Source organism: Anastrepha obliqua, chromosome 2, assembly GCF_027943255.1.
Source record: "Anastrepha obliqua isolate idAnaObli1 chromosome 2, idAnaObli1_1.0, whole genome shotgun sequence".
Taxonomy (NCBI): Eukaryota; Metazoa; Arthropoda; class Insecta; order Diptera; family Tephritidae; genus Anastrepha; species Anastrepha obliqua.
In genome coordinates this window covers 78252693-78324781 of record NC_072893.1, presented here as the reverse complement: position 1 = coordinate 78324781, position 72089 = coordinate 78252693, and the positions used below count along the sequence as shown (strand labels likewise).

General features: G+C 36.5%; 1 protein-coding gene across 1 annotated transcript; it reads left to right on the top strand.

The window, feature by feature from the left end:
- Positions 1–37970: 37970 nt before the first annotated feature.
- On the top strand, positions 37971–68787 carry LOC129238226 (uncharacterized). The gene is given in 5 exon segments (XM_054873267.1): positions 37971–38019; positions 44443–44597; positions 50033–51456; positions 60241–60272; positions 65638–68787. Coding segments are annotated over 5 exon segments (4635 nt in total). The 3' UTR covers positions 68613–68787.
- The last annotated feature ends 3302 nt before the right edge of the window (positions 68788–72089 follow it).

Genomic DNA, 72089 nt, shown 5'->3' with positions numbered 1-72089 from the left:
CAATATGCCCGAACACAAAAATTGGAGCTTCAAAAAGGACTACCTCAAGCGAAGTTACGGTGAGTCAATGAAAAAATATATATCTAAAAAATAATTATAAAGAATGGTTCTTTTGTATGCTGATAAGGATTGTCGAATAAAATAGCGTATCCAAATTGAAGTGCGCTTCACTAGATTCATCACTTTGACAAAAATTAAGCCAGTACTTATAATGTGTACTTTTGATTCGATACTTAGTTATATATTGACTGTAACGGTCCATATATTCCAAAGGTATTTATACTAAAAATTTTCACATTTATCTATGAAGTTTTTGTATGGAAAATTTCGCGCAAATTTCTCAAAGAGTTCAGTCCAAATTTTGTTAATTCGAGTTTTCACTTTCTCAAAGTTCGCTTTCATTCTACTTGCATTTTGTTATTTTAGGGAAGAGCTTGAAATTTTATTTATTCGTGGAATTAAGAATCTTTCGAAAGTCTAATAGTTGTGTTGTTATGTTCTGCGAATTTGCACTTAAATGTGCGAAATAAAAGCCAGAAGGGCATGCCAAGCTGAAGTATTTTTTGTTCATATACGCTGCGTTAAAGAACAAGGACTTATTGATAAATTTTGACAATTTATTTGTTTCTTATACAATTTAAATCGTTTTATAATGAAAATGTAGTTCACTGCCTTACATATAATAGGTATTTGGCGCCCAGATGTTGTTTTAAATTAAGATAGGTAAACATTTTTATTATTGAAGTTTTCGCCATTTTTATTCAAAATATGGCTCTTAAAAAGTATATGTGAAAAATCAGATCATTTAAATGTACACCATGGGCGCGTGTACAGGTGAAATTCGCCAAACTGTCGATATTGATTCATAAATGTCGAATTCTTGAGAACGTCGATATATCGATGTTGAAGGTTGTTCAGCAATACTTTGCGCTGCAGCGGCAATATTCTGAGCAGAACGTCAGGTTTTTGGTCGGCCAGTTCTTTTTATATTATTAAAAGAACCAGTTTCTTGAGATTTCTCCACCAACCTTTGAATTATCAACTCATTCGGAGGTTTTTTTTTTAATGAAACAAATCGCGAATTGTGCGATATGTTGTTTTAAAACATCTACTATTTTTATAATGAGTTTAATAATTTTAACGCATTATTCTATCGTAGTGTAAAAGTACAAGTTTCAAACTTTGTGTAAATTAAAAAAAAAATCAAAAAATTTTTAATAGAGTTTGATAAGAATTAGATAAGCAATTTTTGTAGTCCATTGAATCTTGGTGTATAAATGCAAGTTTCAAGATTGTTGGAGATTCGTGTGGATGTTTGACAATTTCATTTAGTTTTAGCTGAAGTGGGTTTGCACTTTCTTCATATAGCGAATGTCCAACATTTTTATTGTGTGGAATAAAACACCGTTGAAGTACCCTTGTTTCGAAAACTGCAGCCAATCTGCCAAAACCAAACACGTCATTTAATTAAGAAGGTCTGAAACAAGTAAAATCAGCCACTAAACCTGTATCCAAATTTTGAACTTGCACAGTAAAATTTGTATATTAGGTTGTGAGATGCTATTTTCCTTGAATAATGGGAATATATTTTCTTTTCAATAATATTGTAATACTCTCAATCCGGAATTGGCACCTCCCAAAGCTAAACGGCGTAGAACTGACTCTTAAAGACCATGCAAAGTGCCTTGGAGTAATTTTGGATAGCAAACTATCATGGAAGCACAATACATATATGCATGTAAAAGAATGCTGGGAGTTACATGAGGTCTATCTCTCTATCAGCTGTAGTAAAGCCAATATTACTCTATGGTGCTCTAGCGTGGTCAACTACATTGAGCAAAACGGCAGACTCAGAAATACAATTAAGTGAAGATATTCCGAACAAAAATAGAAGAAGAGGGGCGGAAAAGAGCTATGAAACCTAGTCCCAATACGTTTAATATATTTACTGACGATAATAAATATAAATATATACGTTGACACTCAAGCGACAATTAAGGTAATAAACTCATATGAAATTTCATCTAAAAACGTTCTTAGGACCAAGGAAACCATAGAGAGACTAGCTGCAGACAGGCGGATACACATATGTATATTGGGTACCCGGTCATAATGGCATTGCAGGACACTTAATTGTAGGTGAGATTGCCAGAGCGCTGTGTACTTCCAATTCGAACAAGAACACGACATACTGAAACCTTTAAGTGCGTATACCGTCATTGACATCGCAGGTAAACAGGAGGTGGAATAATCTAGCTACTTGCAAAACCGCGAAGATCATATGCACACAGAATGCAGATAAATACACCAGATTCGTACTAGTGCTGTCTAGAAAGACTAGAAAAAAAAGCAGAATTATCGAAGGTATACTGACAGGGCACAATTTATTAACGGCGCACGCATACTATGTGGGAACTACAAACAATGATAGCTGCAGATTTTGCAATGAACTAGAAGAGAGGGAAACGCTAGAACACCTTCTATGTTCTTGTCCTGCATTAGCTAGAACGAAATGTTTAGGGGCTCGACAATATAAGAAGTTAGAATGTTTCTCGGGGTTAGAGCTTCAGAGCTTACTTAGATTCGCAAAAGACGCAGGCTTATTACAAGAAGCCTACTACAAAGAAACGTAAGGGTCAAGCTCCATCTGGTGAGGGTTTTCAGCCAGCCTAGTCAACCTAATGAAGTGAATGTTAATTTTTTCATATGCCATGGTTTTCAAAAATATATTTTCAACTGCCTGTGTGATTTAACCTAGACGCATTAAGCAGAGAGTAGCAATAGAGCGAAATCAACTAGAGCCCCGTTCGTTTTTGTGCTTTTGCTTCCTAAAATATCAAAACAACTTTTTCAATTGAGAACATTTTAAACAAAATTGTCAAATCAGAAACCAAATAATTAGAAAAATGTAAAATCAATTAGCTACTCTTTTCAGGTGATGTCTGCTCAATGTGCCTTGGATTTAATTATATTTTAAACGGATTTTTATTTGACGAACCTGCAAGCACATGAAAAATATTTTTTAAAGTCTGTTTGCATGAATTTTATTTAAATACTCAAACAGTAATTTTGGAAACTTTCGGCCGAAGTAACTCTTATCATGTCACGGAACTTATAGTTTTGTTCAGCAATGCGTGTCATCAACCATCATTGGGGTTTTATTACCGCACTCCCTGAAGATCCGCCCTGGTCGAAAATTTTTTGTCCCAAAGCCATGTCTGCACTAAAGAAATATGCAAATTTACTTTGCTCGTAAAAATCTCCTACTACTGTTTCGCTTTTCATTTTTTTGTAACATTTTTTTATTTATATAATTCAAATGTAATTCACTACTTTTGTTATTCTGTGCTTTCACTATGGCAGCGATTTGGCAAGTCTAGTCGGTTGATCGATCAAATATTTTAAACATGTATAACATAGTTATTTTTGTAGTGATTTATGCATACATATCGCGTGTTTCTATATTTATTGGCAAATCAATTTTGCATGCGCCAATTTGTATGCCAAAAGAAAAATGTAGTAGGAAAAACATTACACGCAATGAATTTTTAGGTAATTGAGTTAAAGTTTTTTTGAGAAAAAAGTTAAATAATCGTTTGGATTTTAAATTCCGTGGTCAGTTTTTTTACTAAATTGATATTTAACGCAAATTTCAATTCATTGCATGCATTCAAAAAATTATTAGGTATTAAACTTTGCTACACAGTTAGCGCTTCGGTTCCCATAGGCGACAGGAGCTTACAAAAATTATTTTTCAACCCAAGTTGACTCAAGAGTAGCAAAAGCGTAATCATGCCTTTAATGTTTCTTTGTTTAACACCAATTTTTGGATAAAAAAATATCGATGTGTCTTAATGGTCTAATTTGAATGAAAAAAGGGAAAGGGAGACCCAACATTAGCGTCCGCTCATAGACCGCTATGTAGGTTGGATACCGCAGAAAAACTATTTGGGAAATTGATAAAGGCTTAGCGAAGCCGTAGAGAACAGTGACGGCCTGTCTGATAGACAGCATGGGTTTAGAAGTGGCAGATCTACCTTAGGAACCATCCAAGATATAATAGCTAGTGTAGAACATGCCCAGGCAGGTAATCGGTACTCCAAACGCTTGGTATTACTAGCCACCCTGGAAATTAGAAATGATTTCAACAGTCTTAGTTGGGAAGGCGGAATTCAAGCTATAAAGATGCAATTCAACATCCCGAATAATATACTGAAGATTATTCGTGGCTTTCTAAGCAATCGCGTGCTCTTATATGAAACGCGAGAAGGATGTAAGACTAAACAAATAACAGCAGGTGCAGCCCAAGGATTAATACTCGGACCTGCACTTTGGAATATAAGCTACGATGAATCCTTCGAATTGAGATGCCTAAGGATGTGGATTTAGTGGGATACGCAGACGACATTGCATTTTTAATAACCGCTCGAAACACTGACGAGGCGAAAAGGAAGTTAAATCTGGTAATGATCCGAGTTCAGATATGGCTAGAGGAAAATGGATTAGAGCTGGCCACAGAGAGCCAGAGCTAATCTTTCTAAGAAACAGACGTATCCCATTAGAAGTAGATATTCAAGTACTCAATGCCACTTTATCGACAAAAAGAGTGGTCAAGTACATACCTAGGAGTGCAATTAGACACAAGATTAACTCACTGCGCGCACATAAATTATGATGTCATAAGAGCTGCCACAGTAAGCGGCATGTTACGTAAACTCATAGCAAAACTTGAAGGTCCAACGCAGAACAAGCGAAAACTTTTAATGGACACGACGAACTCGATTCTCTTATACGGATGCGAAATATGGGCAGATTCGCTAAAAGTGCAATGCCGGCGAAAAACTCTGCATGTTATCAGCGGAACCATCCCTATAGATATTCAAGCACAAGAGCACAAACGGAGATGGGAGGCAAAAATCACAGGAATCCCAGTACCACGCTTCTCCGATATTAGAATTCAAACGCTCACACTTTAGCAGGCAAGATGGAACTCTAAACGGTGCGGTAGATGGACAGCGAAACTAATACCCGATCTAAAAAAGTGGGTAGAAAGAAAGCACGGTGAGGTTAGCTATTACCTCACACAATTTTTAATCGGACATGGATCTTTTCGCAAGTATTTGTGGCGAATGGGAAAAGTGAGTCTACCAAACTGCATGAATGGAGATACTGAGTATGATGATGCGGAGTACACCTTTTTCAAATGCGAGAGGTGGAACATAGAGAGGAAAGCTTTGCAACGAATTATTGCTGTATTTTCACCTGAAGAAAAAATCGAGAAAATGATAATAGGCGAAGAAAAATGGAATTCCGTAGCGAATTTCGTGGAGGATATTATCCCAAAAAGAAAGCGTGAAATGGAAACTTATATTGAAGAGCATTGAGCATAAGTTTCTCAAAACAGGCAGGGTGAGTAAGTAAATGTCCTTCTTAGGACGCCGTCTTGGCCCTCTACCTCGAAGCAATGGGGAAGCAGGGAGGGAAAAATCCAAGAAAAGAGGTGGGATATTTTTAGTGGGATCACCACACACGCAGTAGCGACGGTTACTATATGGTGCGAAGGCATTTTTAACCCAACTTCACCGCCAACAAAAAAAAATGAACTGGTGCTCAAATTTATTTCCAGGAGTACTTACAGTGAAATAATTGAACAAAAAGTGATGAATGTGTAGGAAATCACTTTTTTTATTAAAAAAAAATTGCCTTTTCTCGTGAATAAAATATGTGTGCTGTTTATAAAACAGTTTTTGCCTATTTATAATACATATTTCATACGAAAATAAGAATTATAAAATACATAGTTTAAAATATGCCCAAAATATAAAAAATCTGGCAAATATCCATAAAAATTCCAATTAGTCAGAGTTTAAAAAAAACGCAGTGTGCGCAATTTTGTAACTAATTTCATTTTAGTATAATAAAGAGCAAATTACAAATGCCGTGAAATGTGTGTTAATTTTTAATTATTTGATTATTATTTTGATTAATTTCGATTTCGTTTAGACGATGCTCATTTTCTTCTTTAACCATAAAAAACTATCGTAAATTCGTGCAACTTAAAAAAGCTATGCAAGTAAAGTAATTCATCTAATAGAGAGCTTTAAAATATTGACTATGAAAAATGTTCAGTGAATTCTTTCGTAAGCCAAACAGTCAAGTACTTGGTATTTTTGTGAGTTTGAACGAATTGCTAAAATCATGAGTGACAATATTAGTTCCTTAGAAAGATGATGCGAATGAAAGTAATGACCGAGTTCGGGGGTATTTAGGTACTGAAATGCATACAAAACCGTTGAGAAAATTGTGTACGTTTTCAGATATTCTAACTTTGTTTTAATTTTTGGAGTCTTCTGGAATTTCGTTAATTCAAGCTATAGCAAAAATAATGACAGCTGGGCAAAATGAAGAACGCATGCTCGTGGACCACTTTAAATGTGGTTTGTTTTTTAATATTTCGTAAAAAAACTTAATCATTCATTTTGAGATTTTGCTAGAAAACAAAAAATTATTTATGAATTAAAATACATACTACTACTACTTCGTCCACAGAAAGAGCATAATTTCTACAGTTTTAACTATAAAATATGAAGTATTATTCAAATTTTCAAAATATGAAGAAACAAAAGCTGTGTTCAAGAAAAGGATTTATAAATATTCAAAATAGTTTTGAATTCTTTTTGATCTTGTTTTTGTCATATACAGAATGTATATTTTCGGCACTTACACCCTTTATTGGGTGTTTGGTCTGATCGTAGGAACTACAGTTTTATGTTATACCGCCTCCGAACGGCAGTTAGTCTTTTCTACCAAGAGGAGCTTTGCCATAGCAGAAATGCACTCGAAGGTTTGTCACTACCTGTTGAGCAGTAATCGCCATTGGAGAAAACTTTTTCTATCAATTTGTGTTTCTTCCGAATGGTAATCAAAAAAAGTTTGTAAAATTTCGTTTACTTTCGCAAATTTGATTAAAGTGGGATACCTCAAAACGTTATCCTTAGTAGATAATATTTTGTGGTTTTTATGACAATATTTTATGATATTTTTATAAAAGATATGCTGCTACAAAAACAAAGAAAAAAATATAAAAACATATTACTTCGTCATAATAATTGCTCCATCTGAATTATTTGTAATTATAAATACTGTAAAACGGAGATTAAACTATAAAATATTCACAGTAGTTTTTTCTCCTTGCTGGCTGAATTAAAAGATTAGAAACGTTGCAACTATAAGTTAGCATTAATGCTATAATAACAAATTACTGAAAATATGGCAATGCAAAACCAATCGTCATTCGCCTACTAGGTAGCAATTGCAGGTGTTTCAGAGCAAAACTTTAAAGCAAGATAAGGTTTGATGCGATATTGCAAGCATCAAAAATTCAACTAAGTAGGTCAAAATTAAATTTGGTAAACAGGTTTAAATTTTCTTCTTAGATGACTGAAAGTAATTGGGAAACCCAAAGACGGAGTAGAGAGAAGTTGCAGAAGGATAGCAAAGCACCGAAATAAGAAATAAAAAGTTTGAGACACAGATGATTTCTAATTTCATGAGCCTGCTCATAAATAGCTGAGGGAGTTAATTTGTTTTACATCACTGAAAAAGATATTAAGAATTTATGCCCTTATAAATGGAAAATGGAAAGGTTTTATTTATTATCAGTCAACATACAAATGGTGCTCCAACGGAGGTGAAAATTTTGAATTTAGTTAGTATTAATTTATATTAAAATTATTTCATATTAATTTGAAATATTTTTTTTATTATTTTTATCCCTTCATTTTTAAAATAAGAATTTACTTCCATATTTTTAGTTTATTTCTAAACTTTAAACAAATATTTAGAAAATTTACCATACATTACGTGAAGTAAACATTTTTGAAAATAACATATTTAGAACTATTTTCCGTACCTAGGGCCCACTTGGACGGATAATTCTAGTTCGTACTTGACGATGCCATTACAAGGGAAAAGAGGTGAAGCAAATCGATAGTACAAAAGAAAAGAGGAGAGAAGAGGAGAGAGGACAGGAGGAGAAAGTGAGAAGGTGCTGGTATAATTTCACCTTATCCTCCATATAGCTGAAGCAAAAAGGACTCGAATTAATTCCAAGTTTCACGCGGATATGCCACGCGAGAATACTCACGAAGTTTGAGAGCTGAGGTTTTGTCATCCTCAAAATATTTTTTCACTTCAATTCATAATACTTTTAGTTTCATCTCTCAGGTTGCGCAAAATAAAGGGTACACTGATATTCTACTACATCACATATAAGGATATATGCCTAAGTAAGAACTGGAATCAATAATCAGAAGATCATTGGCTTTGACTTGGTAGGCCAAGACAAGCTTGAATAAGAGTGATGGGAAAAAGTTTGGATAGAGGAAAAATAAAACAAAAGGCAACTTCCTAAACCAAAAAAGTATATAGTTAAAAAAGTTGCAGTTGTTAACTAGCCCAGGTGTGCTGTGTTGCTAAAAAAGCCCAGGTGTGCATATGTATGCATATATATTTGTGCCAATGTACAGTATTTTTTATTGCGTATATCGTCAACACAGTTTGTTTCTACTCTTACTAGCGACTTGTAGCCATTAACTTCCACTCGATTGAACGTTAGGCATAAATAATGCGGCTTTTAAGCCGTTTCGCAACCATTTGCACGCACAACGCATAAAAGAAGATTTGCAGGTTGTCTGGATTCCGGTTTAGAATTCGCTGAGTAAAAACCACCGACCAAACATACAAGTGGATACACTAATGTTTTGAGAAGAAAATGAAATTGCAGGCATTTCCATTCCAACCACACGCATTGAATGTTTGCTATCTGCCCATTTGGATTCTTGTGTTGTAGAATTAAGCTAACATAAATGCAGAAGTGTGTTAGTGTATGGGTACTTTGGGAGTTTTGGGAGCTCTGTGTGTGTCTATGTGTATCTCCAATTGTTGCTTAAGTGATGTTAACGGAGCATTTGCTTGTTACACTGAAACCAAGAAGTTAGTAAAACAACACAAGCTGACGTTTAAATTTAGCTGAAAGTGGAAGGAAGGCAGAAGCCAACGGCAGCATAACAGAGTGATTAAAGTACGCATGGGCAAACATGTGGGCACCGAAATGTTACCATGGATATTGTAATACTGCGAAGCAAGCATTTTGCAACACTATGTGATGCGTATGGATTCAAAGCATTTTAAAGCAAGCGGAAAAACAAAGAGTGAGGGTTGGTGTTAGTCGCGCACGCACTTTAATTGTGGCTTTACTTGCCGCAGCCAATTAAACTGATAGAGCCGTAACAACCAGGCACAAAGACAGACTCAACAATCGATTTTGTATGCTTTCAGTTTAGGGTGGGCAAGGGTAGTTATTAGGGTAAGGTACTAAAATAATAGTTCTGTAACTCATTTTGGATAAAACCATTAGAAAAATTTCGATATTTTTTATAAATTTATGCTTGAATTAATTAATCATTGCATTTTGAAAATTCAAATTTTTTCCATCCTAAATTAAAAGTATGGTATTATCTAAGAAATGGACACCGTTTTTCAAAACTCAAATATTAAACAGTACAAAGATACCCATCTTTTTTGGAATATATTCTTCATTCAATAATTCATCATTTAATATTTAAAAAGTCCCAAGGACAAGGAGTGCAAATATTTTGGACATTGTCATTAGTTCTTTGGAAAATTCGTTTATTTGTGTATTTGACTATAATAAGAAGCAAACTGGAAACATTTAGAAAAAATTGTATAATTATAAGATTTATTCATTGCTGAAAATTTTGGTATTGCGTTTTTTTAAAGTGAAACATGTAATGCTCAGTTTGAAGCTTTCATAAAATAATTAAATTTTCTATAAAGTTTGAAAAAAAAATTGTATTCCTCAGTTCTCATTGGTTAAAAAAATCTCCCTCCCGCCGTCTTCTCAGATTTTTTCATAGTATTCTCATTATTTGCGGAAACCATGCTCAGTAATATAAAAAGGTTTCATAGTGTAATTTTATGTAATTAATTTCAAAAATTAAAAAAAAAAACTTCCCACAAGTTTTGATTAAAAAATAAAAATTTGTAATAAGCACATTTATTGTAGAATATTTTATTCTAAATTAAGATTATACAAATGTTGAAGCGAACCATTTAACTTTAAAATTTCTATATCAAAATTTCTGGCGTTGATTAAATTTAAAAATGATAAAATGTTTTAAGTTTACTTTGTAAGGGTACAAATAAACAAACTTTTAGAAGAATTGAGGACAATGTCCAAAATACTTGGATCACTTGATAAGTGATCATGAGAAAAACACAGTTAGTTATGACCGAAAAACACAAAAATTTAACAGAAGGCGGTCACCGTAGCCGAATGGGTTGCAGCGGGACTACTATTCGGAATTCAGAGAGAACGTATGTTCGAATCTCGGGGAAAGACCCAGATGAAGAAAAAAAAATGTTTTCTAATAGTTGGCGCCCCTCAGAAGGCAATGACAAACCTCCGAGTGTATTTCTGCCATGAAAAAGCTCCTCATACAAAATAACTGTCATTCGAAGTCGGCTTGAAATTGTAGGTCCCAAGTGTTGTAGTCATTTGTGGAACAACTTTAAGCCGCACACCACAAATAGAAGGAGGAACTCGGCCAAACACCCAAAAAGGGTGTACCCACCAATTATACATATATATATTAAAAAACCATATTTCGCCAAACACTTTTTCTGTACTTTCTCCTCCATTTTGAATTATCTGAGCGTATTAATAACTATTTTTAAGTGCACACAACTTATGCAACCTATTCCTAGGGACCATCGATCTCTACAAACCACTTTCTCGTAAGATCACATATTCCAAAAACTCTTGCCTTATGCAATAGATACATATGTACTCGTAGTTTTGACTCCATTAAATAATTTACTTTTATGTTTTAAGTCGCTTCAGTCACTTTTACTAAAATTCGAGACTTCCATTACAATAAGGAGATTTCTTTTAACGTTTGATGACAGCCTGTGTATTTTTTCAACGATGAAGTCTTCTTCGTCAAAGTGATTCTCGCATATTTTTGCTAAATCTGAAAATTTTATCTGATAAACTTGCACTCATATTCTTTTAAGCATATATAATACGTCTATATAAACTTTGTTTCCGCTTGCTGTTTTGTAAGCATGCCATTCTCGTCAAAATCCGATAAAACGACTGATATTTCTTGATTATTTATTTTCATGTGTATACTTTGCGTTAAGGCGAAATCATTAAAAGTGGTTGCACTTGGCTAATAATAGCTTTTCTACATTAAATAATCACGACAAGATAGGAAATAAAGGAGGGACTTATTTGTGTAGACAAAATAGAAAGAAAATAATATATTTATTTTTCGTGTTTTTTGCTTTATTTTAAAATGTTAATAATAAATTTATAAAAATCCACGTATAAAGTCATCAAGCATACTGATTAAATTGATGTGTGCGTTAGGTGTTTTATGTAAAATAAAAACCTTCATCAGCGGAAATATTTCACAAGAGGACGAATTACGTTCAACGGCCAGTATGCACTTAGAGATAGAATCATATGAGGATGGGATGGTTTTTGTCAGAAATTTTGTACCTGAGCATACCATATCTGCACGTGTGCAAATGAAATTATTGCTTTTAAGTTGCCTTCTGATTCTTTGATTGGAACCTTAAGAAATAGTCCTGTCCTTGCCTTTTTTAAAACAAATTGCGCACTTTCCCATTATTTTATTTATTTATAAAAGGCCTTTGAATTTATAAATAAAAAAAATCCATTTTCAAATTAAACATTTTAATCCAAATAATATACATATATAAATATATAATATTCTTCTGTCGTTCCCAGCTGGTGCATAGGACCTCAATAAACAATTTAAAATTAGATTTATTTAAAGCTTGGAATTTCACTTGCCGCTTCGACTAGTCGTCTCCGCTTGTTCAATGGTTCAATAGTCTGTCACATCTACGATTCCTTGCGGGTTTCAGTCTAAAGTTGCTTTAGTGATGTCTCCCTTAGGTTTCGTAGAATGTGGCCAATACATTCTCGACGATAAATTTCAAGGTGGTCTGGTGTTTGTTTTGTCAAATCCCAGAGATTGTTGTTGGAGGCTGCGGTTGATAAAAACTCTAAGGTCATGTATGTTATGCAAAGATGCGTTCCAAATCTCTCCCTATAAGTCAACTGACTTGGCATTGCACTCGAATATTCTGAGTTTTGTATGCCTAGATATATGATACTTTACCCTCCAGCTACGTACTCAGCTGCCAAACCGCCGTCTTTATTGTTGACACTCCCGAAATAACAAAATTGTAAATAATGCGTTTCTTTATTCAATTTTGTGCTGACATCCGAATGTACACAGCGAAAAAAAAGCAAACAAATCAGCTGGCATACTGCCACCACCTCCTTTAATAGATCCGGCCTCCTTTGAATTAAGAAATTTCAAAAAATTTGATACAATAAAAATGCCGAGTTTTTGAGCTTTCCAAACATTTGACCCAACAAACGTTTGAGAGGGCGAATTCATCAAAAAGGGTCAGCTTTATGAGAAAAGTTTCATGAATTTTGCGCTACCGTAACTCACCGTCTCACACAGTCGTCATTTTGAATTAATTTTCGGTCAACAGCTTAACAAATGTCGTCAAGACAACCCATCACCAGATGTGATTCCGCCTGGCTTTCTTTTCATTACTAAAATCAAATAACTACTTTCAGGCACACATTCTCAGCCGATCGAAGACATAAAACAGAATTCGCTACGAGGGAAAATCTTCATTGTTGGCTTATTCGTTAGTATAAGTGTACTATTTTGGAAGAGGCTTTGCATAAAGGCAAATATGGGAGCAATTCTGGTAGAGGGTCATGAATACTAACCCGCCTGGCACAAAGTGGCAAACGTTATAGTCCTCAGCTCTCCTTACCTTCGTAATAGAACGAGATATATTCACATACACAACATGGCAAATCCTAAACTCTGGTTAGTTATTGTGTCTATGTATTTGTATACATATGTATTAACTTCAGCCCTACATATATTTCTTGGCCAGCAAGCAGCCCAAACCATTTCCTGCCAAACTATATCTTTTCCATTTCACCTCTCAGATGTCAACGGGAATATACTCATATAAAACTTTCACATCGCCATTTCCACATCCACCAAATGCAATTACATAAATCTGTGCGCATGCAGACACTTTTATGTCACCGATTAGAATCACCTTACGGTACGCACTTAATGACATGTCACGCGCATACACTAACTATTTGGATTTGTTTTTCTATTTTTGTTTTTTATTACATATGAATGTCGTACCCGTATAGTGAGTCCTGTGTATAAAGCACGACAAATTTTGGCCACGACCAATAATGTACGCGTATTATTGGTCGTATATGCAGAACGCACAGACAAAAAAGGTAGTCAAATAAAGCCAGCTTACAAACAAGGATGCGTCACACACATAGAGTACACACTTATATACTTAGAGCTCTACAGCAACAACCTCCACTGTGTCAATTTAGCTGACACTCAAAATGTGTCATTTGGCAGTCCACATATGGACGACATTCATTGCCATTACATGAAAGTATCCTATAAGTTTTGTTATTGCATAGACTCACAGAAGAATGGCTGGTTTGTTAAAGTTATCTTGAATGTAACAAAGTGAGTATATACGTAATGCCATATATAGTACGTTAAGTAACTATAACACCGGAATTTATTGACAAATTTTGTTTCTTATTTAATTTTAATAATTTCTTTAGTCCGATAGTATTAGCTACGAGTACCTTTCGTAATGTAATATAAAAAAATAAATAAATAAATATTTTTTAGTAAAATGTTGTACATGCTCTTGTAAAATTATACAATTTTAAATTCCATGTTTTGTAAAATTAAAAAAAAATCAACAAATTTTAATAAAAAGTTTCAAATTCTTTTATCAGAAATTTTAATATTGTTCCAATATTCAGTTTCATAGCCAATTGAGTTTTAGTATAATAAATTACAAGGTTTAAGTGGCTCAGAAAAAATGTTGATTTTTAACAATTTTATTGTGGCGCTATTGTGTGTTCTCCACATAAAAACAATCCGTGTACCTACTCAACAAAAAAACTAAGAAAATTCATAAACAAATTCTATTCTACGCCCATATTCGCCCCTGTGTCACATTTTCGAAATATGAAAATTCTGAAACGCTAAAAGGATGATTTTAAATAATTATTATATTTTTTTAATAACACTAAACTCCAAAAAGTAAAGATCTGTGCTATCATCACGAATTGCATAATGATTTGAATGTTTTTTAGAGAAAAGTAAAAAAATTTTATAATAATTGATGACTGCTCCCATTGCCACTCTTTTCTTGAATTTGGGGCTTGCGGTATCCACTGCGTATGCGCAACAAAGTGCGTACTGCAGTTATAAGTATTTCAGGTTTGCGATTATTCAAAAAATCGTGGGAGAACGCTATAAATCGGGTTTGCACAAAATTAAGATCAAAAGTGTCTTTAAATTATCATCTTTCAATTTCTGGTAATAGCAAAGACTGTGTTACGTTAGGAGGAGTAGCTCTATACTTTTTTCTAAAAGTATCAAAAATACATTTTTTGGAAATTTCAGTATTTTTATTTCGAACACGAGCCTCTTTGAAATATTTCTAACACCATATATGTTTTAGTACGTAGAATTATATAATTGATGATTCTATTCTTGAATGGAACATAAGGCAAATTCGTTCGTGAATAAAAGTTTGTGTTTTATTTGAGAAATCGACAATTTTTCATGAAATAAGCTGCAACATTTCTGAGAAAAAAAATTGTATCCTCTTATTTTTGAGTACACTGCCTTGAAAGCTGATAGAATAAAAGATTGCGCCATTCCATTTACAAAATGAACAAACGAAAGGAAGAGGAAGAGAAAGCGAAAATAAGTGGGTAGCCAGGAATGATGGAATAAATAGTGCGCTCATACATTTGCACGTGCATATGTTTGCATCCAAAGATTTTTGTATTTCCTGTTCCAACATCACTCAAATACCCAATTCACCAAGAAAGAAGTATCGATTTTTCGGATGGCGCCAATTTTTATTTTCTACATCGTCCATTTCCGGGTTTCAAATCTGCCACACATTTATTATATTTTGTGTAGCTTGCACAATTTGTTCGTGGAGTTCTCTGGTTTACCTTCTATGCAAACTAATTTCAGTGGATCCGCCATTCTATAACTTTATGGACTATAACTGAATGAGATTGTTAGAGATTTTGCCTTCTATCCTGGATAAATTTCGCCAGATTCAGTGTTTGACGTATAAGTGATCGATTATGATGATTATTACAGTGAAAATGGTTATGTAGTAAAATTTGAAAAGCACGCTTCCTTCTGCAAGTGGATTATTCATTCAATACGGCTTACTTGTTATTTGACTTATTATTATTTTATTTTATATTTATTGGAGGTTTACATTTGGATCTCATGGTATTTGTGCCCATTTATTTGATTTACAGTTTGACTAATTTGATCTACAGTCTAACTTAAGCATCCAGTTAAAGTTCATGTTAGAGCCAAAATAAATGTGAGGCTACTAAACAAAATAGAAATGCATTTTGTCTTCATTCCTTAAGTGCCTCACAACAGCCTCTTAGTAGTGAGCCACTTCAGCCTTTCTATTTATTCAAATATTTATTTAAATCTCTAATCCAAAATGGTTACGGGCTATTTAACAAATACGTAGGAGTTTGTTATCATGTAGTTACTTGCTTTCTGCCAAAGCCTATTGCAGTTCGTGAACTTTTTGACTTCCTCTCGTTCAACCATAAGGATTATAAGAAAGCATGTGTGCGAAACTGATCCGAAATGTCACAGCAATCAAACTTGTCGACCTCAATAAGCTAATCCAAACTATTTACAAGCTTTTATATTTATTTTCGAATTTTTGTTACTTATCGATTACTTGCTGTAGTTGTTTTTCTTACCATTTGACAAAACAAAAACACACAAAGTTAGGCTACTTTTGAGACATGTAATTTATTGAAGACTCAACTTTTCTCAAACTGAATGACCAATCATTAACACGCGCTTGGGGTGATTGTTAGTTTACCCTGCAGACAAATGCTTAACTATTGTAATAAGTTTCGAAATTTCAGAACTATTACGATTTGGCCAATTGCAAACCATTTAGCGGCATGTGTTTGGTAAGGGTTTTGCTTGATTAATGAATTTGCTGGCACATGCGGGCTGTAAGATGATATGTTATTTTGAATACAATAGACATAAGTTGAATCCGATAAAAAATAAGAATGCTATAAATCTGCGTTCTAAATATGAAACATCAATGGAAGTCAGACAATGAGTGGTCCTTAAGAAAATAAATAAAAACTAGCAATATTGATTAAACAACATATCTTATTGGTATAAACAAGAAATGATCTTATTGGTCTGATGCAACTAAACTTAGTCGTTTCCATTCATATTAGTCTGTCCTGGTGTTGAAGAAATGGCCCAAATATGAATATATCTTTGCATAGATATTTATTGCCTATAATCAGATGTCAAGAAAAAAGAACAAATAGTTAAGAACAACCAAACACTTTTTTAAGGTACTAAAGATACAATTACCAACACAGATCACAGCTTTGTGTATTTGAAAAAAAATAAAAATATATTGGAATGAATGGAATGGAAAAGCATTCGAAATATTTAGGTGAACTTTGGGGGCTATTCTCTGTTTTAATTTCTTTAGGCTTTAATGTTCTTTTTATTTACATTTTGTGTGAGATAACCCGTAGTGAACATTTTCTGGAACATTTTACCTTCTAGGAACTTCAAAAATGCAAATTTTTTCAAACTTCTTGAAAAAGGCCAAAAAAACCATAATTTTAGGAAGCTCATAGATTGAACTATTATACAGAAATAGTCTTCATGAAATTCTATTAAAGAGGTTCTTTTAAAAGATACGCTTAGTTATCAGCAGTGAACAAATTCTAGACGGTACCTTCTTTATGTCATCTTTGACTTTCGTCAAGTACTGTGAGGTCTTGTTTTATGAAAATCGCATATACAAAATTCACATTAAAAAAGACTTTACTTGTCTTGAAAAATTAGGGATACGTTCCGTTATTTTCTAAAATCCCATAAAACCAAAACAATGAGCTAAAATTAACTCAAAACCGCATAAACAAATTTTCAGAAATTAAAAGAAATACGCTGATTAATAAATTATTTCGAATGTGAGAGAGAAATTCATATAAAAGCTTAAAATAAAGTTGTATTCAAACTTACTTAAAAATTATTTAATTGAATAGTCATAGGTATAATTTAAAATTTATTTTCAAATTTATAATTTATCGCTATCTTATAATGTGGGGGTTCCAAAACACCTTCATCATCAGAAGAGACTATCTCTGCAATAATATTTGCGGTAAAAGAGATGGATTTTCACAAACTTTATTCCCGTAGCTCTTTGTTTTCTGACAGTGTAATCGATAATTAATCTTTGCGATGATTGTCCAAGAAATTTTCGTATAAAGTACAAACCGCACAACTGCCAAACCGCTTAAAAATAATCCGCATAAAACGATACCCTACAGTATAGAGATGTACTATATTACACGATGGAACAACGCGTTAAAATTATTGAGACTTAGTATGAAAATTGTCGATATCTAAGAACAACGTGTCGCAATATTCATAACTTTTTGGTGGAAGTAATCGCCCGCATCGAGTTCACCAATTTAAAGGTTGGTGAAAAAATTTCAAGAAATTGATTCTGCCAAGGATAGAAAAGACAGACTAAAACCAGAACGCTCTGTTGTAAATATAGGTGCTGTATCGCAACGTGCTGCTGAACAAACTTCAACATCGATATCCCGACGTTCTCAAAGAAAGCCGATGGTATTTGTCGCTCGTACCTAAATCACGTTGTTTAAGTTTAATCTATTTACTTTAACAACAAGTACATTCTGTTAAAAAAGTACTGCAAAATAATTGTTTAAAAATTTATTTTGTCGCCTTCAAAATAGGCTTCATTCGAAGCAACACATATATGAGAACGATTAGTCCAGTCATCAAAACACCTTTCAAACGCGTTTGAAGAGATCTTCTTCAGCTCCTTCAGCGATTTCTCCTTAATGGCCTCTATCGACTCAAAGCGGCAAGTTCGCGAGTGGCAATTTAAGTTTTGGGAAAAGGAAAAAGTCAGAGGAGCCTAAATCCAGTGAATACGGTGGTTGCTCGATTATATTTTTCGAGTTTTTGATGATATTTTTCGAGTTTTTATAAAACACAAAATTTAAGACAAATCCTTTGCTCGATATTTTTATCCATAGTGAAAGTCGGGGAGCACACCTGCGGTTGATTGATATAATTAAATGCCAAAAGCAAGCTAATTGACAGATCACGCTCAAACTCTGCGACACTATAGAGGACAGTTGTACCAACAATCAAGCAAAAGAAAAAATCAGACATATGTGTAAAGCGCGCTTTTTTAATTAACCACTCCCGAAAGTTATTAGACAGAATGTAAATAATAATAATATTAAGCTTTACTGAAAAGTGCTTACTTCTTATACTTTGAACATTTTTGTGAAACCATTAAAAACACTTGAGTTGAAACTGAACTTGTTAGACATTTTCTTCTACTCCTTTGTATATTGCCTTAAAATCAATTCGAAAGAACTACTGCAGATACATATATAAACTTTTTGAAAAGCTGATCTTACCGCAACTCTCTGCTGCTTTGGGTGCAATCATCATCACAAGACAGCATGATTTTATTGGTAGCCGTTCAACGTCAACTAACCTTTTCGCCTACACCAACTCACTGAATACCAACATCTGTGTTCATAGCATCTATACTGACTTCAGTAAAGCGTTCGATCGAGTTGTCCATGACATCTTGCTTAGCAAGCTCAGGAAATATGGCGTCTGCGACAAAGCATTAGACTGGCTTAGGTCATATCTAGCTGGTAGTCACCCGCAGGTCAAAGTGGATGGCCACCTATCCAATGAATATGCGGCTAACTCTGGTATTCTGAAAGGTTCTCACCTCGGTCCGATTCTTTTCAGCATATTCGTGAATGACGATCTCAAAGTTTACCGATCTATCACTAGTGTACTGGATAGTCATCTACTACAACAGGACGTCGATAATCTCTCTGACTGGTGCACAAGGAACAAACTGGATCTCAACTTTAAAAAGTGTGCTGTGATGTCCTTCTCGAGATCGCGTACTCCCTTACGTGCAGTGTACACACTCAATGGTCATAAAATAAGAGAGGTGGATAAAATCAAAGACCTCGGTGTCACGATTGACACCAAACTAACTTTCCACAATCACATCGACGGAATAACTCAGAGAGCTTTTAAGATACTCGGATTTATAACTAGGAATAGTAAGAACTTCATGAACCTCTACTCCCTGATTTGTCTTTTCAAAACTCTAGTTTTTCCAATACTGAAGTACGGATCCATAATCTGGTCTCCATACACTGAAGCAGGCATTACTAGAATTGAAAGAGTGCAGCGTAAGCTCTGCCATACCTTAGGCTTCCGGCATTCATCATCAACCGTTTCAGCTACAGAAGATATCTTCATTCGGTACAATATCAACAGTTTGCGGTCTCGCCGTCGCATAACTGATCTGGCGTTCTTCTATAAAGTGGTAAATGGTATTATTGATGCCCCGGAAGTACGCAGCTTCTTCGAGCTTGCCCCGGCTGGTCTCACTCTTAGGAATAGTCGTCTACTGAAAACAGTCGCTACCTACAAAAGCTACGTCTATCACGACCCGTGCAATAGAATAGCCATCAGCGTCAACTCACTTCATGGTGCTCTCGATTTCTATGGCGGAACCTACGATACTTTTCTGCGAAATGCCAAAAACATCATCCTATAGTAATACCCTGATTTTTCTCAAGAACCTTCTGTCCCATAATCTTTATCATTGTATTTCTTACCAGCCCTCTATAAATTCTGATTCTGTACTCTCTTTCTTATTTGTATGTATATTGCCGATTGGCGTTTGTTTAATAATAAATAAATACATATATCAGTGAAATTATAAAACAAAATGTAATTCAGAACTGGTATTGGGATTTAATATGTTACACCTTACCCCATAATAGCACGTCAGCTGATGTGAAAAAGGCGAGTTAAGCGAACTGGTCGTACTTTTAAATTAACGTAACAGCACACCAGTTCCGTACTGGTGGAATTTTCTACAGATATTTGTGGAAATATGCCAACATACGTATCATACATTAATGTGTATGCATAAATATAGTTCAGCAATGCCACACGCACATACGCATGTACCTATTGCTACATGAGGATTTGCAAGGATTTATGTTCGTTTAGCCACGAAACCAATTGAACCGTCCACTCGTCCCATACTTAATGTTACAGTTTGTCCAGCATTTGCAATAATATGTGTATAGCTACTTACATATAGCGGGTTTTTCAGTAAGAGCGCTTCAACTTTTGAACTTTTTTGAATAAAACACAAACGGTTTGACTTTTTTAACTATTTTTTTTTTTTATTATCGAGTTTGAACATATACATTTAAGTGTGAAATTCGATTTCTTTTGCATGACCACCGCGTAGCACGTTTTACGAAGTCCAATCGTTGAACCTAATTTTCGACCACTCTTTTGCATAAATCGGCCAAAATTCCAGCAATTTCGCGTTCAACATTGGCTCTGAGCTCACAAATCGTCGCCGGCTTGTTACTGTACACCAATGACTTCACAGAACCCCAAAACGGGACGGCTTGTTAAATGGACCGTAAAATGGCCGTACTGCTCCTAAAATAGCAGTAACAGAACGATTATTTTCATAAAAAATTTTCACGATTTGCAATCGTTGCTCAAGTGTGTAGCGTCCCATGATGAAATGTATACTAATGAAGTTTACAAATGACAAGCGAAAAATAAAAAATATTGCGTCGTTCGCCCTCCCTATCGGAAAAAAGTTGTAGCGCACCTATTGAATAACCCATTATTTAGGAAGGATTTCATATTTTGGAATAAAATAATAAAGAAAAGTTCAATAACTATATTATGTAAACAAAATTTGAATACCTTTGAGCGCAGCGCGGGTTTAAAAACATATTATTCGAACTAAATGACAGGCTCTAGATTTGTGTCTTGATGGCTTCCTCCCTTCTTTCAGTACAAGTCGAACGGCATGCCCAAAATGCATAGATTAGCAAACTGGTACTTCGGAAACCACCTTGAAGCTACACAATGGGATAGCAAGCTCCTAGGGATACTAGTTAATAATAAGAAAAATCATACCATTGACCTCTTGGCCTTAAATGGCACCTAAAAAATAATACCAGCTTGTCCACTAACTTGAAATACTTCAAATTTTATTTCCTTTTATTTGCATTATTTTTTTCATTCATTCATTTTGTTCATTATTACTCTGGGTTTTGATGTATGTTTTCTCTATGGTTTTTTGTGTTTCTGCCATTGTTATGTCAGTTATTACGGTTGCTATTACCGCGCACCGCTGTGCTAGTTGTGGCTACAGTCAGGCAGACTTAGATTTTAATTTGTGCGCACGAAGCAAAAGCACGGGCCGTAGGGTTGAGGTGTGTTGCTTGTTTTTAGGCGCACACAAAATGGCTACGAATCCACACAGCTGCTTACGTGCACGTGTAGTAAATAACAACATACATAACGTGGGCCACAAAGGCGGAACAAATCACGGCAATCGGTTGAAACTTGGTTCGGTTGACAATTTTCATTTCACGCGGAAAGATAATAATTGACATGTACATGACGGTATTTATTATGAATATCGACATTTTGCCGCTCAGGTATATAGTACTTCGATATCTCAAAAGCAATAACAAAAAGTGTCAGCTACGCCGCACACACCATTGCACGAAAAATAAAAATGTTTATCAACTTTCAATATGTTGCAAACAGGACAAAAGTGTATGTGCGTCGATTTGTTAAAATTGCGCACAAGTTTTTGCATGCTTGTGGGCCCCATAAACGAAAGTTGAGAATATTACAAACGGCAGAAGTATGATTATATGTATATATGAATATTTGTACTGCCAAAGTTGTACTCTACTATTTACCAGCACGCGTAGGCTCTATAACACTATTCAACACTAAAAATTATTGACAAATGTCATGTGTCTCAAATGCAAAATATAGTATATATTTTTACTTTTGAACTTCGTTCTTCTTGCTGTTTTATAAAAAGCAAAAAAAAAGCTACAAATAGACGAACTTTTCTGTTATGACGTAAAGTATACCCAATGGATACTATAAAATATCTATGTACGTATTACCTGGTGGAAAGAAAAAAAATGTTATTTTGTTAATATTTGAATATATCCTTTTTCGATTAATATACATATTTATATCATAGAGTATAAGCATTTAAAATAAATTGTTGAAAATTTAGTCCTAGATATTTTATTTTACTCCCTTTGAAAAGAGCGTATGGCCTCTCCAGCGTACACGATCAGATGTCATCGTCTTAGCATTGCCTCAGCTTGTGTTCATGGAAGTCAAGTCATGCGGAATAGATCTTTTCCATGTGTTCTTTGGCCGGCAACGGCTTCTGCTTCCCTGATGATTTCAATCTAGGGTATTCCTCTTACGCTGTAGGTCGGTGTTCTAAGAGCGAGGCCTATCCAAATCCATTTACTGTGTGATAGCTGACGTAAAATAGACTCCTCGTTCGATTGTCCCCAGAGTTCTTCATTACATATTTTGTTGGGCCAGGATGTTCTGCAATTGTTGGTGAAGCATTGAAGTTTCTGCGTGATCATTTTCGAAACAAACAACGTTTCACTTCTATATAGCAGCGTCGACTTGACACATGCATTGAATATCTTAAGCTTGGTGTTTCCAGAAATTTGCGAGTTTGCCCAAATTATTCATAAGCACCCGAATTTAGTCCTTGCCTTGGTCAATCTGTTGTAGACGAAAGCTGTTCGTTGCTATAGTGCAGCCCAGGTAGTAGAAGCTATCAGCAAACTCCAGTACGTGGTTGTTTTACATGTAGTTGATTTCAATGCCTTAGTTTTTGCGAAGTTTACTTCCAGCCCATCCTAACTTGCCAGCGTTACAAGTTCGTCCACCTTCGCATGCATATCGGTCAACTTGTGCGATAGCAGGCAAATATCGTCAACGAAATCCAAATCCTCCAGTTGCCTGATGAGAAGCCATGTAATGTCTCTAGGGCGCGTGGTGAGTTGGCACATCTAGGATTATGGTGAAAAGGAGCGGTGATAGAACAGATCCTTCTCTTACTCCAGTGTCGATTGAGAATGCGTCATTTAGGGTTGTCGTCTACTCAAGGAGATTCTTTCTTGAAGAACTGTTACTACTATTTTGTAGACGGTGTTGAGTAGCTTTGTGCTTCTCCAGTTACAACAGTCGCAGGTCGGCTTTCTTCGCCAGCCATTGTTTGCGGGTCTGCTATCATAATCTCCGGTTGGATTCTATCTTCACCCGATGCTTTGCCACTAAAACTTTAAAATTTTTTGAAGCTTAAATTAGCGAGGAAAGGAGAGCGGAGTATGCAGCATTACTATAAAAAATCTGTAGTTTCAGGAGCATATGGAATTTTTCCTAGGCAAGATAAAAAGTTGATTTTTGTCGCATGGTGTAGTAGTCAAAATCGCTTAAAATATAGGGTGTCGTAAAGAAAGCTTTTCTACAAAAATTTTTTTATGCTTTCATATTCAGATTTGAGAACAGAAATTAATTCTTACGTATAAATAGTAGCCGAGAACTTGTAACTAAATATTTATGGAAAAAGTATCTCTTTCACAGAGAAAGTATTTAAAAATAGAGCAGAAACAGAAAGAGAAATAGTTGTCGTTTCACATTTAAACAAATTAAAATTCTATATAAATAAAATAAGTCTCATAGTAAGTAAAAACTGTATTAAAATTTCACACTAAAGCGATATTTTTCCGACATCCTGTGAGTTCGAGCTCGCCTGCTGTGCAAAGAGCTTAGCGTGTCATAGCAAATGTTGTTCATACTTTTGTGGCCAACAGAACAGCAGCATGAGGCACATACGAAGCCAATACATGTGGCCTGGACAAGTTATTGTGCCCCTATGGTATGCGTGGGTAGTATACCATATGCTTATAATATACCCTTCGGTAAGTCAAGCTTGCGTATGAACAAAAACTATCCTTTTTTAGCGCATTACTGATCCATTTTTAACTCCCAACAAATACCCTTAACAGTCTACTTTTAGATGATAAAGACTTTGTGTACTGAAACTTCTTTTGTAGAAAATAGATATCAATCGGTTGCCGTGACTACCATCCGGTTGGCTTTGAATTTGATGTGGGATATTCGCATGAAAGATCAATTTCTACAAAAATTTGTTCTAATAGCAGTCACTGAGTGCATTAGTGTGACAGAAAGGTCCCTTATAATAACCAAACCAACCAATCAACCGCCATTCGAAAGCGACGTAAACCTCTAAGTCTCCCCATTTGTAGTATAACATAAAAAACGAACACCGGAATTTGGGACGGAAGTTCGACCGAAAGATATTGCTTACGACCTACTCTCTTCCGAAAGTTGTAAAATTCTTATTTATTGCGGGGTATAAGTATATTCCTATATATGTATATACTTATATACTCGTATATATATATTTATTTATGAACACATGAGGACGGTAATGGACGTCGGCAGTAAATTCTTTTGTCCGAAACAATGAAAAAATATTTGAAAGAAAATGAAGAAAAACAGTTGCGGCCGCATTTAAAATTCAAATTAACCTCGTGTGGCTAAAAAACATGAAACGTGTAGTTCGTTTATGAGCTGTGTGTGATACTTGTAACTACAAGTATGTCTGCATGTGCCTTGCAAAGGAGCCCTTAAGTAAACAACTGGTGCCTTTCTTCGTGAATTAAGAAGCTTAAGTAGTTTTAGTACCTCACTTTTTCATAAAAGAAATGGTAAAAATTTTTTATCAGTTTGCTATACGCGTAGCGCTTTCTGCCTCAAGGGATTAACGAGCCCATCTGACATACCAGCAAATGAGCCGATAGACCTGCAAAATACTCATCAACTGCCATATTCATATTTAGATAAAACAAAATATTGTTCCTTCGTTTTAAAAGTGATATTGAACAAAGAGATGAACTTCATAATTTATTTTGAAAATATTTAATTTTCGAGCTTAAGGTGCCTTGTTGTTCTAAAAAGAATAGTAAACTCACTTCAACCTAGAATTGATTTCGTGAGTATTCTTCATACAAAATTGTCAAAAACTGTCATGTTTTGCACAGCATAGCATAAATTACGATACCATCGAGCCAAACATATCACCATTTATTTGTACCGACGGCCAAACACTTTGGATATGGCATCTTCCGCAATCAAGTAGAGACTGGCCAAGTTATCGAGTATCCTGATATCAGTTTTCGGTAGATTTTATTTGAATTACCCGACAACCAATAAGGGTACCTTCATGGTGTCAACCGAGTATTGGAATCATCACAAATAAAATTGGTAAATAAAATAATTTAATTTCACTACCTGAACAATAACTCTTGGGCCACAGGATGTGGGCTAAGTTTAAACCCGCGTAAAACAGAACTTATGCTTTTCACCACCAGATACAAGGTACCAACTTTCACCCTACCAAACATCAACGGACAAACTCTGTCACTATCAACCAGTGCAAAGTACTTAGGAGTAATTCTGGACTCCAAACTTAGCTGGAAGTTAAACGTTGAAGAACGGGTAAGGAAAGCAGAAATTGCTTTATATGCCTGCAAACGTATGCTTGGAAGAAGATGGGGTCTTCAACCTAAGCATACATTATGGCTGTATAAGGCGGTTATACGGCCAATTATAACGTATGGCTCGGTAGTTTGGTGGAAAGCTCTGGAGAGAGAGTACAATACCAAATTACTCGGCAGAATACAAAGATCAGCCTGTGCAATAACGGTCGGTGCAATCAGATCATGTGCTAGAGAGGCTCTCAATGCACTGACACACGTTATTCCAATAGACCTACATATAAAGAAGACGGCAACCATGAGTGCATTTAGGTTAAATGAAGCGGGTCGCTGGAAAGAAAAAACTTATGGTCACGCTAGTCTATTATTGCGACAAACTCAGTTAACCTCGGTGAGGACTGACTACATCGTCCCGATGGCAACGTTCAACAGGAATTTTGCCACACTATTTCCATCTAAAAAAGAATGGAATAAGGGATTCTCTCTAAACACCTTCGATACCACAGTCTATACAGATGGCAGTAAAATGGATTGTGGTGTCGGAGCTGGTATATATTCTCAGAGACTTGGAATTGAAAAATCTGTGCGTCTCCCTAATACCAGTAGCGTCTTCCAAGCGGAAGTACTAGCAATTGGGGAAGCCTGTAGGTTACTAATCGCAGATTTCTCTTTCAAGGGCAATATCGCTATTCTTTCGGATAGCCAAGCTGCAATACAGGCGCTGGATGCGACTATAACAACCTCTAAAGTGGTGGAGCAAAGTAGGAATAGCCTCACCAACTTGAGTGAAAACCATAGAGTAACCTTAATTTGGGTCCCGGGACACCGGAACATAGAAGGTAACGAAAAAGCTGATGAACTGGCAAGAGGGGGATCTGCCATGAATAGCGCTCTTGCAGTACCAGTACTCACCCCACTAGGTGCGGTCAAGAATGCAATTTCCCTAAAATACCTTCGAATTGCAGAGTGTAGATGGAGAGACCAGACGAAATGCAAAATCAGCAGAACGTTATGGCCAACCTACAACCTCAAGCAATCGTCGACATTAATAAACATGAAACGACGGGACACCTGTAGACTTACGGCAGTCATAACTGGCTTCTGGTCTATCGGAGAACAAGCCGCCAAAATGGGCATCCCTCACAACACATACTGTCATAGTTGTAAACAACCGGAGAAAAAAGAAACAATCTTCCATTTTCTCTGTGAATGCCCTGCCCTATGGAAGGACAGAATGTCAACCCTGGGCAAACCGCTGTTCGAGAGTCTCGAGCAGCTGTCTGGCTTAGACGTCAACAACCTAATAAGGTTCCTAAACCGCACAGACTGGATATAGTCCTGCTGCAAATAACTGGTAAACAATTTGGTAACGAGGATGTGGCAACAAAATGGTGCGGAAGCGCTAGTTGGATTCTGGATGAATCACCACTCTAACCAACCAACCAACCTGAACAATAAATACATATGTAGATAAATAGATTTGAAGTGGAAGCATGGCTTCCTTCAAATTTAATATCTATAGTCTCCTCGTGGGCGCCGTGGCCGAATGGTTGGTGCGTGACTACCATTCGGAATTCACAGAGAGAATGTAGGCTCAAATCTCGGTGAAAGACCAAAATGAAGAGAAAGTTTTGTCGCGGCAGGCAAAAGCAAACCTCTGAATGTATTTCTGTAATGAAAAAGCTCCTCATAAAAAATATCTGCCGTTCGGAATCGGCTTGAAACTGAAGGCCCCTCCATTTGTGAAACAACATCAAGACGCACACCACAAATAGGAGGAAAAGCTCGACCAAGCACAGAAAAAGAGTGTACGTGCCAATTATACATACATACAAGTAGAGTAAGATCGGGTATTGTGGACTATTCGGGTAATGTAGTCAACGTCTGTATTTTTCATAATAATGAACATGCACTAGAAAGATTGCTTATGAACTTCACAATTCATATAACGGGTGTTTTACGTCGGACGCCTTTTGAATTGGACTCTTTACTGATTAGCAGTTGATCAAAATATTTTGTGAAGTGCAGTCGTTTTGTTTTTCAGTCGCGTATAGTATTATATTATTAATGGTATTTTTTAGCAAGTGATTATTTTTAGAGTATCGGCACCCTCGTCACTGTAGACAGTTACATTATTTTATTTTATTTAGGAACCAGCATTAGCACCGATAACAAAGTCAGCCTTGAAATCCAACGTAGAATCTCTCTTGCCAACAAGTGCTACTTTGGACAAAGTAGACAACTGAGCAGTAAAGTCCTCCTCGACGAATAAAACTAACACTCTACAAGACTCTCATCATGTTCGTCCTAACATATGGCGCAGAAGCTTGGACGATGACAACATCCGATGAAGCGACTCTCGGAGTATTTGAGAAAAAGATTCTGCGCAAAATTTTTGGACCTTTGCACATTGGCAACGGCGAATATCGCAGGCGATGGAACGATGAGCTGTATGAGCTTTACGACAACATAGCCATAGCGCAACGAATAAAGATCCAGCGGCTACGTTGGCTGCGTCATATTGTACGAATGGATACAAACACTTCGACTCTGAAAGTATTCGATGCGGTACCAGCTGGTGGTAGTAGAGGAAGAAAAAGCCCTCCTCTGCGTTGGAAAGATCAGGTGGAGAAGGACCTGGCTTCGCTTGGTGTATCCAACTGTCGCCGGTTAGCACGAGAAAGAAACGACTGGCGCACTTTGTTACACTCGGCCAAAATCGCGTAAGCGGTTATCGCTCCAATTAAGAAGAAGATTATTTTTAGAGTGTGAAAGTAAAGATAGAATTATTAAACTATTCTGCATTTTTAATGCGGTAAGAAATTCTTTTTAAATTATTTAAACAAAAGTTTGTAATACCTTTTTCTTTTAAGTGGTACAGTGGCTAATGTGGGCTAATCAGCATCGGGTATTGTGAACTAGTAGCCCACATTACTCGCTTAGTATTTTCCTAATTCTCGTTAATTTTCCACATGCCAAAATGGAGAAATAAGGAAATGGGACCCCGGTATGATGAAAAAAGCCATTTTAGCTCTTAGGAATGAGGAGATGGGCACACTTTGATGTGCTGCGTTTTACATTGTAAGGAATGGCAAGGAGTAGTGCTTCCCCTAGCCTGCTTTTAAAACCCCGCCCTTTGAAGTAAGCCAATACTGGACGAAGCCATAGAGAAGACCTTGTAAAATATACACTAGAAATGGTATCAAGACTTTGAGGCATTACAGGACACGATATTCGTTCCCCGGCGTTTCAATTGGTGGAAAGAAATAAAGTGCCAAACAATTTTCGGTCTTTAAGCAATCTGCAGGGAAAGGTTGGCTGTATGGATTCCTGTGCAGGCACAAAAAATGTGTTTAGTTTTCGCTCTCCAACGGGATCGTCTTTTAATATAGCAATGGATTTCACAAACAAAAACGTAAGAATGTTTCTAGATTTACTTAAGTAAGAGTATGAGAAACACAAATTTACCTAAGTTTAATAACTTTTTTTCAAATAGTCAACCAAGAAGGTCATTAATTAAAATGAAATAATATATAAATAAATTCATTCGCTATTATTATCTCTTACAATTGTTTTCGTTGATTTTATCTAGTGGCTCACTTTGCCCGAACACCCTGGGCCATATTACCCACCATTTTTATTTTCATGAACTTTTAAGGTGGTTTCAGTTTTTCTGTATTATCAGACGAAAACGATTATTTTAGGGTATATTTTGCAGTAAAATGTAAAGATAGTTTAATATCTGTTAGAAAGAAAACAAGATCACTTTACGATTATTTTGGCAGAAATTAATATCAAAGTAAAATGGTGCCCACAATACCCGACTTTACTCTAAATATCTTCTGCTCAAATATGAACGAGACGGTATCAATAAAACGGTCCGCGGATGACATATGGCAAAAATAAATTTTTTGTTTTTTGGTAGGACTGTTATAAGCTTACATGGCAAATTTCAGCGTCATATGTCATATGTCACATAGTTTGTTTTCTGTGCTACTGTAAACAAGTCAAGCTCGAGTGTGTTCTTCGAATTCCCTTTTATGACTTCAATTGTCTCAAAATGTTTTCCACGGAGCGGCAACTTGAGCTTGGGAAACAGGAAAAAGTCACATGGAGCCATATCAGGCGAATACGGTGCTTGCGGAACGATATTAACATTATTTTTGTTCAAATAATCGCGAACAAGACGTGATGTGTGAGCTGGTGCATTATCGTGATGCAAGAACCATGACTTGTTATCCCACAATTCCTTCCTTTTAAGACGAATATTCTCGCGCAAACGCCTTAAAACGTCTAAATAATATTCAGCATTAACCGATTTTGCGATTTGTGCGATTTTCAAGCTCAATTTCCTTTACTTTCCCGATGCTTTCGTCGTTTACTGATCTGTCGTTTACGGATTTGCTGGACGACGTTCATGAGGCAAGTTTTCAACCGATGTACGGCCCTCTTTGAACTATTTGTACCACTGGAAAACACGTGCACGCGATAGAGCAGAGTCCCCATAGGTTGTCTGCAACATTTTTAAGGCGTCTGAAGCCGAAATTTTGTTGGAATAACAAAATTTCAAACAAATTCTTTGTTCAACTTGAATTTCCATCGTTAAATTCGAAGAACACACTCGAGCTTGACTTGTTTACAGTAGCACAGAAAACAAACTATGTGACATATCACGCTGAAATTTGCCATGTAAGCTTATAACAGTCCTACCAAAAAATAAAAAATTTATTTTTGCCATATGTCATCCGCGGACCGTTTTATTGATACCGTCTCGTTCATATTTGAGCAGAAGGTAAATATAGCCTCCTAGCAACAAAATCAGAAAATAAAAAATAACATATACATATTAACTATTTAAATTTGAATCAATTCTTAAGAGTCTTGCAAATTCGTCTGACAAAATCAGTATTTCTATGTAAAAGTATGTTCCATAAATTTCACAAAAAAGAAACAGTACTCTTTATAATTATATGTGGAACCAATCATTTAACCTGTTTTCTCTGTGCTAATCACTCGTAAAGAAATTTGTTTCAAAGCTTATTTTAATCGTTTAACTGAAACCTCTCATCCCAATTTTTATGCAGTACCATCATATTTGGATGTCATGCCGCCTACGTCACTTTATAAAAAAATGCGCACATGCATCCAATTTGTTTATGGTACATCAAATATTGTGTATCTCTCTTTCCAATTTCAGTAAATAAAAAATATATACCTCAAGCCATATCGAATCGCTAGGCTTGCTTAAAAGTTACATATCGATTGAGAGCGGTCACAACAACCATTGACAAAAGACGTTATCATTACTGTTTCACATATATAGTATGCTAACGTATGTGTAAAGACAGTATAGCTCTTGTGGTGATGTGTGAGAACAATAAAGAAAAAATTAGCACGCGTGAAGTGGGCAGCACTAGATTAGAGCATTAACATGCCCGTTCTCACGGCAGTCGGTTCTACATCAACGGAGCGGTTCGTGGTCATATCCCGACAAAGACTGCCACTTCAGCTGCATTTTAAAAAATATAAATGGGAACTTTTAAGCGTGTACAACAACAACAAAATGCATTATAATGCTCTGCGTTCGGTCAATATATCATAATATATTGTATATTGTTATACCTACATATAAAGCATAAGAGTGATTCCATGTCAAGTGATCCATATATTTTTGACATCTTTGACAATTGACTCACATGCAGACTTGGGCAGCATAAAATAAAAATATAAACCAAAAAATTAAAAAAAAATTATAATTTTTAGATTTATTCAGTGTTCAAAATATTGGTATTGAACTTTTTAAAGTCAAATATTTTTGTTTCTAAAGGGGTTTCCAATAACAGGTGTTATCTATCGCTATCGAGAGATGATTAACGATTTTTATGGCCGGAATTTGATGGTATTGATCTGGACAACTTTATTTTCAAGAAGACTGCGCTACGTGCCACACAAGCAACGAAACCATACGAGGACATAAAGCCACTTTGCAATTCGGTTATGAAAAATTTCATGAAAAGGATATTGTCCTGTAAGCGTGATCGTGGTGGTCATTTGCCTGATGTTATTATCCACTATTAACGGCATACCTTCCTCTTTATAATAAAATAAACATCCCATCATTCGTATTAAGAAATATTTAAATAAAAAAAGTATTAAATTATTAATTAAGGTTAATTTTTTTCATTTTTTCAAAAACTTTTTATAAAAATTCTCAGTTTTGAACAAATCTCACAATTAAATTTTTTTTTAATATTTTAACTTAAAAACTCTTTACAAAAAATCTCAGCTTTGCATAAATGCAAAAAAAAAATTTTTTAATAGGTCTATGAATAAGTTCGTGCGGTTTTTTTTCGAAATTTGAATTTCGGATCATTCCCATGGCTTTTAAACGTTTGGAAATGGTTGATTGATCAACTCCCAAAGTTTTTGCAACCTCTTCTTGCGTTTGAGCCGGATCTTGATCGAGCAATTCCTCCAATTCGGTATCCATGAACTTTGGCGGCGCGGCCAAAATCACCACTTTTAAAGCGCGCAAACCACTTCTGGCACGTTCGCTCAGCTAGAGCATGCTCACCATAAACTTCCACCAAGATACGATGACTTTCGCCTGCTTTTTTCTTCATATTAAAGAATTCCCCGCAAAAACACATTATTTGGCACGAAATTCGACATTTTCAAGTGTGGTAAAAATATTGTTGTTTACGCTTCAAATAAAAAACTTATACTGACGTTTGTGCCTTACGACAGTAGCTCTCCAATGAATGTTTGGAAATGTGGATCGATGGAATAATAATCAAGTTACGCCATCTGTTGTAAAACCGCACGAACTTATCCATAGATTAATATTTTCACTAGAAGAACTCGTTATAAAAATTCTCTACATTGAATACATTTTACAATTATAAATCTTGTTTTTTAATTTTTTCACTTTAAAAACTTTTTACAAAAATTTCCCACACGGAATAAATCTACGAACTTGTAAATTTGTTCAAAATTTGTCTAGTTTACTTACTTTTATACTGAAGCCTACAAATAAACCAATTTTGAGAATAATTGACAACAATGTCCAAAAATACTTGGATCACGTTACATGTATACGTTCTGAAATGGTCTTGCTCCTAGTTGTAGAATAAAATATTAAGATGATATTTCATAGGGGTGCGTTAAAGCTTTAACAACACTTCTCCAAAATGGTCGATCGTGAGCGTTTGCTTCCTAGTTACGAATTCCCAAATCTTTGAGCTCGTTTTCCACTGGGACTATCCACCGATTCCTCGGACTTCCTTAGACCTTCACGCACATTAACCCCCCTGCCATGGCATTCTTCACGGTACAATCAGCAGGAATACGGGTAACGTAACCTAGACACACACGCTGTACTTTAACAAATCGCACAGCTGTCTCGGTCTGAGTAAGATCGTTTGGTTCTTATTGGGCCCAAACTCTTTCTCAAAATTTTTCTTTTTAAATATTTTGTACCTGCGTAAGTCGCCTCGATTTCAACAAATATTTAGTTTTGCTCTGGTGTACAAAAAAGCCAATAGCGTTCGATATATTGCAAGTTTTTAGGAATGTTTCATTTAAATCGTTCGTATTTAAAAATATAAAATGTGATATAATTTTCTATTTCATTAAAGTTCATTAAATAAGTAAATTTCCTATCTGACGGCGGAGTCGCTACTCCTCACTTCATTATCAAAGCGCTTTGAAAAATACCAAGTTGCACTTTTTTTGGACCAGACATTTATTTTTAGTGTTTCGTATTTTGCCTGCAGGGCTTGCTATTAAGGTGTGCATATAACGCTCGGTATGACTTCGCTACTTGCATACGCATGAATAGGTGTGAGTGTGTATGTGTGCATGTCAACAGGACAGAAAAACGCATGGCTTGCATGACGAACGGCCGCATATAAAAAACACTCTGCACGATGCTCGTAAACTTTTTTGCACTCACGCTAAGCTCTACATATCTAACTTTTCCACGCGCTTCGCGTACGCCACTTGGCACATTTTTCGTCGCATCACGCTGACAGCTTGAATTATATTCGTTTCTTTCCACCCGAATGCATGCTGTTTTATTTTGGTATATTTTCCAGCTTGCGTATACAAAATTACTTGCTTAGAATTTTCGCATAGCTTTTAGTAGAATTTAGTTTTGTTCACTGTCGTTGCGGCCTGATTGCGTGCGTGAGTGCATTTAAGTGCACATACGTATGTATGTTTGCTTACATATGAGTATATGTATGTGCCCCAACAACTGGCTATAAATTAATTTATTGTATCCTTTTACCACCTCCCTGACTTTTGTACCTACTTTATGCTGTTTGTGCAAATTATTTAATGCAGACAAAAGCAACCGCATAAACCACCAAAGGATAATTAAAATGTCCACCAGGACAATAGCGCTCCGAATGAGATTGCAAGCCAATTTAAGTTAGCACATAAGTACCTTTATGTATCTATGTAAGTGTTTGTATTGGGTGGGCATGTATGTGTTAGTAAATGTGTATTGTATTTATAGCGCTGCTGCCTAAACTCGTATAATAGTAATTATTATTATTTTGCTGATTGGCTGACGGTGACTTTGCCTAATTATTTTGCAGCGATTTGGAGCAAGAAAACACATTTATTGCACATACAAATTTACACTGAAAAGCAAAAGTAGTGCAATAATATAAGGAAATTAATTTGTAGCATGAAATTGCTTTTGTTTACCAACTTTTTTTTAATCATATTCTACATCTATTTATTTTCTGCATCGGAATGCCAAAAAAAAAGAATAACTAACAAATATACAAATTAAAAAAAACTGTTAACAATTTGATTCAACCAGATTGTTTTAGTTTTACACCAAATATACTTACATATATATACGTATAAGAAATCTGCATCCGTTTTCTTTTTTCTGCTAGATAGATTTAGATGCGGCCTGGAAGGATTGTAGAAAGATACACTCCTGCTATAATAATTTACTGAAATCTGTCGAATCGAAATATCCATATATCTATTATATATACATCCTTTTTGGGTTTTTGGCCAAGCTCCATCTCCTATTTGTGGCGTCCACCTTAATGTTATTGCACACATTGCCTACAATTTTAAGCCGACTACGAAAGGAAGGTGTTTTTTTGAGGGGCTTTTTCATTGCAGAAATACATTCGGAGGTTTGCCATTGCCTGCCGAGGGACGACCGCTGTTAGGAAAAACTTTGTCTATCAGTTGGTGTTTCATGTGCGGATATTCTAACCTACGCACTTCCGCATTGCTGTCACCCACCAACCCATTCGTTTACGGCTGCTGCCAATCGGTGGATATAGGACATATTAATTTCAATGAAATGTATTTTTATGTATATATATATATATATATATATATTTAATTAGAAAACCGTCGATGATCATAGATGATTTATGTATAAGACTCATTTAATTTGGGTGTTACCACCGATTTATGATTAAAAGAATATTTAATAAAAATTTATTTAAAAAGAAATTGTTTGATAGCATTGCCATCTGAATTTTTTAAGGAAATATTTTCTAAAAAAAAATGGTTTGATAGCATTGCCATCTGCATTTCGTGGCAAAAACGGCAACTTATCACTATTTTCACTTGAGTATTAAAACTGGAGCTCACGATTTTGTTCACACATTTTTGACCTGAAGAAATCATGACTCCGTAAGGTTCGCTGAGGAATATTGATTTTCTCGACCCCACTTATCAAATCGCAAAAGAAAGTAATGAAGAGAAGAGCTTTCTAATATCTAGTGTTTTCCGATAAATGAGCAGGCACCGACATTTATAAGATGGAATTGGATCAGTGAAATTTAAAGAATGCAAAGCATAACGCACAACAGCTTTCGGAACACGTTCAAGCGTACTAATATGACAAGCATAGTATGGTCTCCAAATAAAGACGGTGTAGTCTAACTTCGAACGCATCAGATACGTATTTAACAACTTCAGAGTATATGGATCAACAAAGTCTGCACTAAAAAGTCGAATAAACGCAAATACGGAATATGACTTTGAAATGATGGAATTGAAACGCCTTTGAAAAGAAAATTTAGAGTGAAATGCGACACCAAGAACAATAATTTCACTTCGATTGAATAAACTAGAACCTCCAATGTGATAGGAAGTGGGTATAAGAGAAAAAGATTTAGAATAAGAAACATAAAAACACTTGTTCATATTTGAATCTAACTTATTTACACAAGCAGCGACGTTATCTAAATCAGATTCAAGATTTAAAGAGTTCACTGTACTTGCGATCTCCGAGTATATCTTTAAATCATCGGTATATAAGAGAAAATTTGCGTTATTCAAACAACTAGAAATGTCATTAACAAAAATTATAAAAAGCAGGGGACCCAGTATACTTCCCTGGGCTACACCAAAGTACGCAATAAAATAAACATCAACATTAACAACCCATTCCCGAAAGAAGATTTAATTTATTTTAAAAGAGTGGAATGAATATTCAAGGAATACTGTAAAATTTTAAACAGTGAATCTACCTTTCATAAAACCGTGTTGGTCGGTTGAAATATAAATATTAACTGCAAAATAAAAAATTTTATAGAAAAGATGAGTTTAATAATTTAATGTTCATCATACGCCTTGCCATTTCAGTCAAAATTGTACTACAAAATTTTTGGTCCATCCACAAACAAACAGGTATCGAAACCTGTTCATCGAGGTCAAAAAGATGCCAAAGCAGCCCGGGACATTTGCGACGTGTATGGCGAAGGTGTCATAGACGAGTCTACAACACGGAAATGGTTTGCAAAGTTCAAAAATGGCAATTTTTACGAAGATGGCATGCCCCGCAGCGGAAGGCATTCTGAATTTGATAAAAAACATCTCAATTGACTTTTGAAGAAGAACGGACGCCAAACCAGTCGTGAATTCGCGGAAAAAATTAAATACGATCATAAAACGATTCTCAATCACCTTCATTCAATAGGATTTACCGAAAAATTGGGAGCCTGGGTCTCTCACGAGCTCTACGAAAAGAACAAAAAAGTCGCCTTCAAATTGCTTTTCAGCATCTCTCCCGCCATCGAGTAACACGCGGTCATAAACAATGCTTTTTGTACCGACTCGTCACGGGAGATGAGAAATGGTGCCTACATGTCAATATGAAGCAAAGAAAGGAGTGGGTGGCTCCAAGAGACACGCCAAGGCCGTTAGTCAAGCCGAATCGTCATCCAAAGATGTTCATGACATGTATTTGGTGGGACTGGGAGGGCATTGTGCACTGGGAAGTGCCCGAAAAGAAAGCCACAACAAGGAGCTCAGCTACGCCGCGTAAATGAGGCTATTCGACTGAAAAGACCTGATCGACTTTCTCAAACCATACTCCTTTACGACAAAGCCAGACCCCATGTTGCATAAGTCGTCAAAACTATACTCCAAGAGCTCGAATGGGAGGTCCTTTAGCATCCACCGTATTCTCCGGACCTGGCTCCGACCGATTACTGCATTTCCGCTCCCTGTCAAAACATATGAAGGGCGTTACCTTCGATAACAAAGACTTTCACACCAAAATAGATGATTTTTGGTGGAACGGCATCAACAAATTGGTCGAGAGGGGGGAAAAGCTTATTCCCCAACATAATATTTAATTTGTTAACCTAAACTTTATGTATTTGATATTGAAATATAATATTATGCCCTTATACTAACCCGTACTAACACGTGTCTTGCGCTCAGGTATCAATCGTACTATAACGACGTTTATTTTAAGAAACATATCGAAATTTTTGCTTTTTCAAAGTTTTAATGGGTGATTTGGTTCAGCTGTTTTGTCACCATGCACCCAAACTAATAATAAAAATAATGATCCAAAACTTAAGCTAAAAATCGGCTAAGGTTATCGTTATCCTACGGGCATACATTTTTATATATACATATATTATTTTGCCTAAATGGCATACATGTAGAGGGTATGCATATCAAGTTCTGTAAACACATTTTTCCAAACGTACGAAATACTTTACCATCATATGGTTGGAGTTACCTAATATGCGCGGCACACCACTGAGGGTGTGTATTACCATCCACAAAACCATCCCAAGTTCTTCTTATTATGATAATATGAACATTTCAACAAACTGGAGAGCTTACCCCAGTCGGCTTCGCTCAACATCATTTTATTTAACGAGCTGACGAAAATTCAGTCATCAATTCCCTAATTATTACTTAGTTTATTCAGAGAACAGCAACAAACTTAAGAATGGGTGCTCAGCACGAGGAGTGTCAATATCCACTTGAAAGTAATACTCGTAAGTATACTTTAATATTCTTAACAATTTCGAGAACGATGCCATCAAACTGAACACCAACAATGGAATTTACACGAACAACAGACACAAACGAAGCACATTGAAAGTAATTAATTGCGCTGTTTTAACAGGATTAAATTAAATTTACTTTCAATAAGAGTACCGAAAAATGTTTACGTATATTTGGTTCTATTCATACTCTCTAGTGTAATGTACGCTTGTACTAGTATGCAAGTGTATGTGGTCTATAGACGTAAATGTCAAAGTATTAGTAGAAGATGGAGGAAGAGCAAATTTGTTAGAGCTGAAGGCATTGTGAGCAAGCACGGTGCTAGCGGCTGTATGTCCACTGATTTTAGAGCTCACCGTACATGGAATAGCTTTCTTTGCGAGCCTAGTGTTAGTGCAGTCTATGCTAGACAATATTACTAAATGTAGTAAATGTCACATTCACACCTCAGGGGTGCACCGCCGCCACCAACATCAGCAAAATGAATACCACATCCTTATTACAACTGTGTAGTACGTCACTGTCATGCCAGCCTGTACGCCTCAGTGCAGACGAAGAAAGAGAAGTTTGCGAAAAATCGCTGCTCTGGTCACCGCCTGATACCACACACTGTGTTTCCTGTTCCACTGCATCGATACACCCATCCACCCACACTGCGCCGTTGTGGCATTTGCTAACATTTTAATTTTTGTGCTCTACGTTACTTTTGCACTGCTGCGCACAAAAACCAGTCAAGCGCCAAGTAAACCAAGAGCCGACATTAAACGGCGGCGACACGGACACAAGCCGCATTCGTGCAACCACATAGCAGGGAGTTCCACCACTTTGCACGTTTACATGTATAAAAAAAAACAAAAAAACGCGAATGTCATATACCCACACCCACGTACGTTGCCAGATTCAACACTCTGTGAAATGTGGCGTGCGCACTCACTCAACGGCATCAGGTTTCGTTTGGTTTCGTTTGGTTTCTCTAGAGTTTAATTACTATGATTATGTCTGGGACATCGGATGCATCTATAGTATCTTTGTTGTTTTGCTTGAGTACTTACTGTTCGAATTGCGAGGCTAAGTTGGGCGCCGCTCTTGTTGACTGATGCTGCAAATGGCAAACGTCAGCACGCTTAACCCATCTCCGGCCAACTTGCGTATCCCTTTGAGTGTTGACGTAAATTTTTACAATTTTTCTCGCAGCTGCATTCACCTTAGCTCTTATCGCAATTAAAATCTTTTCTGTCGGTGCAGCTGAGTTGCAGGTTAGAGCTTTCCCAAAGGTTTCATATTTAATTAATTTCCGACAATTTTCGTTTGTAACAAAATGAAAGAAGTTTGTGGTCAACATGAGCATGCGTCTGATGCTTCAAAACCACTTAGTTGAGTTACTGAAAAATATATAAATATTATTTAAAATTAATTAGAAAACTAGAAAGAAGATATAGAGATTAAAACTTTTACTTATACATAGTTGGTGCATCAAATAGAAAAAACTAGGCATCATCAAAACTTTATGGAAATATTATCCACAAGGAATAAAATTTCCAATTCTTGTTACTTACATACATACAAAATACATACATATGCGTACATTTTACAAAATATTGTATACGAAGATGCGGCAATTTTTGTTTATTATTATTATTACGAGGTGTGGCAATTAAGTACCAATAACTCAAAAACTGACAAATCCAAGGGGCGCTCATCCTTTAGTAACAATTAAAATTTAAAGTAGAGAGCGAATTTGGTTAAAGTTTTCTGCTTATTTTTTCAAAGAAACTCTTTTTGTGACATCGTAAAATTTAATGGCTAACAATAAAATCAATGTGTTGTGATCCAACTTTTTGGGAAATCCGGCAACGGTAAAGATCAGATGAATTATGTTGACACTGCAGATCGGATTGGCATATTTGAGTATGACCCGGAAACTTTCAAAGAAAGTCAGTAGTGAGTGGAAGAGGGTGAAGAGCCGCCTAGAATATCCAAGTGGCGACTGAAGGGAATGTTGATCTTCTTCTCCTTTCGAAGTTAGCAAAAGCATTCGTCGCGAATAGAAAGTTACTGGATAGTTTAAAATTTGGCCCCCGGAGCGTTCCTGACTCGCAGAGAGTAGCTTAAGATTGCGTCACAAAAACGTACAACATCAGTCGTCGTTCATTGTATATATTATATTTAGAAGAGTTTTTGGCGAAAAGGGACATTTTAAGGTCGCTATATTTTGCTGTATATTCCCTATACTCGTATCGCCCGCTTCGTATTTTTCTTTTCACCAAAATTAACTCTTTACAGCCGCATACAAGTTGTTAAGGAAACAGCAATCCAAATGTATATCAAGGCATAGGAGGAAAAGTTCGAAGATCAGTAAGAAAATGTTGATGGGAATTGTATTTGCGCGAGTTTTTTTCCCCCAAGAATTTTATTGCCACTCCGAAACAGACCTCTCAAAGAACCTAGACCCAGGTGCCACCTCTAGTGGTGATAATTTTAGAAAAATATTTCTTTATCTTGAATATTTAGCCAAATCCTATTATAAACACCTGTGTCCCCAATAACAGCAGCGCAACCTATTGCGAAGTTTTAACTATTTATTTATTTTTCATAAACCCTTTTTATAAATTATTTATTCTTTTCATAAAGACAACAACAAAAAACATATAACTTAAAGTTTCAAGTTTCTTACAAAGCTTTTAAAATTCAAAAAATTTCGATCAAAATTCTAAGGTTGGAAAAGAAAATCCAGCCCGTACACTCTGTTTACTAGGAAGGATATTTCACAGTAAATAAACCTTTTATACTTAAATAAAAGTCACTTTTTTAGCGGGTTCAAATAACTTTAAAAGGTTTTTATAAATTTTAATTACAGTCCTTACAAAAATTTTGAGTATAGAGTCTAAGAGTCCTTTGAGTTTTGATGTAATAAAGTGCTATTTTGGAGTGACTGCAAAATCGCGTTTTTTATTGGATTTTTCTTTTTTTCATAGAAAAAAATTTCGAGCATCCACTATATGGAAGAAAATTAATTTGTTAATTTTGTTTACTTATTTTCATTGTTTTTAACTTATTTTAGTTAAATAGATGTACTTATTTGTACTTATCTACTCATTGTATGTATATAAATGGCATGTCTACCGTAAGGTCAACTGCAGAAAAATTATTTTTTCGAAAAATTTGCAAATTGTAAATTCACATAGAAAGTAATATCATAAAAAAGATGTGTACAAAAATTCAGTGAGATCGGTCAATAACTTTTCGAGTTATCGTGTACGCCAATTCAAAAAATACAGTTTTGAGAAAAATGCGTCTAAAGTCGGCAACGTAACTATACCCCTCCCAGCGCTCGAGCGCAAAGAACAGAGTCGGCATGGTTCACGATCTATAATATAAGAAATACTTAAATTTACGTTCTAAAATTTGTTTGACATATTCTTAAAGGAGTATATTAACATTTTATGAAAAAAAAATTTTTTTTCGAAATTTTACAGGTATCTATCCACATAAGTATTTTCCTAGGCAAAGAATTTAATTTAAGGCATTTTGAGATATACTGATATAAGGTTTTTTAGCTGCATATGAACTATCGATAACGATAACTATGGCTTGACAGCTGAGAATGGCATTTCTCTTCAGTGAGATTTGGCAAGTCATCCTGAGTTGTTTAACGCTAGAATAACGCTTCCAAATTTACTTTGAAAAAAAAAAGAAATCTGATCGCGAAGTTCATGGAGCACTTCGTCCAGTTTACGAGCGGTTTACACGCTAGCGGTATCACCATACATCAACTCGTAAACTCCTAAAACGATAGGGTTTATTTCACCGAGAATTTGAGTCATCGATTGGCCGCCAAGAGGCAGCACCCGCCACAGGTAATGGTTTGGCCCAATGTAAACGTAGATTGGCGCTCTCCAATCATTTTCATCGAGGTAAATGCGAAATATTTTCGGGAAAGTATTCTGAAGGTTGCCTGCATGCACGTTTCAACAGGACTCGGCACCGTCTCACAAAGCTCGAGTAAATCAAGAATGGCTAAAAAACAACGATCTAAACTCAATAACGTCCAAATTCACCAGACGCGAATCGGATGGATTGTTCTCTGTGGGCAATTTTGGAGAGCAAGATCCGACAAATATTCACAATACGCCGAGTCTTGGAAAATATCCATGAAAGGAGAATCGACACACACCATCTTTTCGTCGACTTAAAAGCTGCATTCGACAGTACGAAAAGGAGTTACGTGTATACCGCGATGTCTGAATTTTGTATCCCCACAAAACTAATACGACTTTGCAAGATGACGTTTCTCAATACCAGCAGGGCCATCAGAACTGGGGAGGACCTCTGCGAGCCGTTTGATACTAAACGAGGTTTCAGACAACTCGCTGTCGTGTGACTTCTTTAACCTGATGTTAGAGAGGATCGTACGATTCGCAGAACATAATCGCTCAGGCATAATATTTTATAAGAGCGTACAATTTTTGGCGTATGCCGATAATATTGACATTATCAGCCTTAACAACCGCGCTGTTCGTTCTGCCTTTTCCGAACTTGATAAAGAAGCAAAGCGAATGGATCTGGTGGTGAACGAGGACAAAACGAAGTACCTCCTGTCATCAAACAAATATTTGGCGCACTTGCGCATCACAATGGATATAAACGGTCCGGCTCTGAAAGTATTCCACGCGGTACCAGCTGGTGGTAGCAGAGATAAAGGAAGGCCTGTGGAAGGCCTGCGTTGGAAAGATCAGGTGGAGAAAGATTTGGCTTCCCCTGGTGTTTCTAACTGGCACCGGTTAGCAAGAGAAAGAAACGACTGGCGTAAGCGGTTATCGTGCCAATTAGAAAGAAGATAAATTTATTGCTCTCACGGTGAAGACCACAGAACTTCGAAAATATGACACTAACACGTTTATTTCAACATTCCAGGCCCATGAAACTCGAACAATTTAGAGATTTGATTGATTTATTACTAAATATCCCTCCAATCACCCAGCAGTTATAATGTCCATTTCTAAATATTTTTATTTGCCTGAAATGTTAATGTTTTCTTCTTTAGTTATAAATTCTCTTAACTCATACTAAACGATCTCTATATAGTTATAATAAATATAAATTAATTTTTACTTAAACCGAAGGTCCTGGCAGCCAGTGCTTTAGTATTTAAGTGGAATAATTATTTATAATTGTTTTTCTTTTAAATAAATAAATAAATAAATAATCCCTCCAATCATCACAACTATTTTCAAAAACAAATTTTTCAAACTAAAAAATTTAAAATAAATTAATAGTAAAAGTATAAATAATTTTAGTTGAATAGTAAATGGAAATGAGTAAAAGGAAATAAGAAAAATACATGGACCTGTACAACTCGAAGACGGTATTTACCGCATTGGGCACAACGACGAGTGTCTGATGGGTGCAAATGTAATCAGGTACGTCAAGGAGTAAAAGATTTGATGGTACAGTCACATTTTACGAATAGAACTCTAAAAAAATCTTCGAAACAAATCCATAAGGCGACAGAAGAAGAAAAAACGACGAAGAGATGGCATCGAAGGCGACTTTGGAGCTATGGGCATATCTGATATCAAACTAAAAGCTGATGACCGAGTGGCGAGTTGTAACGATGGAAGTGGCTCACCCCGAACTGTGATGCTGTGAAAGTGATGATGATGAATGTTGAAATAAAGGATTTTATTTTCTTTTTTTTTTGTTCAAGTATTTAGAGAATATCACATAAAAAACTGGTTTGTTTCAATTGAGATCCCATAATTAATATTTTGTAAATGCAAGATTTCTACTTTTTGCTGACTTTGAATGTGGTGTAAGTCCATACTCCAAAATTTTCTCAAAATTGTGATTCAAAAGTATGAAATTTTAATAAAAATCTATTAAAATTTTTCTAAATTTGCTCAAAGCTTAGAAATTGGATTTCGGTGATGCTTGTTGTAATATATGTTGTATATATGTAGTCAAAGTTTGCAATATGTATATCGCTCTGCTAATATTTTAAATACTTCTGTAGGTACTCAGACTACGTAAATTTGCGCTTCCATACAAAAGGCATGCACACAAGTGCAAGCCCTTGTAAATAAGAATATTTGGAAAGTCGTTTAATACATACAAATACATGAATATAATATTTAGGTATGTAAGTGGTAAATACGTTTGTATAGGTAAAAATATTTGTAGATATTGGCAGTGTGGTGCAGTATATTACCACAAGTGATATATCTAAGTTTCATACACATGCATATCTAACGATTTTGTTTCATTTTAGTTTATATTTTCTCTTACAATGGCATACAAACAAACACATACAAGCACACTCGTATATAAATGCACTTTCGATCAAATATTGTAATTTTTTATAGCTTTCATTTTTTCACCTTCTCTCTTTCTTTCACTTTATTCTCGTCCGGTAGATTTCAATATGCAAGCAGAGGCTGCTATACCCGAGGATATTTTGGACCAACAACATATAGAAGATGTCGATGCTTTTGACGCAGAAGATAGTATGCAATATGTTGGTGAAAGTGATGTAGATGGTTATGCGGCTATTGAACCCGAAGCTGATATTGTAAGTAGAGTAAGGTCATAACCACACACAAAGACATACAACTTCTAGTGGATATAAGATTGCTTTAAAAACAAGCTGAAGCTCTGCCCAATATACCTTCAAAGGGAATAAATAAAAGATTGCTCGCATTTGTGCGGCTTGTGCGATACAGACTTTTTTGTAATAGAATTAGTGTGAAAGTTTCATGTACCCGTAAAAGATGAACAAACATAACCGCAAGAAGGCGTTGTTTAGTTAAAAGCCGACACACGAACGCTGTAATGAAACATTGGTTTTGAAGGAAAGTGCACATTTTGAATATGGAATTAGGACTAAGTCGACATATTACTCGTTTTCGTGCTTTTGGGTTAGTTTGAACAAGATTTTTGCCCCAAACTCACGCTTACAGTGAATAATGCAGTGTAGCAGTCGATTCGGGTACCATTAGATAACAGAGATAGGAAAAAGAGAATAAGGAAAGGAAAATATTCTATAACGACTCTAGACTAATTGCAGATTTTTTGCGTGCTGAGTAGAACATTTTCACGAGCTTAATTGAAGTATCACCTACATCCGCAACATTGTTGTTTTAGTGAGAACCAATTTGTCTAAATCATCATTTCTTTTCTTCTGATGCTCACGTTCGCCTCGGCGGCTTTGTTAACAAATGATATTTCCGCATTCGTAGAATCCGAAGCATCCATAAAAAATCTATATTTTTGTGTGAATTGTGATCGGGCAGCGTCATCAGACATTTTTCCGAAAATTAGCAGGCAGCGAATATTGGATGTCAATTTCCAGTCATTAACAAAGATATTAAGGACAACGATATTTTAAATATAATTATGAGAGACTCTGAAAGACACAAAAATTCTTCAGCAAGATAGCCGATAGACTATCCGAGTCAGTTTTAGAAATGGGCTTTAACTTCCTAATAATATTGACGACATCAATAACAGATAAGCACAATGACCCAAAATTAGGCAATGACCCGAATTAAGTCAAAGTCGAGTTTAAAATTAAAGCAAAAAAGTCAGGAAATAATTTGGCAGAATTTAATTGTAAATACACATTTAATATTGCAAACAAATTATTTGGCACCGTCGAACAAGACTTTTTCGAATTGATAAATTGCCAAAAGGCCTTCAAAGCCTTCAAATAATAAATTCCTTTAAATGGCCCTGAAATTTAGAGTAATGCACTGGGTCCCCAAGTTTGCACTGGGTCCCCAGTTTGCAAAATTTGTTTTTCAGATTCCTTAGATGCATTAGCCGTTTGTTATTCCAAGCTGTCTTATATACCTTCTTAAAATATATATGAATTGGATTCAAGCACAACTCAAAAATCTTGGTTTAAAGTAATGAAAACAAGAGGTAGCATAATTGTCAGGGAAGACATCACCCCTTCAATACTTAATAGAATTTCGTTACAAATTGAAAAATCACCTCAGGTGTAGCAGAATTTTATGCTAGGCTCATCGGATACTTCAGCAAATTCATAAAACTCCCACTTTTTTCTCCTGCAAGAATGCACTAATATGCGTTTTTTTTTTAATTTTTATTTGCGTAGTGAAAGCTGCGAGTCTCAATTGGTCTATGAAATTTTAAATTGAAAATGTGCACTGCGTGCTATTGTCAAAAACATTGAATCAAACTCTTTCTCCTATGAACAAATCATTACCGGAATCTCATGAGGCATAAATCTGAGAAAAAAAAACAAAAAATAGTTGGCGGCCCAATATTCTTGCGCACTAAATACATAAAATAAAACAATAAAAAATACGGAAAAGTCATATAGCAAGCATTTATTTTAATTTTTCTTATGCCGAAAATTTTTTGCATGAACAAAGACTAGCAATAAAAACAACCAAATCTAGACTCTTTACAACTCAACCACTACTAAATATATTCTGTCCCCATTTATAACAATTTGTGCTACTGTACTGTATTGTACAGTACCTCCACCAAATTGCAGCAAAATTGAAGAGATGAAGTTCTCAGGCGGGTACACATATTAAGTATATATGACTTTATTGTTTAACAGTATAACACCTTTCATTCTTTTTTGCTTTCCACTCTTTTTTTTGAATATTTGTCTATTATTTATAAGTCTGCAGGCTTCGAGTGCATTAGCATTCAACAATGCATTCCATTTTCGAAAATTTGCAAGGCCATAAAAAAGTTAAATTTAACGTAAATATATACCATAAACCATATTTTATAATTGGGTTAGTCAAATACGTCAGTTTTCGATGTTCTGCACGCCATCACAGCATCTAAGTTGTTTTCCCAGTTGCACATGCACAAATTTCAACTTCAAGTACCAATGCTTGAGCAAACAGACGAATGCGCACTTGCAGCTGGCTACAAAACAATGGTCTGGCAGCATAAGCGTCTTAACTATGAAAAGTTTATCAGAAGAAAACAATTCGTAAAGTACTTGAAATAAAAATAAGCTAGAATGAAATAAAAGAATTAAAGTGCATGAAAGAAGAGCAGTCACTTCGCAGTCAGTTCCCCAAAAGCATCACGACATGACAATGTATGTAGCTGCAAGTCGAAGAGCAAAAGTTGCAAAATGCCGTAGCTATGAGAACAAAAAGAACAATAACAATGCTTGTTGTGAGCAATGAAATGCCAAGGTGAAAAAAGTTTTCATATAGGAATCTAGAAGTTGCTGCCAAAATTTTAAGCAATTCAATACAAAATAAAAACAAAGCAATGTTCACAAGTTTGAGCATTTTTGTGGAAAGAAAGCAGATATCACGACAAGAATAAGGTGCTCAATTTAATTGAAAAAGTAAAGTTTACCTATGTTTATATATAATATATAATATATATATATAATAGGCTCTTACATCCTTTGTTGGGTATTTGTCCGAGCTCCTTCATCTATTTGTGGTGCGCGTCTTGATATTTTTTCACAAATGGAGGGACTTATAGTTTCAAAGCGACTGCGAACAGCAAAGGGATTTTTATGGGAGAAATACACTAGGAGGTTCACCATTGCCTAACGAGAAAAAACGTTTTCTATCATTTAATGTTTCATGCCCGGAAATTCAAACCTGGAAATTACGGAATGGACGGATGTTTACAAATAACATTATGAATCCTAAGTCAGGATCCGCTCTGCCACAGAAGATCAAAATCATTCGAAGTGCGTTGCGCTTTAAAAATGAACTCATAAATGATTTTGCCTATGCACTAAAGTGCTTATATGCACGTACATGTACTTGTACATGTTCTTCTAATGCTTCCCTGTTCTTCTCCGCCTACTTCCACTTCTTACAGCCTACTATTTCTTCATGCCAAATCGTTTTCCCTAAAACACCTGTATTTTTAATATTATTTTCATTCTTTTAGAATTACTCAAACACAGTAAAATAAATTATGGCTTTATGTTTGATTAATAAATAAAAGGTGTAGTGTGTAATAAATAAATTCCTTTTAGGTATATTTGTAGAAAATTCACCGACAAAGAGCCATGCATGAATTTCATACATAGAAATAGCAAAATATTTTACAGTTTTTTTATAAAGCAAAAAATTGTATTACCAAGTTCTGTAGCTCAAATTACAGGTGAAAATATAAAAAAATTTTCAAGAGAAGGTTTTTAATATTCATAATAGTTTCAGTAAATTTCAAATATGGTTTTCGCCATAATGTACGAGAACTTCATATAAAATGAGGAAGAGGCATAAAATGAAAAAAATTATTAAGAGAAATATCATATACATATGTATATGTCTTCTTTTTTTCTATAATCTATCAGAAAAATGCTCTGAGCACTCAAAGACTAAACAATTTTTTTCATTTCGTTGCATTGCATAATTTGTCTTAGGTTAGGTTAGATTTCAGTCTCACATAAACCGTTTCCATCCATAGCTATACCAGATAGAGTTGATCAGTTATGTATTTTGAAATAGTCTACTCTCGTGGTGCCTGTTTGTATTGCGAATTTAAGGAGGCATTTCCTAACTGCTGCTGACATATCTTCCAATCCATCAAACTGCCTTCCCAGATATTGTAAGCGTATTTTGAATAACGACGGACATCCGCACTTAATTTTGGTATTTCATTGACCAAATCCGAGGGTAGAAAATCGCATTTTGCGCTATATCGTCTACTATCTCGTTCCCTTCAATGCCTTTATGACCGGGATACAATAGAACTCATTTTATAGAAATGTAGTTTACAATTGGAGTTGGTCCCGGTAGTATCACAAGCTAGGCCTGCTGCCTTTCCAACTGCGAAAACTTCAGCTTGGAATATATCTCAGTAATCTGGGAGCTAATAAGACTTTCTTAGGTCAAACTCTGGACAGTATATCCCAGCGCTTATTCCGCTAGTCATTTTTTAAGCGTCCATATAAAAGTTAAGTGCATTGCGTTTCGAGCTAAAGCCCGCACGCCATCTTTGCCTACATTTGCAGCCGTTTGCGACGTGCAATATCTCACAAACGCTTCAAAATGGATAAATAATTTTATTTATTGACTGTTTGGCCCGATGGAAGGTACTCATGGTGCACTATGCCTTGGCAATCGAAGAAAACAGTCAACATCCCCTTCCCGGTATTTTTTCATCATAGGGTATTATTCCGGTCTATTGAGCTACGGATGTAGGTCCTATAAGAGAGTTCGTTTAGGGCTTTTGGTCTTTCTGCTGATTCCACTACAAGGTTTTCCTCAAAAATATCTATCAGTGGTGCCTAATTGTTTCTCAGAGCTGCCGGTTTTGTTTAGGTATGAACAACATGGTTTCCAAAATTTCACACTCAGCACGAAATCAATAAAAAATTATATTCTGAAAAAATACAAGGATGAATGCAATGTACTATACACCGTGAAATATACTCAAGTCATCTATTGGAAAATGACACAAAGTGGCTTATGGTGGTTATTCATCCGAATATTCTAAAAAATGATTTTGAGTGATGAAAATCCTTACTTTGACCTTTACGCGCACCACTGCTTGTTTGTTTGTATACTGCAGATGTCAAGTTCACAAGTATCAAATGTGATTGACAAAAGACGCAATTTATGAAAATTATAAATCTTGGGATAGGGTGAATAATTATGCGCCACATTGTATATACGTACTTGTTACTTCACCAATGCGTGTGAAGCATTTTCATAGCGAAAAGTATTCAGCACGCAATACATCACCCAGAAAACACAAAGTGGTAAATTTCGCCTGGCTTAGCCTGTTTGGAGATGGTTTCTGTAGTGCTCATCAATCCTTTGTGCAAATATTTACGCTTGCGTTTTTTTCTGCTTATTTTCAACTCATACAACTTCGAAAATACAATTCCACCTCTGGCCTTTAAAATTTGCATCTCCTTCGAGTTTCCAGTTTCCAATATCCCATTATATTATGTATGTATGTATTTGCATTTACATCAGTGCTTTGCTCGCTAATTTTTTTTGTTCTTCTTAATTTTTATTGGAATTTATGCAGATTCTTGCAGCGCAAAAGTTCAGCACTTCAGAAAGTAATCGAGAAGAAGAAGAGGAATATCTAAAGCAAAATAGCAATGACAGCGGCAACAGCGGCGACAATAACAAACGCAATAACAACAAAATCGTGCATCTGAAGAAAAGTGTGGGAAAGCGAAACAACAAATTGAAAAGCGATGCAGACAATAGTGATAACAACAACAATAAATATGACAGTGACAATGGCAACGCAGCTGTCTACACCGATCAAATGGACGAACTGGATGGGTTGGACGTTTCGGATGAGGAGCCATTGGCATTGCCTAGCACGCGTGAAGCAAAAAGTTTTCGTTTGACGAAAGATCCAAAAGAACAGCAAAATGAGGGTTTAATAGCAGAAGGCGAAGACAGTGATGAGAAAGGGGTCAGGGACGTGACTGGACAACATGTGCAACTTATTGAAAATTTAGTTGCGGAAAAATTTAATAAAGCGTCGGTACAAACAATACATAACGAGAAAAAAGCGAAAGATACACAGTATAGCTACAGCAACAACAACAATAACAGCAGGAGCAACATGAATAATAGCCACGACGATGGTGATGATGATGCTGCTGACGTGCAAGATGAAAACAATAAAAACAACGTCATAAATACAAGCAACAATATGAGTAAACAAGTAAACAATAAATCAGAAATGGAGTACACCGACGGTAATCAACTGGAGGAAATAGCGATCGGCGATATCGAGGACAAATTTCGTAACGAAGATGAAGATGCTTTAGAGCAACAGCAACAGCTCGAGCAGGAACATAAAAATGCGGCAAGTCACGGAGGGAGACGTGGCGGAAGTGAACAGGTAGCACTAGCTGCCCTGATGGAAAAAAATGATGATGAAGATGTGGAGCAAAGTGAAAAATTTGTAGCTAAGAAAATCAAACGACATGAAAGAGCAGACATTGCGAGCCATGATGAAAGTAAAAATAATAAAAATCTCAACAGTGATAACAACAGCAACAACCACAACAAGCACACGTACAAACGCCATCACTATGGGGAGCCACACAAGGAGAATGAACAATATGGCAACACGTTCGCACATAAGCCAGTATCCGAGAAAGTTGTTATGCCGAAAAATCAACAACATAAACAACAACAGCAACAAGATGAAGGGATAGAAGAAAAGCTCGAAGTTGCTGACAGCAATGGCAGCAACGATGAAAAGGGGCCACAAACCGATTACTCAATAACCTATTTTGGCATTTTAACAAACAGCTCGCAGAGACGCGAAGAAGAAGAAGAGAAAGATTATGTAAGGGAGCTGCCACTGAACGCCTCCGAATATTCAGCCAAAACAACAAACAACGTTGCGAAAATTGCCAACAGCGATGATGCGGCTAAACTTGAAGTTGTGCATGCAACAAGAAATCAACAACAGCAGCAACAGTACGAGCAGCAACACCAGCTAACGGGTAAGTGTTGACTTTAGACGGTTTTAGCAAAACATACATGCATACTATATTTATGTGCGTATGGTGGTTGTTGCTTTGAAAATTGTGGCTAGAAAAAGTATGCGTACATATGAATGTATGTAGGTACACCTGTGTTCGAAATAATAGCAGCGCGATGTATTGAAAAGTTTTGATTGTTCATATATATATTTTTGAATAAAAATATGGCTTAAATATTGAAAGCTCAGAATTTTTAGAAAACATTGGAAAAATTAAAAAAAAAAACTTAATTAGAATAAAGAAAATGTTGGGTATGTAGTCCATTGAATTTTTGTAAAATGTAAAAGTGAAATGGCTGAAAAATCGCGTTGCTATGTAATAATTTTTATTTTTGGTCGTAGACTAGTGCATTTTCGCCAAATGAAAAAGTTTCGAACATTCGTTATATGGAAGGAAAAGATGCCCAAAAATCCGCACGATTTTTAGGTCGGTTAAACTGACACTCTATTATACCAAAACTCAATGAATAATAAAACTGCAAAATTTTTCAAAACATTCTCATTAAAAGTTGAAAATTTTAATGCAAATTTTTAGAATTTCTTTAAATTTTGTACCAGTATCACTTAAATTTAATAGGCTACAAAACTGCATACCCAGATTTTTTCTAAAAATTCTTACAGAAACTTTGAGCTTTTTACAAAATTTTTTTTAAATATTTGCAATTTTTTTTGTCGTAGTATAAACCATATTTTTATAAAAAAAATTAATAAAAATATTAAATAATAATTAATAAATGAATGAATAATAATTAAAATTAATAAATATGAATTATATCGTGCTGCTATTATTATGAGCACAGGTGTGTAGAACTTTGTTAACAAGCGTTTGTGTTTGCGTTTACGTTTGCGTGTGAATTTAAGTACTTTGTTGGTTTATTGTTTTTACAAGTGTTGGCTGCGCAATCATGCTGAAAATGTTGGTTGCCTTTAAGCTTCTTCCAGTGCGTTTAATTTGGGTAAATATTTAGAAAGCAATATTTGGTAATTGTAATCTGTACAAACATACATATAAATAAGAATTAGAACGTATGTTGGTAAATTCATAGAAAATAAAACAAAAATTGGTGTCTGCAATTTTGGAAGGTTTTCTAGTCTATTTGTCTGCATCGTGTTAGCAGAGAGAGAAGAGATGAATTTTAAAGGAATTATAACATTGCGAAAGCTTTGGCCGACAGTGGAGAATAAGAATAGTGTTTAATTTTTACTCAGCTTTGAACATTTGAATATGCTGATAATGTAGAGAAGTTTGGAGATGTGAGAATTTGAATTTATGTAAGATTTTTAGATTTGTAATAAAAAAATGAGATCATTGCTGGAAACTTTTACAATATTAATATATTCCCCTTAATTTATTTCTTGCTTTCGCGATTAGCATCAACATGAGTCCTGATTCCCTGAAATTCATCATGTCGTCCGCTATTAGGTGGTCATCCAGTGCTATCAGTACAAGGTATTTGTTCCAGTGACTCTACTAAACTGATGCTAACTGCTGAAGCATAAATTGTTTTTTTAAACATAATTTTTTTTATTGCGACTTGTTCATAAATATTTACAAATTAACAGCTAACAAGTAACCTAAATAAAGCATTTTCGTGGAAGTATAAAATAACTAGGCTTAGTGCGTCTGAGCCTTCGTATTTATCCGTGCTTCTTCATTGATATGGTTTATTAGGCTTTCTTTATGGGCCACTGTAATCTTTGCAATTTCAGTGCTGACGGAGTTTATTTTAAGGTCGCGCTCAATACCGGAGCTTCTGCAGTACCATGGTGGCTTGACAATGCTCCTAAGGACCTTATGTTGGAACTATTGAAATAGGTTTTTCGTACTTTAACTTTTTATTTAATTTTTTTTTTTTGCAGTAAGTTTGGATTAAAAATGCCTTCACACCATATAGCAACCGTGGTTACTACGTGTGTGGCTTCTCCATTAAAAACATCCCTCCTCTTCCGCATTGCTTCGATATCCAAAACGGCGTCTTAAAATGTCCAAAACGGCGTCCTAAGAAGGATCCTTACTTACTCACCCTGCGTTCAGGGTATCCTGTTTTGAAAAACCTATGCACAATGCTCTTCAGCATAAGTTTCCATTACACGCCTCTTTTTGTAGATAATATCCTCCACGAAATTTCCGGCATTCCATTTTTCCTCAACTATCATGTTTTCTCGAATATTTCTTCAGGTTTAAGTCATCAATAGCTCGTTGCAGAGTTCTTTTCTCTGTGTTCCACCTACCGTATTCGAAAAAAGTATCTCCATAAATGCAACTTGCATTCCTTCAGTGCTTTCATTGCAATCATTCGCCAAAAATACTTGCGAAAGGACCCTTGTCCGGACAACAACTATGTGAGGTAATTCTTTCTACCCACTTTTTTAGATCGGGTATTAGTCATCCTGTCCATCTACTGTACCATCCAGAGTTCCATTTCTCCTGCCAAAGTGTGAACGTTTGAATTCAAATGGCGAAAAAGCATGATACTGGGATTCCGCTGGTAACCAAAACCGCACGCTCATGGCAAACCTTGGAGGTCCAACTCAGGGCAAGCGAAAGCTTTAAATAGTGCACCCCTATAGCTGCGTACCATAACCCCATACTTATATTATTATCTGTTTGTAAAGGGTGTTTTTTTTAGAGGTTAGGTTTTCAAGATGAAATAAAACGTATTTAATTTAATGTTATGGCCAAGAATGTAGCTTTATTATAAAGATAAGGGTTTGCCATTATGTTTTAAAAATGATTTCGGGCAAGTGGCCGCCGCGGCTGGCTCGAATAAATTCCAGCCGAGAGGCCCAATTTTCGACCACTTTTTGCAGCAATTGGGGCCGTATGTCAGCAATAACGCGCCGAATATTCTCTTCCAAGACGTCAATCGTCTCGGGCTTATCTGCGTAGACAAGCGACTTCACATAGCCCCACAAGAAATAGTCCAGCGGTGTTATATCGCACGATCTTGGAGGCCACGCCACAGGTCCACGGCGCGAGATAATGCGCTTACCAAAAGTTTCCTTCAATAAATCGATTGTTGCGTTGGCTGTATGGCATGTAGCGCCGTCTTGTTGGAACCAAAGGTCGTCCACATCAACATCGTCCAATTCAGGCACGAAAAAGTCATTAATCATGGCTCTATAGCGCTCTCCATTGACTGTAACATTATGGCCGGCTTCATTTTTAAAGAAATATGGACCAATGATTCCCTCTGCCCATAGAGCACACCAAACAGTGACTTTTTGAGGATGTAACGGCGTCTCAGCAATGGCTTGTGGATTATGTTCACTCCAAATGCGACAATTTTGCTTATTGACATACCCATTCAACCAAAAGTGAGCTTCATCGCTGAACAAAATTTTCTTGTGAAAATCGGGATCGGTGGCCATCTCGTTTTGGGCCCATTCACCGAACGTGCGACGCGCTTGATCAGGTGTAAGTATATTCATTATGAAATGGCAAACCAAACTGAGCATAAATCAAGTGACAGCTGTCAAAAAGACCATCTATGAAAAAAGTAGTGCCAACTTGAAAACCTAACCTCTAAAAAAACACCCTTTACATTAATAGTTTGTTTTCCATAGCTAGAACTGATCTTGTTGTAATAATCAACGCAGTGTCATCCGCAAATGTTGCTATGGCATTATTAGGATCAGGCGGTAGGTCATGTGTGCAAACAAAGTACATTAGAGACACAAGAATGTTGTCTTCAAGTACTGCTGCCTTTATTTGTCGAATACTTGAATGAGCATCATCTTGTTTGACTGTAGCGATCTGATAAACCTGTGTGACAAACTTTAACGAATGACTTTGCCATATTGAGGAATACGCCAGAACATATTTTTTGTTTTCGAATGCTTTTCTATTTTGTGCATGAACCTGTCTACCTGATCGATTGTAGAGTGTTTGCTTCGAAAACCAAACTGATGTTTTGGAATCATTTTTTTTTTTGTTCGTTACGATGAAGAGAAATAGCCTCCACAGTTTTTCAGTAAATTGGAACGAATGAATCTTAAAAGATAATGACGTAATTAGTGAGAATTGGGATGCCTTGAGGTTGAAGCTGCTTGAGTATTTCTGTAGAGATGAAATCGGAGTCAGGCAACAGCGAATTACTTCTCAAAGGTCATGCAAGGTACCTCGGAGTAATACTAGACAGTAAATTGCTGTGGAAGCGCAATGTTGAGGAAAGGGTGAAAAAGGCCAGTAACGCGTTGTACGCATGTAAAAGAATGCTGGGCGTTACTTGGGGTCTATCAGCCTCTCTGGTGCATTGGTACTACATGGCAGTAGTTAGACCAATATTGCTGTATGGGGCCTTAGTATGGTGGACTGTGACAAGAAAACTGACATACTAGTGGCAGAAAGGATTCAACGACTCGCTGCTCTGTGCATAACAGGAGCGATGAAAATCACTCCAACGGCGGCGTTGGAAATGATACTCAGCATGCCACCTATTGACCTTATGGCAGAAAACCTGGCAGCGAAATCCGCGAGGAGATTGGTGGCTGCTGGAGTATTCCCCTGCAGAACCTTCGGTCACAGCCCAATAGGAAAGTGGAGCTCAGGTTGCACAGACTACATGACTCCGTACTTTAGTTGGGAGAGAAGGCTTAGCACTACAATTGAAGAGGACGGACGTCACAAAGGCATGAAGCCTGGCCATAGAACTTCACATCTATACAGACGGCTCTAATACTTCAGACCACAGCAGAATTTTCCAAGCGGAAGTTTGTGCTGTGGAGAAAGCCGCGGAGCTAGCCTACACTAGAACAAGAACTCAACAATTAATATATATACGTGGACAGTCAAGCAGCAATAAAAGCAATAAGCTCGCCGCAAACAGTAGACTGCATATCTATTGGGTGCCTGGTCACAAAGGCATTTTGGGGAACGAAATAGTAGATGAGATAGCAAAAAGTTCTGTTAGATTACCTTTTGAACAAGAGAACGACAAACCAAAACCGCTTAATACAATATATAATGAAATTGATGACTACATGAAAAGGCGCGTGGAAGATAGGTGGACTAATCTAAACGCATGCAAAACAGCGAAAGTCATGTGTAGAACTAACGGCGAAAAACTTACTCAATTCGTACTTACACTCTCGCGAAAGGACTGCAGAACTATCATAGGTACAGGTATGCTAACAGGTCACAATCTATTGGCTGCACATGCGTACAAGGTAGGGATTGCTAACACGGACAAATTCAGGAAATGCAGAGAGGATGTTGGGGAAACTTTAGAACACCTTCTGTGCGTTTGTTCGGCATTATCAAAAACTCGTTTAAAATGCCTGGGGGCCCCATTGTTTGAGGGTCTGGAGGACGTCTCAAAAGCGGATCTCCCAGCGCTGCTTAGATTCGCTAAAAGCGCTGACATCATACATGATGTCTACTTTAGGTAGTCATAGAGGTCGATCTCCATCTGGTATCGCTAACCTAACCTAAATCGAGGTTAGAGGTCTTTTTATTTTTTACCATTTTAATTTATTTTTTTAGATCGGTGCCCGTAAATCGTGGAATTTCTTCAAACTCTTTGCGCGTGGATGTACACAGCCTTTCACATGTTGCTTCATGATGTGTAAAAACATCAGCGGGATAGTCTGCTTATAGATCTGCTTTCTGGAAATTGTTTTTAGCCCATTTTCCTTCTTTTAACTTGACAGACGGACAGTGCATTTGTGCCGTTTTTAAAAACTTAACGCATTTACATAAGGAGTAATTCACACGACGATTGTTGGACAATGAATGCAAGTGACGAGAAAAGCAATAATTTTTAAAATTCTTTAATTCCCGACTAAGGTCTCGGGTCATTTTATTTAGCTTAGTTGTATCTATTGGTGCTCGAGTTTGATGCCACTTATTGCTGAATCAGAATAAAATTCAGTATACTTCCTTTTACTAATGAATTAAATTCAATTTAAATGGTCTCAGCTACAATCATACATACTACATGTTAGTACATAAATAAGTAAGAGCCTACAAAATACAAATATACTCTTAGTTAATAGGCAGCTTTTCCCGCTTTGTGTACCCTCATTCCCGGAAAGTAGAAACCAGAAACAACTCCCAGCAATTAGGTGTTTGAGCATTTCTCGAGGCACCTATTAAAGCGAACTTCCAAGAATAAGTAACAAAAAAATGCAAAACTTATTTTCAGTTCTCTCAATTATCATGCCGGACATAAACAGTCCGTGGATAAGGGAAAGCATCAAGTAAATCCTAAGTAAATATTTAATTTGTTACAAAAACAAAACCTTCGCTTTAAGGGATAAATTGTAATTAAAAATGTTGCAAAAGTACTGCCTTACAATTTACTTTAGGCATTTACGAGTATTCCCGAGCAAACTGACACTTAAACCTCGCACCGCTATACAACTTTGCGTCAAAATAAAGCCACAAAATATACAAAATAAATAATATAAATTGAAATGCTGGCAATGAGTATTCCTTTGAGAACAATTGTGGAAACCAATCACGTAGCTGGTGTGCATTGGCCCACATTACCATTGCCCGATCCATATTTGAGCGTCGGCAATTGTAACCAACTATGCAGTTGTAGTAGTCATTGGCGTCGTACAATTACCGTACAATGGACGGTATGTAGACTGAGTGTTGTTTTCTGTACGTGTTGTTTGTATAGCGCCGCCGAACATAAAAGTAAAGGAAAAAAAGAAACAACAAAAAATGCCTAGTCGCAGTAGCTGCCACAGTATGGTTGTGTAAGGTTGGCGAAGCCGCTTTGGTCGCGCCACAGCACTTCACTTCAGCAAATCAGCAATGCAGACAATGTTACTAAAAATAAAGACATGCCATCTACAGTTGAATACGTGAGGATACGTGAGTTATGTAATACGTCGAAGCTCACCGTAGCGCTGGAGCTCTCTCCTATCTTTCACCGAGGCCCTTCTACCCAACCCGCCAATCTATCAATAACAAACAGAAATTGTGGCTACATTCGAATGCCAAGTGACAGCCAGTGAATTCGTTTCAGTCGTCGACACATTTCACACTTACGTACATAGTACTATATTATGCTCTTCTAGCGTGTTTCAATGGCCTTATTTGTGTGCCATAACTGGTTGCAAGCCGATTTTGTTACCCAGCCGCAGATACGCGATTTTGTTGCTCATACGCCGTGTCGGCAAGCTTGTGATTTGGTGATTGACACAAACACGTGCGAATAAAACTAAACTAGTACTAACCTGCATATATATATATATATGAATATATATATATATGGATATAAATGTGTATATATTAGAATACATAGCCCAATTGATATTCCGTCGAGTCTTTGCTACAGTGAATTATGTACGTATGTGTGTGCAGTCTGTACATGAAGTGTGGAAATCGTCTTGAAAAATGTTAGTGAGCTACCTCGAAACGTGTCAGCCCGGATATTGATTGAAATGATTGCGACACACCACAACTGCATTTATAGATAAGAAAGAAGATATAGAATAGAGCATTTATAGAATAGAAGTGGAATACGATTACAGTTTAAATTTTTGTAAATCATTTAAAAAGTTGTTATTCGGTTGGATTTGACATAATCCTTTACGGCAAAAAGTTCACAGAATTGCAGTTTACCGTTCTGAATTATTCAACGTGAAAACAGTTTTAAAATATGCCACCACTTTAAAAGCCGCTCTATAGGCAGGCCAAAAAAATGTTTCGAAATGTGGCAGAAATACCTTTTTTCCACGCAATGAAGTGTGATAAACGCGTGGCATTTATAATGAAATTTGCTGTGGCAGATGTGTTTTTGATATAAAAACGAGTTTATATATATTAATATTTCGTTGAAAAATTATAGAACCACGACATATTTACAAGCATTGACTTTTTTTTTCTTTTGTTATTTATTTTAAATATTTTTTAATACAAATATCGATAAATCTGTAACGATGGTCGTATTAATTCAAGCTTCAAGCTTTTTGCATGTTAAAAAATTCCAGAAAGTATCTTAGAATGTAGAAGTTTAGAATTTTTAGATAAGTTTCGGATATGCAGTTTTATATCTCATTAAGTATTGTACATTAAAATGTAAGTTTGAGATGGCAAAAAAATTAGATTGATTTTTGAATTTGGTTTGATTTCGTCATTCATTCGTTATATGAAGTAAATGCGCAAGCCACCATCAAAATCAAAATTATCAAAACTCTACTTGATTTTTGGACTACTTTAGACTTGCATAATATTGGGACTAAAATTAAAGTGGCTATGAGACTGCATGAAATATTTCTACTAAAATATCCGATTAAAAAGTTTGAAATTTCTATAGTATCTTGATAATTTTTTTTTTAATTGAGAAGTAACTTTACTTGCGTTTATTTTAATAAGAAGCAAACAAATTGTCGAAACTTGTAGATAATCCCCTAAGCTATGGTTATTTTATGCAGTACACGTATACAAGGTGGCGCACAATTAATCACCCTATCGGAAGATTTATAATTTTTGCCAATGTCGTCGTACGTCAATCATATTTGACACTTAGGGCAAATGTTATTAGAAAACAAACTATATGAATTAATTTTGTGCAACGCCTTCTATACATACAAATGGTTTTTTAGGGTCCTTTCGTTTTTCTATTACTAATTTTGTTGAAACCACTTTGCATATTTCGACTAACGAGACATGATCTCATTGTTGTAACACGAAAACAAAGTTTTTTTTTAATAAGACAATTTTACAGTTTGAGGTATGCTAAATTTTTTTGTTTTTACATCAGACATAAACCGACATAAACTGGCCGTGGGGAACACACGTATTCACCAGATTCAATTCAAAAGCTTCCAATGATTGAACGAAAGCATTTTCTATTGTCTATATTTTCTATCTATCTATTCCATTGTTATTCTATTTTCATTGCAAAAACAAAACGAACATACTCTCGAATTCAAATGGCATGTTGGTGCATGTCGGAGAATTGTTAAAATTAAATAATTTTTTTTATTTGCAACTGGCGGTGCTTTGTGCACGTTGCTACGCCCAAAAACTATAAGCATGCGTTATTAGATTTGATATTCAATCATTTATTTATGAAAGCAAAGGCAAAAAAAAGTTATCTGCATTTACCTTCCTCACTTTCCTCATATGAAATGACAGAAATGCATTTGGAGGTTTGCCCTTACCTGCCGAGCGGTGACGGCTATTACATAGATACAACTTTTTCGTTTAGTACAGGGTGGACCATATAGTGTTTGCTTTTTGAACCACCTATTTTTTTGAGAATGGTAACACAAATGACATGTCAAATGTGTTCATAATTTACTTAAAGGTTTGGCATTTACGAAATGGGACGCTATACGCTTGAACAAAATTGGGAAATATTGAAAACCTATTTCCAAAGTGCTGAGTCTTCTTCTTCTTCCACGGTTACAGTAAACAAGTTTTTGTTACCAAAAATTGAAGAGGATGACATGGGCGACATTTGGTTTCAACAGGACGGTGCAACTTGTCACACTGCCAAAGTTACGCTCGAACTTTTGTCTAGCGTTTTTGAATTCCGATATCAATTGGCCGCCTCTGTGCTGTGACTTAAGCCCGTTGGACTATTTTTTGTGGGGAGCCGTTAAGGAAGAATGCTATGCGAACCATTCAGAGACGATTGATGCTTTAAAACACGAAATCGAAGTTACCATTCATGAAATTGGAGCCCAAACAATCGAAAATGTGCTTAAAAATTGAGTTGATCGAATGGCCTACCAGTGGTGGCAGTCATTTGAACGATACTATTTTTCATTCATAAATGACAATGTTCAATCTTCAAAATAAAAAAAAAAGTTTCAAAAGATATTGATTAGTTTTTTTTTTTATAGCCTATTCAAAAAGCAAATTTTACATGGCCCACCCTATATTTGATGCTTGGCATTTGAACTTGGGCGCTACCAAATAGTAGTCACTCACGATACTATTCGACTACGGTGGCGGGCGGAACAAATCAGCGGTCTTCAAAGGCTTCATTTTGGTCTGAAAAATCGCTGTTCGGCAAGACAATTCTAATCATTTTGAATCAGGAAATAAGTCACATCGCCATTTAAAAATTGCAGTATAATAAGAAATACTTAATAAGAATAACTTTAATAAAGAATTAAAAATAAATGTAATAACATAAACGATGGCGAAACTTAAATCCCATCATCTCAAAAGCTCTGTGTTGAGATTTCCACTGTCTAGGAAAGAAAGAGGTAGAGGTGCAATTGACGTTGGAGCACTGCACGATAAGCTGATCCTGAAAGGAAAATTTCTTTAAAGGCCGGAAAAAGGCCAGAAACTCTGAACTTCCCCATGCAGTCAGTGCAGATAATGACAAATTTACAGCGCTCAGAATGATGCACGAGCTTAACAGCAGGGACACTACAACAAAAATGGACAAAGTTGCCATTGTCACGAATGCCAATACATGGCGTGTATTACAACGAATTGAAAAGCCCGCATGTTGACGCGAAACTGTCGCACTCATGTATAATCAATAATGGAATTTGCGCAGAAACAGAAAGTGCTATATTTTCTATGCAAGATGGAGTAGTACCCACGTGAAATTATATAAATAACGTCATCAGAGAGCCCTATGCTCCAAACGAACAGCGGCACTCAGAGTTGCCTCAGCCTGCTGCACTGACTCAGGCGCAGCAATTTACGTGATCAGCGGGCAGATATCCGTCGACCTCATAGTTCGGAAACGAATGAATGCGTGGGACTACAAGAAGAAACACGTCATCACAAGCTTCTCAGATCGGAGATGCCAAACAATGCTGCGGCGGCCAAGCCGATGGGACACTGAACCGAGTGCCAGATGGACGATGAAACTTATTCCACCAATTGACAAGTGGGTCCATAGGAACTTCGGGGAAGTGAACTACTTCTTAACTCAGTTCCTCTCGGGCCACGGATACTTCCGGAGATACCTATACCGCATGGGCAAGGTAACCAATTCCAAGTGTATATACTGCGAAGCGCTGAGCGATGACGGTGAACACACGTTTTTTAGTTGTGGCAGATGCAACATAATCAGCAAAATGCTCGAACGCGAGGACAGCTGGAACGCGATAAAGAAATGCATCGAGAATGTACTACGAAAAAAAATATTGACTACGACATAGTGCACATAGAAAGCAGTTCCAGGAAGGGTGTCTTCCCAGAAGGAGAGGAGGGAGGGATTGTTTTAGTGGCCACACCGCACGACACAGTAAATGACTGTCGCTGTAAGTGCCAAGGAATTTGAACCCTACCTCTTTTTTTTTGTTTTTTTTTTGGCGCGTACACCCTTTTTGTGTGTTTGGCCGAGCTCCTCCTCCTATTTGTGGTGTGCGTCTTGATGTTGTTCCACAAATGGAGGGTCCTACAGTTTTAAGTCGACTCGGAACGGCAGATATTTTTATGAAGAGCTTTTTCATGGCAGAAATATGCTCGGAGGTTTTGCCATTGCGTTCCGAGGGGCGACCGCTATTAGAAAAATGTGTTTTTCTTAATTTTGGTGTTTCACCAAGATTCGAACTTTTTTTTTTTTTTTTTTGAACCCTACCTCACCCAACAAAACAAAAAAAAACAAAAAAATGCCGAAGCGTCCCCATAGACGGCATCCAACTTTGATTTAAGCGAATTAGCGAAAGTACGTCTTTCTCGAAAGCTGCCAAATCCAAACTAACCTATCAATCAGTCTGAAATTTGTTTGCTTTGATAGTTGGCATCAATTTCCCTCTGTCATCAAACATGGATGGTATAAACTAATTGAAATAGAAGTCGGCAGAAAAAAGCGATTTGTAGACATAATTCTAATACACTTCTTATTAGATTTTTTTAATTATCCGTGGGTCTATAGATGCTTTGGCTTGTTATTGCTTATTACAAAATGAATTTCGCATGCGTATTCCCGCCGTAATTTTTTGCAACCAACGACTTCTACCGTTTACGGATTTCCTGCAACTATCTATTACTAGTGGCAAATCGGGGAGTTAAATAAACTGCTGCTTCTCCTTGTCCTTTCTTCTTACCGCTAATAATAATTAAAGAAACCAAAAATACTAAAATATTGCACCAAACCAAATTCTATGAAGAAAATCCTTTCAAAACAGTCCTGGCAGCTGATTGCCCATTTTGCAGCAAATCTGCCGAATGTGAACGGGTAAATTAATATTTTGTGCATTTATGCTAGTCACTGCATATGAAAACGCACTAATAGGCTAACGAGTAGAAGAACTTGTTTGCTGCAAACCTTGTGCAATGGCTAATGGGTGTTATTTCTAACTTCCCATAAAAACCTTACCGGATTGGCCATAAGCGAGCGTCCATTAGCGGGTTTATGTTAGTTTTTGAAATAGGCTTTAACTGGAAATTTTGAAGTGCACATCTTTAAGTGACTGCCTGGTCTTAAAGGTGGAAAATTCCGTCTTAAATTTGGTATATATTTAAATTTATTTTTGTTTTAAATAATTGTATATTTATATATTTAATTAACAACCTTAAAAAACTGTTTTGAAGTCAAGCAGGTATGAAACCAGGCCTGTGGCAATGGTATATCAAATACTGATAATTTCATAAAGTTTGCTGCGATCGACCTGAAGTATTCCTAAAATATCCTGCATTCATTTTAAAAATTTCAATTACCTTAACCTCTCCGTTCCCTGAAAAGTTGTATTAATACACAAATAAATATTATAATAATAACAAAATAAAATATAGTTTGGTTGAAACGGAATTCATTATTTTCTCGGTAGATGACTGTAGTAGCGATCAAATAATTTAAAGTTTATGTCGTTGTTAAGCTGATATTGCGCTCTAAAAAAAATTCCATTGAGTTGTGAGTCACAGGGTGTTAACAGTGGAAGTCAGCAAAACGAAAGTTAGGTACATCAAAAACAGTACAAATTTTATTGAAATCTACCAAGCGGTTTTTAAATTACACTGATAACCAGTTCAAAAAACATTTCATAGTTTTGAGAAAAACGCATTCAAATTTTACCATCGAATTATGTCTCGAATTATTTCATTACTTTCAATGTGTCATCTTTTCCTTGGCTATGTACTAGTTCTTCAGGAGTCATAGCAGCTTCCAAAATATCGATTTGCTGTTGCCTAGGTAGCATTCTACATTCATTACAATAAATCCTGAGAAGTCGGTCGCTTGCAGCCGCTGATAGCTGCTTGCTATCGAACGTTCCGGAGCGCCCGAGCGCCCTTTGTTAATTCTTGAATAAATCGAAAAGTATTTGGTGGATTCATTTCAAATTTTCACACAATGTCTTGAAGATATTATGCTTTAAGAAAATTCAAAAAACATCCAATTTTTTGAAAATTCTGAGTACCCCTAACCCCTTAAAGGATCAAAAAATAATCAAAAAGTTCCATATGGATACGAGTTATACGAGAAAATTTAACATCCAATATACATGGTGGCGCAAAATTAATTACCCTATCGAAAGTTATGTAATTTTTGCATTCATATTTGACACTTCTGAAATAGGCAGCTGCAGTATACAAACAGATAAAGTATGGAACGCCTAAAGCTCAAATTAAAGATGTCTAGCACGCAAATTCATTATTTTTATTTACTAAACAAATTATTCAAAAACCAAATTGGATGATAAGTTGTTCGCCACCTTTTGCAAACGTAACTTGAGCTTCACAAAATTATGCAACTATAGCCAGTATTTATAATGTGATGCGATGACGTACATATGTATGTTGCATAAAAGACTGTAATATTGCACGAAAACTAATCAGCGAGTGGAAAGCGAAGCCAACACTTGTAGCCAATGCAACAGCAGCTAAGCGTGATTTTATTGTATACTTTTCTGATTAAATGTATGTATGTGTTTCTACATCCCTTTGTTCATATGCATGTGTGTAAGAATAATAAATCAAATTACCTGTTGTAACAATCGTCTAAAATGAAATACAATCAACACTTGAAGTAAATTTATTAACAACAGCTATTCTGTATATTTCTCTTTTCTTACTATTTCTCTCCTTCTCCCTCCTCATTTATGCGATCCAACGACAACATACAATAATTTCCAATTTCTAATTACAAATATACTATGGCCCACACTATGCATGTGCAATGGTAACAACAAAATGTGCAACCGTATTTCAATGGCAAACGAAACGCCTGGCGCTGGTGAATCCTATGCCACCCATATGTCAGCATTTGAACACTACAAGGCACAACGCCGCAATAGTCGGCGCTATGGACATAAAATGTACAAGAAGAAATACAAAGATTACCTGAGCTATGCAACAATGTCCTCGTTGACAGCTAGAGCGATGGGAATTGCAATTGAGGCCACAACAACAGCGGTGCCTGAAATATCAACAGCGTTGTCGGCTCAGGCAAATGTGATTGCAATGAGTGCAGAGCACACAATCAACTCGACACAAGCGAAAATGACAAATAACAACTACACCGATTACTATCGTAAACAAGATCAGGAACAACAGCAACAACAACAGCAATGGCAACGTCAACATTTACAGCAAGAGCCCATTTCTGTAAGAGCGCAAAAACATGCTGAGAAGCTAAGAAAATATTCGAGAAAAATTGAAGCGGAAAAATCACGTAGATTACCAGCATCACCAATATTTGTTGTAGGCAATCGAAATGGTGGCGCGGTAGCTGCAACCATAGATAGCAGTAGTAGTCGGAGTGGAGAAGGCGCAAATCCTTTCTATGAAGGACAAATAAACTACTACCTAGAAACAAGAGATGAAGAGGATACGGAGGATACGGAGGGTACAGCAGCAACCGAGGCAAACAACAAGACCATAGATGGCAATGGAGAGAGTAAAGAAAATGCTGATGTAGCGGTGGAAAAGCAACGAGAGGAGCGTTTGCGTGCGCATGGAGGCAGCATGGAGCGTATGATAGCAGCTGACAATAGTAACTGGTATCAGCGTGTAAGCCCAGTGCTGCGTAATGGCATTAAAGTCTTCAGCAATGAAGGTAAACACCAGCGTGGGGAGGCGACAAGCAACCAAAAACAAAATGTGCACAAACAGCAAAAGCAGCAGCAACATGACGCACAGCACACACATCATTACGAGCGCAATCACTACCAGCACCAACACCACCATCACCATCAACATCAGCATCAACAACATCATCGTCAGCACCCACACCCGCATATGCACGCATATAAACAACAACAGCAACACCATGGCATACATCAACATCGGCGTGGTGGTAGTGGCAATCATCACAAGCATCGTAAACATGGTAAACATTATCAATCAACTGACACACGTCAACTGCAACAGCAACAACATACATCCAATCCATATCAACGCATATTGCCGACAAGTCTACTCTCTCCACCATCCCCACATGCCTCAGCCACGCAAGCAGCAGTGGAAATGGGCATGGTGCAAACGCCCATACCACCACCTTCATACACAAAACAGCATCAGCAACAGCAACAAACAGAAGCCGAAGCTGTTGGTAGTGGCGCGCAACAACTGGGCCATCAGATTACCGAATTGGAGGAGTTAGAACGTTATTACGCCAAATGGCCACACTTAGCACGCGTGCAGTTCCAAGTATATGATGAACATTACCGCGAAGCACACCCCGAGCTATATCCAGAGATGAAGGATGACGCTGAGGATGCTGATGAAGACTATGACGATGACTATGAGAGCGCTGCTGAGTTAGAGGAGGCACAAAATGGTCACGACGAGGATGCAAACTTGCCACCGTACATCAAGAAGTACAATCGACGGAATAAACAGTTACTGAATTTGCTAGAAGGCACTCTAGCGCCACCGACTCGACCCCCACCCGCTATCATGCGCAGCTGGTCGAGTTCATTGTTGCAGCCGGGACCACATGCGAGCAGTCGGAGCGCTGGCGGCGGTGGCCGCAATGGTGTGGGTCGAGTACGCATCGATGACGATTACCTAAAAGAGAAACGCAAACGTTATCACAATCGTGATATCAGCAGCACGAGCACCAGCAGTGTAAGCGGTAGCAACACCAATAACCGAAAAGAGGACTTAGATCATTATCAAGATTTATTTGCCCAGCAACGACCTCCATCAACGACAACTACAGAGATACCAGACACACCAGCAGGTGGGTCGGCTAATAAAGAAGCCAGCTCTGCAACGAAAAAGGTGCAGAATACGGCAAACATTCGCAGTACTGTTGAGAAGGCAGCGCAATCAACTAACCAGCTGCCAGACGAGGATGTTAGCATTTCGACAGACACAGATGCAGATGCAGACACAGATACAGACATCGATGCTTATGCTGCCGATGATGCCGACGTTGACATTTGGCCAAAGGAAATCGAAAATAAATCGAATGCAAACGAATTGACAGGAAGCGCGCAAATGACATGGCAAATCGAAAAATTAACAACACCCAAACCAATGCAACACTTGCCTATAACGCCGAGCACACCAAAGCCAGCTATTTATCGTTTGCCCTCATATCCTGCTATTGCTGGCAGTTTTATTGGAAAGCCACGCAGTCGTAGCGCACAATTTGCGCCAAGCGGCGGCAGTCGTGGCAAACTTGCTTTTGTGGCGGCAGCGGGCGATGACCTTCATAGTAATCGTTGGAGCAATATTTATGGCAGAGGTGGTGGAATAATTGGCAATTACGGTGGTGGAGGAGACAGCAATGGTCTCGGCCTTGGTCTTGGCATTGGCGGCAATCATCACAAATCATTGTCCCGCTTCAGCGCTTACAAACCGAACGCGCATAAAGCACTAACAGCTACAGCCGCCTTAACCGCGACGAGCACTACGGCGCCAACATTTTTGTGGCATGCGGCAGGTGCCGATATGGATGGTAAGAGCTTGACGACCGCAGCAACAGCGATTACGGTGACGCCGAGTGGGGGCAGTAGTAGCGACGATGGAGATGGTGCACAGGGTGCAGAGGGTGGTGTACCGAACGGCGGAGTGGGTCGCACAATCAGCTCCTTCGTTTATCATCGGGTAATTGATGCGTCACCGCGTCTGGTGGGTACCGGCGCCACGGGACGCAAGCAACGATTGCCATTTGTGGCTATCACCGATCGCCGGCTGGAGACCACAAAGAAGGCGCTGCTGGAGCGACAGAAAGATTTCGAACAGAATCACTACCCAATGCCTTAAATTCACTGCACTACAATGACTGTTGCAGCGAACGTGAACGCGACGTAGACGGAGACGGAGACGGTGACAGATGGACAAAGAAACAGAAAGACAGCGATAACCAGGACGAGCACTAACACTTGTGCGAGGACAGAAACGCAAGCGAAAATTTGACACAGACAGTGATGCAAATAGAGACGTAAAAGAAAATAAGAAAATAAAAATCAAAAAAGAAGAGAAAAATACCAAGAAATAGCAAGTAGTATAAAAAGAAATTGAAGCCAAGTAAAGAGCAAACGAATTACAGACTAAAACTGGATCAGTAAGAAAAGGCAAGCACCATTGCACTACCGCAAAATGCATGAACAGCGCAACGCAGACCAAATGCAAAAAAGCAAAAGAGCCTGCAGCTTTTACAACTCAACACATCCACCAAACGAAGCAAAGCAACTCAAGAGTTTTCAAGTTTTTACGAAATCGATTTTCCTTGATTTTTGACTTCGGCGCAGAAAATTTTAGTTTTAAATTCACTTATGCAGCAAATGGATCAGCTGTTACTCAATTGCAGTGTCAAAAGTACTGAAAAGCTCCGTAATGGCAAATATAGCACTGTGGTGTTTTTTTTTTTTTGTTTTTGCCTTTGCATGACTCTTAAACTATTATGTTTTCACTTTAGACATTTTGAACGAGCATATAAATATTTAGGAGTAGTAAGTATGCGCATATAGGAAAGTACATATTCTTCATACATACATACATACATACATGTATTTCTACATATCTATAATTTGCTTGCATTAAGACCAACACTTTCTTTAAAACAATCTGCTGCAAAATTAGAATGCCAATCACATTTTAGTGCTCACTGCTAGCCAGTAAGTGCATATTTCGTTTAAGAGGTTGGGCACTGGAATAGCAAAAAACTTAAATATATTAAGTGAATTGCACCAAAATTTTGAAAAGATTCTTTACTGCGGATGTCATAAAGTGGATAAATTATTTTTTTTTTTTTAAGTACAAAGCAAGCGACGACTGCTCAACTTTTATGTGACGAACAACTGCAAAAAATATTTCCGCTTATACACCTTTCAGTCCAATGACTGAAGTAGCTCTGAAAATTTAACAATTTTAGATCAGTAACTTTTTTTTATGAACCCAAAACATAATTTCTTTTCTTTGCCACCATAAATTTTATTTCCAATATAAATTACATTTTTACGGAAGCCTTTTACTTAAACAAAAAAAATAGTTCTATTAATAAGTTAATAAATTATATATTCGCCGTTGCTGTTTACAACCTCATCCCACCTCTCGACCAATCTATTGATGCCGTTCCGCCAAAAACCGCCTGGTCTGGTGTTAAAGAAGTTCGTGTGCCAGTTTTCAAGAACCTCTTTGTTATCGAAGGTAATGCCCTTCATATGGTTTGAAAGGGAACGGAAAAGACAGTAATGGGGCAGTGCAAGTTCCAGAGAATACGGCGGATGTAGAAGAACCTCCCATTTGATTTGTGCGACATGGTGCCTGGCGTTGTCGTGAAGTAGTATGGTTTGGTATTTTTAGTAGAATAGCCTCATTCACGCGGTGTAGCTGAGCCCTTGTTGACCCTGGCATGCCCTCCCAGTCCCAGCAAACACATATCATGATCCTCTTTGGATGAGAATCCGGCTTGACTCTCGGCTTTGGCGCATCTCCTGCGGCCACCCACCCCTTTCTTTGATTCATATTGATGTATGGGCACCATTTCTCATCTCCCGCTGTTTATGATCGCATGTTGCTCGATGGCGGGCGAGATGCAAAGAAGCAATTTGAAGGGCGACTTTTTTTGTTTTTTTCGTTGAGCTCGAGAGACACACAGGCTCCTAATTTTTCGATAAATACCATTGAATGACTGAGCATCGTTTTATGATCGCAGCTCATTTTTTCCGCCAATTCATGACTGGTTTGGTGGCCGTTCTGCTTCAAAAGTGGTTTGAGACGTTTTTCATCGAATTCAGAAGGTCTTTTGCTGGCCTACTTAATATTTTTATTAAAAGTAATTAATTGGTGTAAGGTGTTTGAAATAAAATGTCCCTTCCCCTTGCAAGAGAGCATTATTGGCTTTAGTAGTATTAAGTTATAATTTTTCCAATGCAACATTGATTTCTATAATTATATTTATATTAAAATACGGGCAAGATCTGGGGGTGTTTTGCGGTTTAGTCTTTTTGGGTGAAGTACCATTCCCGTTATTACATTCATTTTTAGGTTTTTGTGCTTTAGTAGTCGGAAGATATGCTTACTGCTGCTTCTCTTTACTGCTTTAGTGACTGTGTCCATGCCGAGGATGTGGTGAATAACGTCATTTCTTACATACCAATCTGCGTTTGTGTTTGTTCTTAGTATCTATCGGTATAATTTGTAGGTGATGCTTTCCATTTCAATTCAACCGGGCTATTCGGGTCATGTTCTTCGATTTCGATGTAACTCAAATATGTTGCTCTCTGGTCAAAATAATGAGAAACGTATTTTTTTGTTCGCCCGAAAAAATTTTTTCTCAAGAGTTATCGGCAATTTTTTTTTTCGGCTCAAACTCGATTTTTTTTAATTATGTAAGAAAAATTTTTTTTAAATGCCCATAACTTAGTCAAAAATGAACCGATTTTAATAATTCTGGGCTCAAAATAATCGTAATTACTTACACGAGCGACTTCATGTAGAAACAATTGCAAAAAAGTAGTTGAAATTTTTTTATTTAGCAATACCGCAAGCAGGATTGGATAGTTGGATCGACCAAGGAGATATACAGGGTGGACCATATAGCGTTTGCTTTTTGAACCACCTATTTTTTTGAGAATGGTAGCACAAATGACATGTCAAATGTGTTCATAATTTACTTAAAGGTTTGACATTTACGAAATGGGACGCTATACGCTTGAACAAAATTGGGAAATATTAAAAACCTATTTCCAAAGTGGTGAGTCTTATTCTTCTTCCGCGGTTACAGTAAATGGCGAGTGGTACCGTGACTTAAAAATTTGGTTGATCGAATGGCCTACTGTAAAGCCAGTCGTGGCAGTCATTTGAGCGATATTATTTTTCATTCATAAATGACAATGTTCAATCTTCAAAAAACAAAAAAAAAGCTTGAAAAAATATTGATGAGTTTTTTTTATAGCCGATTCAAAAAGCAAATTTTACATGGTCCACCCTATGTTTAGGTCAGCAAACGTACAAAATAATTTTTTTTTATTACGCCAGACGATATCGATTACATCGTTAACGATATATCGTAACGATGAATTGGGCGAGAGACTTTCTGAAATTTTGAAAAAACTGTAATCTGTGTTATGAGGCTGTCAAAATTAAAATTGTGAATCTTGCAACATTGCTTGGAACCAACGAAGTTAAGAAAATAAATATTCGTTAGTGTAGAAGTACAAATAAGTATTTTTTGTACATAAATCAAATGCACGATTCTCTTACCATAAGACAGGCTTAGCTTCAAATTTTAAACTT